Here is a 57,904-nt window from a genome sequence, read left to right on the forward strand (position 1 = left end):
CTGTCTAAAGCTTTCAAAGGGACAGCTCTTATGGAATAAAGACAATGCTCACAGGAATAGAGTCTGCTATTTATTGCTACTGCTCTGCACTTAACACCTTTCCCTCATCACGGGACATGGTTAGCTCTTGTTAGGGTTTCATAAAAACATAATGTTTTTATGTTAAAGATTATTTTTATTCCATGGACCTTGTTGATTAGAAGTGCTACATAAAAAAAAAAAAAAAAAAAAAAACTAAAATACTGTACACTTCAAAAATAATTTATAATATCAGCACCTAACTTTCTTGCTGTTACTTTCTGGCTACCTGCTTTCTTTCAAGGTAGAACTTAATTTGCTAAGCTAGAATGTATTCAGTGTTGGCGTAATTGTGATTCATCTTATGTTGTATATTAGAATTCAGAGCTATATTTTGCCTAAATACATGCAGAATTTCTCAGACTTCACACCTAGCTACCTTAGTACAAGGTGCATCTTTATGTAGCAGGAAATCTAAAAGTTTTACTGTGATTTTAAATGGTAGGAGGACTACCAGAGGGCTATCTGGAAGCTAGAGTGACTTGCCTATTGAAACTTTATGTGAGGGATAGGTAAGTCTGGGATGAGTAGAAGAATTTGAGAATTTCAGCATAATTGTCAGCTATGCTCAGTGATAAGCCATGTTGTTTCGATGACACGTTAAAGAGTCTGTCATCTTTTGTTTTCTTTCTCCAAATCTCCCATGTTAGAGCATGATTTTAGGTGCTAGTTCACCAGACTGCTGATGAGCAGTTGACTGCAGCTGAGGGCTGGGTGAATGACACCTGGGATACCTGGAATGTGTGTTACTGTGCCTTTGGCAGAGGAGTGCAGTGGGAGACCGTAAGTGTTTCCTACATTTCAGTGGGGTTTTTGCATCCAGATTCTGATGGGACAAACAGAGGGCTGGACAATATGTGGCAATAAGAGAAAAGTTACCAAGAAATGGCAGATCTAGAAGCTGATGTTGTGCTTTGGTGGTGGTTAGGATACAGTTACGTTACATACAGTGTGAAAATTGTCAGGAGAAAGCATGTCCTAGTATGTTTCAGTTTATAAAGAGAATGAGAGCCTTTTTAAATGGTTAGCCTGGCAACTTTCCTCAAGAGTCTGAAAGTCTGTCTTGAGTTCTTTTTGGCTTCTGCATTGCTACCTGTACTCATGTTTCTGCAACTGGAACTCGGGCATCAAGAAAACTGGTAACTACAGGGGGGAAAAAATGTTTGTTAGGACTTCATTAGCTCTACAGAGTGAAGAATAAAATAAAATAAGCATTTTAGACATAAAATTGGTGTCAGAAACAAGTCTCAACAGAATATATGCTGTTGGGGAAGCAAAGGGATTTAATTGTGGGTTGTTTTCTTCTTTTACCATTTAAATGGTACATACACATAGAGCTTATCCTTTTCATACTGTAATGCTCCAGAACTTTCCGCTTCTTGCTCTGTCCTGCTTAGTTCTAGTTCCCTATCTATGTCCTTTCTTCCTCACTCTGCTTTTCCAGGGTGCCAGGGGGCAGTATTTTGTTTTTCTCCATGTAATACTGACCAGCCTGTGGAGTTCTCCAGCCATGTGTGGTCCTCACCTGTGAAGAATGTTATTTTGTCCCAGAGCCTACTGGCAGCATGGCCAGGGGCCCCTTTTATTTGTCCTCCATCTCCATGGTAAAAATGGAAACTCTTGTGGTCTGAAATTCCATTTGTGGCTGATGCTACACACTGACTTCAAGGAATAAATGGAATAACTTTTAATATAGCTTATATAAGCACTTCGAAGCTGTCTCTTTCATGCTTACAGCTATACTGGTGGCTGTATTGTGTGATAATTGGCAACTTACTGTCTTATAAAACATAAATCTGACAGTACATTTCAAAAGCTGGAATGAGATCTGACTTAGACATAAACCCAAGAGAACTGTGGCAAAGCAATTTGGAGGTGGTTTTATTTGCAGTTTTCCTATTCTGCGTATTGATAGCTAATTGCTGCTGTATAAAATACAAGCACAGTATTTATGGGTTAGAGCATCTGGAATACATACATACAGTACAATATCCATGCATTTATCCAATTGCAGCATTTGTAATCCTAGTATTCTCAAGAAAGATATTCCTCTGTCTTTTCCTATTAAGACAGAAGAAGGTTATCTTCCTACATTACCAATAGCAAGGCACTGGCATTAGTAGTTTTGTATTAGATAGAAATCTGGGCCACTGTGGATGATAGTGAGCTGCTGTGCTCTGCAGAATACATCTGGCACCATACCCCAAAGAGGTTTGCAGTTACTGCGAATGCCATCAGCACCAAAGACAATCTAGAAATGCGAGGTCAAAATCCATGTTCCAGTGTAATCAAAGGAAAAGCTCGTGCAGGCTTTCTTAAGTACCAAAAATTCACTCCCAATTCCTCTCTTCCTCATTCACATTCAGGAATCAAGTCTAATAATTAATCTGCTCTTCCAGTTTTTCAAACCTTTATGACACTGCTAAGATTTGCACTGAACTGCTGAAGCCATTTTATTCACATGTATCAGCACAACAGCCATTAGTATAGATCAGTGCCATTAATTCTGGGGGATTTTTTGGTTCTTAATTCTTTTAAAAATGGTTCGGATATGTTAAGGTTTACAGATTTGGGCTCTAACCAGTAATGTTCTTTTTCACTACAAAGCTGTAATAAATGCCTTTCAGGTTAGAAGATATTCTAAGTAATGGAATTGTATTGGCATAGTAAGCCTTATTTTTTTCTAAAAAATCCAGAGATAATGCTGTCACACCATGCGAATTCATACATTGCAGTTCATTAATGCTACCAAATCTCATTTTTAGCTTTTCCATGGAGTTAAGAAATAAACATACCCATCTGGGCTGGAGAAAGAAGAAACTTCCTATAAATGTGATTTTGCTTCTAAGGCAAAATCTTGTCTCAGTGGGACAAGCAAAGCCTGCCCATGATGTTGGCAGCATTTTAAAGGAAAATAGTGCTGATCAAGCTAGAAATTTCTGTGCATAATTATAAAACTTCCTCTGTAAAAAGTGAAAGGGAATGTCTCTTGTGAATCTGACCAAAGTAAAAGTGACCTCTCAAGAACAGAAGAGTTCCTTTTTTCTACCTTTCTGTAGTAAATGCTGCTTGCGCTCATAAAATCTTTTTTTTTTTTTTTTTTTTTTTTTTTTAAGTCAGTGGCTTGCTGACTACTGTTTTGTCCCCATTGTATCGAAAAGATTGCTGGGGCAGAAGGGAGACAAGATGGGAAGAAGGAAAGAAGAGAAGCTGGGAGAGGAGTGTGAGTCACCACCCCACGTGAAACAGATGACCGAAATTGGAATGTTGCAAATTTTTAGCTTTCAAAAAGCTGTATTTCAAACACTACCTGCTTCATCTCAAAGCTAACTAGAACACTCCACATGATCATAAAAATAGCTGATGAATAAGAAAAAGGTGATGGGAAATGTGTATCATTTTTTTCTTCTCCACACCTTCCCCCCTTCCCTCTGCCCCAGTTCTTGGTGCTTGCATTTAAACACTCTGCAGTGGGTTTGTTATTCTGCCAAGGAAAAGCATTGCCCTTGACTTCTCTTCAAAAACAGCTAAAAGGAATGGCTTGTTCAGTGTTACTTCGAGTGGTCCCGAATCTTCCTTCTGTGCTGTGGGGTCTTCTGGTGGATCTGTTTCATCGTTTGTCAGTTTGAAAAAGGCTTTATTAATGATCTGTAAAGGAAAAGATAAAAGTAATCGGAGTCATGATAGTGAGAGCTTAAGTAGATGAAAAAGCACATGAAGTAATCAGTTGAGTTAGATCAGCTGTAGCCAACCCAGGATAGACTCCATGCATGTTCAAATAAACCCTTGATGCACTTGTTCCATAACATGAAAAGTCTCTACAGCAGCTTGTACACTTGGGCTGTATGAAATCCCAGTACCCATCATCCTGACAAAACTTCAAACGTAGGACATCTTCCAAAAAGAAAAAAAGTCAAAGGCACTGAAATTACACTTTTAGAACATAATTTGCTGCCTTTTAATGGAAGATAGCCCTCCCCTTTAAGATCCCCTCTTTCTTTCCCTTGGGACCTGAATGGTTGAACCTGTCTTCAGGTGAGACAATGTGCCATGCTTGGTTCTGTTTTTGCAGTTTCTGGGAGCAGTCCCAGAAGTGGTCAAGGGAACAGCCCAATAACTGCCAGAGAAGCTGTGGATGCCCCGTCCCTGGAGATGTTCAAGGCCAGGTTGGATGGGGCCTTGGCCAACCTGATCTAGTGGGTGGTATCCCTGCCCATGGCTGATCTTTAAGGTCCCTTCCAACCCACGTCGTTCTATGATTCTGTGTACTGCAGCCTGTATCATTCAGTCCAGTTTTGTTGCTTTGAGTTGTTCAAGCTGTTGGTATGGAGGCTAATTTGTGTGCACAGAACCTAGTGTGCCCAGACCTCAAACCTGGTGCTTGTGTCACATCCTCTACTGTAATGATGAAATTTATATGCTGTAGAGCAAACCTGTTCTCCTAATTGAAAGAGGATTCAGTACCATTCAGTCATCTTGAATGTCTGCTGCTGATCAAGTATCCCTCATTGCTCATACTGTTTTGTTTTAGGTCAAATTTTACAGTTAAACAGGCTAAAGCTGAACAGAAAGCATTTTTTGCTTAACACCAGTGATATATACCATACCTTCCCAACAGTTAGATTGGTGTCACTTATTTTACTGAGATCTGCCCCCTTCCCCAGCAATGCAGGCAGTTTCATATCTGCAAGAAGTTCCTGTAATTCAGAGCTGTCTTCTATTTTTAATTCTGGCAAGGTTAATTTAATTTCTCTGAAAAAGAGAGAGGAGAAGAGGGAGGGAGAGATGAGAGTATGTCCTCTGGTATCAAAGCATGGTGTTTAGGCAGTCTTTGGGCAGCCAGTGGACATTTCTTCTACTAATACTGTGTCATGCCTGTGTTTCTGTGAATCTCTGCACTAGTTGTTACACCCTCCCTGACAGGATCCGACCCCTGTAGGAAAGCAGGGAGCAGGCAGGGCTGCACTGTGCACCCTCTCCCACTAATTCCTATGGGAGGGCACATGTGTGTTCAAGCTGTACCTTGGGGACAGATCCTGGAGCCAGGCCACAGACTGCAAAGGGAGCTTGGACTCTACTTTGTCCAGGTCGTTGCCATTGATGGGCTGCAGCAGCACCAGAAGAGCGTTCTTGCTGACAGGGACTTCAATCACAGAAAAAGTCTCACTGGCATCAGTCTTGTACTTGAAAATCCCAGTTACTGACAGCATGGGGACCGAGATCACTGTGTTCGAATCGACCCAGAACTCCTGAGGCTCTTTTAGCAGGGAGGCTTTCTTAGCTTTCACTGAAAAACAGATCAAGAAAGAAGTTGAATCTGCCCTTTCATCCTTCCTCCCCTCTGCCCCTTAACTGGTATATTGTTTGTTTAAAAACAGCACACCACATTAGATAAGGGCAGTATGTGTAAAATCACATTTAGCTACTGTAAAAATACGTATCCTGTCTTTAATATGCCTTCTGGTAGCATCAGGCAAAGGCAGTGCAGATTTACAGAACAGAGTCTGAAAAATCATCAGGACTGTGACCTGCTATGTTTCTACTAGCTGTGTGACCAGGAAATGCCACAAATTTGGTAGAAATTTCTGCTTGCTCAGTTACCTGCTCCCTCCCAAGCTGCCAAGGTGGTTCCTGGGTGGCTGATGGGTCTGATGCGGAGGGTCTGGATTTCCTCGCCATCCCATGAGCAGCTGTGACGACCATGTGCTAGGATTGCTTGTTTGGGACCATATCTGGCAGGGCCAGCTGCAGGAGTGCCCTCACACAGCTGGAGCTGGCTGCTGAGGCAGCCAGGGGGCTGGTGCAAGGGAAGGTGGTACAAGCTCACCCTGGGGTCTTACCTTTAGCCTTCTTGAGAACCAAAGCAACGGGGAAAGTAGCAAGCACAACACCAAAGGGTTGATTGAGCCTAGGAGGTCAAGAGGGACATACCTGAACACTTGCTAAACCTTGATATAAATTTCTTACCCAGTTCAAAAGTATGGGAAGCCTTGCTCTCACCTCCTGCTGCTTCTGTGCAGCTTTGCATTTCAACATGTTATCTGCTCATTGCCATAGATCAGTGCTGCTGCCCAGTTAGGCAGATAATCCTGTTGACATTAAAGAAACTACTGCCATCAGTGAGAAGGGCAAAGATCAGTAGTCTTGAAATTGCTGTTTTGTGGAAAGGGGAATTAGGAAAACAGATTTATACATTCTGGTAAAGAAAGGAATGCCTTCATTAAAGTAATATCAGTATAAAATAGGAGCTGGCATAGCTGTACTGCTAAATAGTCTATTCTCCAATAAATCCAGGGAAATGCTGGATCCTAACACATTTAGTACATAATAAGGTGTACATAGGAACACTTGTCTCCTAAATCACCTTGTATAAAAAGCAGATTTAGGCACTTCCACTTAGTGTAAATTCAACAAAAAGCAGCAGCGGGTAGGAGATGTGAAAGGTATAAGCAAAATAAAATACAATAAAATAAAATAAAAAGTAAAGAGTTGTTCACTGTTTTTTTTTTTTTCTTATCTCATAAGAATGAGGGATGGAAGCTAAAAGCAGAAAGGAGACACTTTGCCTGTGTAATCTGTGGAACTTACAGGACAGCAGATGTCCAGAGTGTAACAGAATAAAACAAAAGGAAAAAAAATAATCATTCAGAGAGATAAATGTATCAAGCTGGGATAATAACTTTTTAAATAGTCTTGGGAAGGACATAAGGAATGTCACAGATAGAGGAAGCAGTATCTAACTGCCTGCAAGGCAGCAGGTGAGGCAGTAGGCTCCTTACTGATGGCTCCTATCATTTCTGTGAAGCAGCACTGCCCTCTGGCAGGGTGGACATGTGAGGGCACAGACCTTGGATTAGCTCCAGGCAGTTTTTATGTTCCTGTTAAGTAAAACGAGCTCCCATAAAGAGTTGACTCAAAGTGCCAGGAAGCTAATTGCCTCTGGAACATTAAACATGAATTTGGATGCAGAAAGTTTGCTATCTGAAACAAGAGTGCTGCACGTCACAATTTAGTTGTATGCAGATTTGTTAAATGCTGCCAGTAGGGAGAAAAACAAAACAAATCTGATCTGGCAAATAAACCAGACTGCTTCTTCAGCAGTACCATTTAAATTATTTACTAATTTACAATAGTGCATTTGGATCTGATTACACAAAATTTCAAAGCTCTGGTGTTCTCTTTGGGGCTGAGTCTATTAATACTGGGACAGCCATGAACCACAGCAAATCAACCCCACTGGGTTTGCAATGGCTCCCCATGGCCATCTGCTGCTGAGGGTCTGGATTCCTCTGCCCTCTAACATGCAACTAGGTGTGTAATCCCCTGAAAAGGCTCCAAGAGAAGTTAGAAGTCTTAAGATGACTATTCACATCTGGTTTTACAACAGTGTTGTTCTTAGGACATGGGAGAGACCTGTTCATAGAATCTTAGCATATCCTGAGCTGGAAGAGACCCTCGAGGATCACTGAGTCCAACTCCAGGCTCCACACACGACCACCCAAAAATCAACTCATGTGTCTGAGAGCGTTGCCCAGACACTTCTTGAACTCCAGCATGCTCCGCGCCATGACCACTGCCCTGGGGACCTGTCCCAGTGCCTGACCACCCTCTGGGTGCAGATCCTTTCCCTAACCCCCAGCCTGACCCTCCCCTGTCCCAGCTCCATGCCGTTCCCTCCGGTCCTATCGCTGTCCCCAGAGAGCAGAGCTCAGCGCCTGCCCCTCCGCTCCCCTCGTGAGGGAGCTGCAGCTGCCATGAGGCCTCCCCTCAGCCTGCTCTGCTCGGGGCTGAGCAAACCAAGGCACCTCAGGGGTTCCTCAGGCATCATCCCCTCTAGGCCTTTCACCGTCTTTGTAGTCCTCCCTTGGGCACTCTCTGACAGTTTTATGTCCTTTTTATACCGTGGTGTCCAAAACTGCACACAGTGCTCATGGTGAAGCCACACCAGCACAGAGCAGAGCAGGACAATCACTTCCCTCAACCAGCCTGGCAATGCCATACCTGATGCACCCCAGGATACAGCTGGTCCTTTGGGCTGCCAGGGCACACCATTGATTCATGTTCAACTTGCTTTTGACCAGAACCTCCAGATCCCTTTCTGTGGGGCTGCTCTCCAGCCTCTCATCCCCCAGTATGGGTTGCTCCATCCCAGGTGCAGAATCCAGCATTTGTTCTTGTTAAACTTCGTATTGTTAGTAATTGTCCAGCTCTCAAGCTTGTCAAGACCTCTCTCTTCAAGGCCCCTCCACCCCCAACAAAGTCAACAGCTCCTCACAATTTACTAACATCTGCAAACTTACTCAAAACACCTTCTAGTCCTACATCCATGTTATTTACGAAAACCTTGAAGAGAACTGGCCCTAAAATGGAGCCCAGCAGAACCTAATAAGTGACTGGCCACCAGCCTGATGTAACCTCATTTACTATAACTCTCTGAGTCCAAACCATCAGCCAATTGCTCACCCATTGCATTATGTTTTTGTCTAGCTGAAAGCTGGACATTTTGTTCAGAAGGATACTGTGAGAAACCATATTGAATGCTTCACTGAAATCCAAAAAGATTACATTGACTGGCTTCCCTTGATCAACCAGAAAAGTGACCTTGTCATAAAATGAAATTAAGTGTGATAAGAGAACCTTTGCCTTGTGAACCAATGTTGCCTATGACCAATGACTGCATTATGGAGTATCTTCTGACAGCACCCACAAAAAGCAAAGCAAACTGGAAATCCAGTTTGCAAGTGGGAAGATAAAGGCACAAAAGCATTTAATGCACATCTGAGCTCCACCCTTTATCAGTAGAAAACTTAAATCTCACTGCAAATTTATTGAAATACAGTCACCAGTATAAAAACTGCCCTAAGGTGTGCCATCTCCAGTATTACATTCAGGCACTAGGATGCTGAAAAGCAAGTACACTCTGGTGTACTGGCTCTGGTGCAGTAGTATTTCTGGGAACAACCCTAGGTAATTAAAGGATTGTTTTACTTCCAGCTTCCACTCTTCCAGACTGGAAGAGTCTGGAAACTCTTCCAGTTTCATTAACTGGTAGCTTACTTTCTGACCTAGGAATTGCCTCCAGACTATGGAAAAGTATTGCTTATGCTTGCTTTAAATCTACATCCTGATGATTTTTGCCAGAAACCCCTCATGACTTTTAGTTCTTTTGTGGTAAGAAATCAAGTTGGTACTCTATTATTCATCTCACCACACCTTTTCTAACCCATAGTTTCCTGGTCAAGGAAACTTTCCCTGAGGCCATCTCCCTCAACCTCCTCTCCATTGCCCTTGCTGGCTTGTAGCTGAGTGAGGGGAGGCAGCGTGCAGGCAGGACCCTGGGAATGGGACACTGCATGGGGCTGTGCTTCAGGTTCTCATCTGAGCTGTTCCCCCTTGCTGTTTGACCTTGCCTCCTTCCCAGGAGCAGGGCTGCTACCTGTCCACCCAGCCTGCCTCCAACACAAGTGCTTGCTCACCCTTACCTGCCAAGCGGACATCCACTGCAAACAGCAGATCAGTGGATGGGTCAAGGTCTGTCAGTAAGCATTTGCTTCGGCCCTCGCTTTTGGCCTCCACAAAGGTGTTTATTTGCTTTGTTGCCTCACTTGGGTTTGTAAAGTCCACAGCTCGGGTGTAGAAAGCATCAGCTGAGGGGAACAAATCATGAACGAACTGTTCAGATAAGGGTATGCCAGGGGCAGAGAAGAGGCAGAGTGTCTTGGAAAAGAGCAGCTCTTCATCCTTGTTTTTGATGAGGCTTTCAATAGTCCTCAGGCTTGCAAGAACCTTGTGCCCATCCACCCTAGAGGTGCAGTCAGGATCTCCAGAGGGGGGAACAAATCCCAGCAAACCCTGCAAATCAGTGGCCGTCTGGTTGGATGCACCCAGGTAGAAAGACACCAAGGAGCCATAGAGACTGGTTGGGGACAGGAGGACATTTTGGCCTCGACGTGCTTCCCTCAGCTCACTGTAAAACCGCACACCCAGGACATACACAAAGTCCTTCAGGTAGCTCAGTTTCTGCCTCCCACGGCCACTCAGGTTCGGGGTGTCCAGCTTGACTTTGTCCTTCAGGTCATCTTCATAAGCAGGTGTGGTTTGGGACTCGATGGAGGCAGGGACAAATGTTTTCCTTCCCTCTTGGGCCAGGTTTTCCATATCCTCACAGGTACTCTTGTTGAAAGAAAACAAACTGAAAGGATGGACATAGACCCGGTCACAAGCCACCACAGTGAGGCAGAGGAGCAAGCAGAGAAGGTCTGCTGCGAGGTTCATGTCGGAAACCACTTCCACAGTGTCTGCTGAAAGAAAAAGTGGAGAGGAAGGAAGACCGATCAGCCTGTTGTAAATACTGTTTCTTGTATTCATATGGTGAGGTGCCCATACTGCATTGGAGTTACAAGGACAGGAATTGTAGTGTATAGTGCCAGCTGGGCTGCCTGCTCCCTGAAAAGGACGGGATGAAATGGCCAACAGTTTCATGGCAGCAGGTGGGGATGTGCCAAGCATGGATTTGACTACATTACCAACTGCGATATCCTGAAGATTGAGTACTAGAAGCAACATGGTAGTGCTCTGCAATGAGTTAGGCTTGCGAGCTAGACTGTGCTAGTTCTGGCAAAACATTATAATAATGCAGCTATATTGCTCCCGGGACCTAGTCAGAGCTATCTCTGCAAATTGCTGCACTAAATCTTGCTGACACATGGACGAGTTAAGCGATTTGCCTGCTGTTACGGGGGAAGTGGGTTTGGAAACCAGGTCTCTTAAGGTCCCACTGCTGAACTCTCTTACTTTGTATGTCTAGTCAGCATAATATCTGGCACTAACGAAGCATTTTGTGTTTCCATAGCCCAGTGCAAACATTCTTTCTAGCTTCTAGGCAAACACACTCAGGGCTCCCTTACAAAAATGTGCTAACACGGAAACCAAGAGCTTATTTTCATAGCACCTTCATTATTTGAATACAGAGTTAGAAGGGATAAACTCTGGTTTTCTCTTCTGTGCGAACAGTTCTCCTGTGGTAAAAGACCTCCTGCTGCTCTTGTTTTTCTTGACTAGAAATAGAGAAATTTCTTGAACATTGATGTTGCCAGTGTTTCGGAACAAAGGACCTGGTGCATATGGGAATGCAAAAGGCATAGACACACATACATGCATGTATTTATGAACATCCACATGTATACGCAAACACACTGACAAACTGTGTTTATAATTCTCACTTTTCCTGTATCCAGTTTTTGATAACTAATAGCTCTGTTGTGCCTTCTTTGGATTTGTAATCTACATCTTTGGATTTGCATATCTAAAATCCAAGTGAGTCAGAAATTACACTTCTGTATGAATAATGCTTATAATTTGCCAAAAATGCTGTTAATCAGAGCTGTATTTTTACACTAATAGCTGTATCTTGTTAGTTGCAACTCTGTTCACCCTCTTATGTGCCTCACAGCAGCCACTGCTGGCAGCAAGCTCCCCAGCCCCACTGGTGCCCAAAACTTGCTTCTCCCCTCAGCCACCATGCTGACCCTCAAGGGCGGAAAGAGCAAGAAGAGAGTCCTCACTGCTAACACTTACACCAGGCCTGGTCAGTGGTGAAGCAAACATGATTTAGTTCCCTAAAGAAGTCAGCCCAGAGCCTTTCAGAAAAGCAGGAAAACTTGAGCTGAAAAATTGGCATTCAGAGCAGATGCATTGAGTGTGCTTACTAGCCTCTGTCCGCGCCGGTGTCCCCCCGTGGACGATGTCTCCTCTGGGGCAGGCTCCTTGTGGCACCTTCTTGCTCCGGGAGCTGTACGTGGTGATGTTTGGGGCATTTATGCCTTTCCCAGAGGAGGGGCCTTTCTAAAAGTCTCCAGTGGCATTGCACAAAGCTACTTTACATCACGGGCTGGGAGGCCAAAAAAAGTTAGTTCAGACCAGATAGGGCCTGATAAAACTGGAGCATGATTTATCACTGGGTGCACAGAAAACTCCAGAGATCAATACACAACCTTTAACCCGACCCAGCGCATTTGTGCAGCCTGCAGTTACACATTTACTGAGATGGACACAGGCACTTCATTTTGTAGGAGAACTGATTATAGGACCTGAAAATAACTCTGCTCGTTTTGTGCTGGACTCGAGGAAATGCAGGTTTCCTTGTGCCTGCATTTGGTGCACAGTCAGACCAGATTTTTTCCTGTTGGGTAAGTTGCCTTTAAGCTCTGACTTGTGGTTTGTGTACCCATCAGTGAGTGGCATGTCAATTTTTACCATTTTTTACACTCTTGACCTATCCAGAAGATCAAAAGTTTGCTTGTTTTACTCTTAAAAGCAAAATGTGGTGGGGAAGATGAAAACTAGATGGATTAGGTCACCAGATCCAGCTGACAGATAATTCACCCCTTCTACTCTCAACTTCCCAAGTCCTATTTAGAAAGAGCAGTGGGATTCAAAGATCTTTCTGCTGCTTTTGGAGTGGTCCTTCAGCTTTGGCATGCCCCTTCTTCCTCTTTAAGCAAACAAATAGCCAGTTAAACCGGGGATGATGCAGTTGGTCTGTGCTGTGGTGCCCGGTTACATGGGGGCTTTAAGGAGTGAGCCAGGAGCCAAGGCAGAACAATGTTGTGGGTGCACCTGGGCTGTTGGAGCTGGTGGAGCTGATGGTGCTGGTAGAGACAGTCAAGCCCTGCTGGGATGAGCACACTGACAGAGGGATGGAAATACATCTCTGCAGCACTGCTTTTCATTTGAACAATTTGACTACTTTAGCTGTAATGAGTCCTGAGCATAGGGCCGTATGACATGCTGTCATGTAATGAGGCCCAAGCAATCAGCTTGAAATATTTAAGGTGTTTTCTCCTCTTGCTGCTGGGGCATCTCAATCTGAGAAGCATCTGGCAGCAGAACAATCCCTGAGCATCTGCACCATCTCCAGACGGCTATGAAATGCACGGAGCCTGGCCATGGATCCAGGCAATAGAAGCAGGCACTCTGTGGCTCCTGCAGTGCACCGTGGTCTCCTCTTGATGTCTGTAGGCACGAGCCCCAAATCTCTGGCCACAGGGGATGCTGCCCTATGGAAGAGTGGGGGCAGGAGGCAGCTGAGCAGAAACTCCCACTGGTAGTAGAGCCTTTGATTTCACCTCTTGTTTATGCCCCAGTTCAAAGCTCAGACAAACCTCACCTAATTATGCTCATTCAATTAATATTTCCCTACTAAGATGCATTATACACTAGAGTATTTCTTAGACCTTTGTCATTTATCTTTTCAGTTTCTAATAAAGGAGGAGATTTTGGACTATAAAGAACATACATTGCGACACATGGGAACATATTTTGCCCTATTATGACTTAATTACACTCAGTTTTACATTCTACTTCTGAATCATTTTAAGGTAGAGTGCACAAGCGTTATTCCAATTACTATATGTGGGCTTTTTTTTTTTTTTTTTTTTTTTTTCTGTTGGGTTGCCATGGTTTTAGGAATGAACATATGCTTGAGGATAGATCTAGACTTCAGCAAGAGGAGAATCTCTATCGTGCTTTTCAGCTGTGGTGTCCACAGATTTTTTTCCCCAAAGAGAGCTGTGCCAGAAAAATTGCACTGGGAAAAAAATAGGTGAAAAACTTTCCAACAGCTAGGAAATCAAGCAAGTAAAAGCAAGATGCTTCCCCAAAACATTGCCTGTACAAAGAAAGCCCAAGGCCTGCACCCATTGCCTCACAAATCTCATTTTGCAATTGCCACAATAAAGGTATAAATAAACACAGACCTCTCAAAGCCTCTGTCCAAGGAAGAGGTTCCCGTCCTTTTGCTCCACTCCTCCTGATCTCAGGAGAGGACTCATGTCTCCGTTTTATACCCACCCTTACATAAGCTGGCCTGAGCTCCCATCCCCCCTGCGCTGCCCTCATTTCTCTTCAAAACCTGCCTCTGTTTTTCCTGTTTGTTATTCATGGTCACAGCTGCCTTCTCCAGAGAGGGAGCACAGAGCGGCTGAAAACCCTCTCCCACTGGTACTGTGGTCCCTGCTCCACGTGCAGCCTTGCTTCTCGCCCATCTTGTGCCATTGAAATGAAACCCCATTGCCAGCCAGCCTTTCTCTTCTGATATGCAAGTCGGGGAGCAATGTGCCACCCCACGAAAACTTGTGGGTGTTGTTGCTGCCCCTGCTTCCTTATGTAAATGCTAGCAATTTTGTTTTGGAAATTTTAACCCTAGTAGGGGAACGCTGATCTTAAAACCAAGAGTGAGTAATTAGGTGTTGAATAGAAAAACATGCTTTTTTCCAAGCTCAAATTTCAATTGATTGGCAAGACAGCGGGGCCAGACATACTAGAAGGATGTCTCTCTGTCTCCTGTGAGGTTAGTATGGGATTTATGGAGAAAGAAGTCACCATGAATAGACGATAATGGGTTGTGCTGCTCACAGACTTGGCCCACAGGCAGTGCTGAGATCTTTGTAGAGATCTTTGTAGGTGGAGCTTGCACTTCTGACCTCTGCAGACTGTAAATCTGTATTGGGTTAACTCAGACAGCCTGCACATGGTTATGTGTCATTTGGTACTAAATTTGAGGGTTTCTTTCTTTGAGACTAAAAGTACCCTGAATGGGAAGCAGGCCACAAGCCATCTGCACAACCTGTGGGTTTAAGTTGGTAACTGCAAATCTCTACACCCATAATGCTTCTCTACACTCATAATGCTTCCCTCTCTCTTTTCCTTTGGTAAGGGAAGATCACATGAGGTCTGGACAAGGCACCAAGAGGAGAGAACAAATTGCAAGAAGGACAGGATGAAAAGAGAAAAAGAGGAAGCCTGTGTGGGAGGACCTGACCAAAAGGAGACAAGGAATATTGCTTTATCAGCAGGGGCAGTGGTTGCTGCAGGGGTAGCAGGCACTCATCATGCTGGAAGGAAGAGTGTTTGTGAGACATCGAGGAAAATCTCTGCAGAGCAGCCAAGTGCCTGGGGAGACCAAGGCATTTTGTGCTGGAAGAGTGACCACTGGGATGGTGAGAGTAAAGGCAAAATGATGAAGATGAGCCCCAAGTCCTTACTCGCTGTTTTGCCACAATCAGCAGGATCCCAGTAAAATTGCCATGCAGAAAACGTAGCTAAAAGGAAGTGCACTTCCTCGTATATAAACTGCAGAAGGCACTGCCATAAGATGCTGTGGAGACTGAAAGTGTTAACTGGTACAGAAAGAGATGAAATGAAATCACTGAAGGCACAGCCATCAGAGGCTGCGGAACACAAAGGTCCAGGTACAACAGCTAACTTGGGAAATCCCCGCACAGCCGTCTGTCTTGGGTTCAGTTTGATCCATGTAACAGCTCACATGCTTCTCTCCAAGGGCTTGTCTACAGCTTGTGATGGAAATAGAGATGTCTGAGCGTAACTTGGCCAGTTTAACTTGGCTCACCCTGCATCGCCGACGGGAAATACTGTTTTAGTATCCCTATGTCAGTGAAGCATCACACCTGGCAAACCTGACCCCAGCCACGGCGCTGCTGGGCACTGCCCCATTGCACAGCACATTCAGGAGCCCGCTGTTGACTCTTCAAAATCAATAAGTCTTGGACAATTTGATCAATTTTCAAAAATAGTGGGTAGGCTCCAAATATTAGTTAGCCACTTTTTATGTTCTGTTTTGTTTTCCTTGCTTAGTCAAAGTACCTGTAATAACTGGTGGCAGAGTCACGGCACCAGGGGCTGAAATCTGCCTATCTCCTGCCAGACCTTTGGGCTCTGCTCTCCCTTCTGCTGCACACAAAGTACTCGGTGGCTTTTTCAAGAGTAAACACGAAGGGAAGAGGGAAGGGGTACAGATCTGCTGATGGGTCAGGCAGGTTCCTGCACGGTAGTAAACCAATTTTCCCCAGTTCTGTGGGAACTGTGGCAAGTTGCCATGGGCCTGATTTTATTTGTTTGCTTTTCCTATCTCTGGTGGGGAAAGGCTGTGCAAAGTAATTTTTTTTTTTGGACTATTTTAATGAAACTTTGATAAGGAATAGCTTTGTATGTGATTTTTATTTTCTCTCTGTTTTCTCTGTACACCTGATTCCTGCCCTTGTTGGCTGGAAACACTTTTCTGTGAAAGCAGCTGGGGAGCACAGGGGATGTACTCAGTGCTTGCCCAATTTTTTGTGTAAAGAGGATTGCAAAAATGCTTCTCAATAATAGCATTCAAAGTACAGATGACGAAAGAGAGATTATCCCGCTTCTGCTGCAGGGTCTCACAGCGAGGAGCAGCATGGCTGCTACAAAACTCAAGGACCATGTGCGTACAGTTTAACCCCAATGCCAATTTTTCAGTACAGAAACTGAACCAAACCCGTGCTTGACTTGGTGATTAGCCAGCATAACCGCTGTGGTCCTCCCACCTTGGCCTTCACCTGCCTCTGTCCCGTACTCATCCCTTTGCTGGGACAGAGGGACGCAGTGTGCCAGCCCGGACAGTGCCAAAATACACAGGGTGAGTGGGAGGCTGGAGGCTGACTCAGGTAGCTGCCCAGAAATGATGTGTGGGGCATGATGCTCCCTCCTCGCAGGGGCAGAGGTTCCCTGCAGGAGTGTCACCAGCTCTATCTCCTTCTGCTCCTCAAGGAACGGTCCCCTTGAGGTCTTTGTGCTGGTGACCATCCACCTGCAGAGCTCATCAAACGGTGTAATACCTGCAAACAATCTGGGTCCTTCCCTGCAGCAGGTGCTGTGAGGAGGGGAGACAATCCCAGACTGAAGCAGCCAGGACAGCACAAGGCTGTCCTAAGAGCAAAAGGGGACACAAAGATGTGACATGATTCACCTTCAGCCACACAGCAGGTTAGAAGCACCTCAAGGACAAGAATCCAAGTTTCTTGCCTCTCAGCCTCGTGCATTACCTACTTGATCACGCTGTACCTGAATACCTCAAATGACATCCACGAGGCAGAAGAGCAGTGACGGCAATGCCTGCACGGTGTGATCCCTGCCTCAAAGAGCTGGAGCAAGCTTTGTTGTGAGATTGACACACTTTGTGAGATGCTCCTGCTGAACGCTTTTGTGTCAAGGAGGGGTTTTGCACCTTCCCAATGTTTCTCAGCTGGGTCAGCCACTGAAGTCTTCAGGCTGTTCCCTGTGGTGAGTGAGGAAAGCAGCCGGGCGACTGCTGTCTGGGAGATGCTACAACACTAGGTCCAGAAGGCTCTGCCACCAAGCATCCTGCTCCCCTGAGTGTTCTGAGATTGCCACCACAAAGTTCAGTGAAGCTTTACTCCCTGGGGATCCTCTTGGTGAGACCTGGAGAGGTTAATCCTTGGTGGCCCCACTGGGATATTGAAATTCTCATTGCGACCCCAGGGCACCATTCAGGGTAGTTATTTCCTAGCCTGGAAAATTCAGTGAAATTAAAAGCAACACCACAGAAAGACCTTTGGAATCTGGGGTATCCTCACCCCAGCCACCCTCAGCCACCTCTACCCCTTCTCCTGCTCCTCTGCCCACACTTTCTTGCCCCGGACGGGCAGGTAGCAGCAGGACTCAGCTATTTTGGCTGCAATTCAGTGTTCCTCTGAGAAGAATATTTGCAACAGGTTCCCCATTCTCCCTTTCTCACTGGAGGAGTGGTTTTAATCATACATGGTAGATGCGGTCTGTTAGTGGGAAATGGACTGGCTAGCTCCCTACTGCGGTGGTGCAGGGACTCTCTTATTTCCAGGAGTTGTAGCTGCCAAAAGGAAGCTCCTACTCACAGAGACAGACAGAAATGGGGGCAAAAATGAAACTCTCTTGAGCCAGCAACCACAATATCCCCCCCTCCAAATACAGTCCATGCTATAAAAAAGGCAGAAGCCTCCTGAGACCTGAGATAAGGAGGTGGCGTTTGGTTTGGCTTTGATTTGAGGGTACATAACTGCTTCCAGCCAAGCTGTGGGGCACATTGGCCTGCCTCCCACTCTCAGATCCCATAGACAGATGAAGAGAGGTGGAAAGCAGTGGGGCAGACAGGGGCAGGCAGCTTTACAGTAAGGCTGCCTGGGCTGCTGGAGCCCCGCAGAGCCTCGCAGGGCTGCAGTGCAGACACATCAGCTCCAGCAGGGCTAGCTCCAGCCAAGACAACAGGACTATGTGTGGAGCTCAAGCCTGTAGAAGGAAAACAGCAAAGGCAGGAGCTAACCCAGCAGCCTGCAGAAGCTCTCGCCTTCCTCTCCTGAGCCGAAGCTGCCTCCGTGTGGCGAAGCTGCCTCCAAGTCCTCGCAGCACCTGGCTGCCTCCACCCCAGCCAGGGGCGCTCGGAGATGCTTTCGCCTTCCTTCGCTTCGTGCAGCCCATAGTTCTGAAAATAATGGGAAAAAAAAATAAATTCTTACCCACCGGTGGCTTTTTGCAGGAAATAATAAAAGAGCTTGTGACTGAAGTTTCTGAGGTTTCAGAATTTCCTGCTCACTCCTTTCTACTGGGTGGTTTTTAAGCAAACACTGAAATGTTTGCTGCGGTTTAGGATTAATTTTATTTTTTATCTTGCCTTATTTTTCCACCTTTTCTATGTTAATGGTAAAATTACATTTTAGCTTACTGCCTAAGGGAGAAAGCTGAAGAATAGGAAATTCAGCTCGGGGTCCTCCTAGTGAGAAAAGAATTAAGCCTGCCTCCCAGTCAAGCTGCTGAAACACATGCTGATGAAAGCCTCTGTAAACCATAATCCCCCCTCTAGCCCCCCCAAATAAAATAATAATAACAAACAAAAAAAAAAAAAAAACAGTGGAAACAGTGGGAGCTCTTATAACCATTCTCCCAGGAAAATTTGAGCTCCTGTAGGGCTTTCCTCTGACTCATGGGGTTTGAAGAGATGCTGTAGCTTGGCTCCTCTCCCACACTGCCACTTGGTGTTTCACAGTCCAAAGAAAAAGAATAAAACTAATCTTAAAAGCACCCTTTTGTTTGTAAAATGACCCCTTTCCAAAGTAGCGAATTAATGAAGCAGCGTTGGCTCAGCTCTGACAAAAGCCTGGAAGAGCAGCTCGGAAAGCTGTGCCTGTTTGTCTTGGTAAAGCACTCAGATGGCTGTCTAACAATGACATTTCAGCTGCCAGCACAGATAACGCTGTCATTACTCACCAAAGCACAAAAAAAGATGTGTTTCATGTTTTTTTCTGGGTGTGCAATGGAGGGGAGTAGCGATGCTGGGCAGAAAGGGGACAGACATGGTCAGGGAAGGCAGAGATGATGCCTGGCCCTGGGATGCCGTGAGCATCAGGGACCCCCATGCACCATGGGCTACACGGGGGAACAAGTCAGCCCCAGGGGATGTCTGCTGTGTGTCAGCATTTCATAGCCAGGCAGCGGGCAGTGGTGGCAGAGCTGCACGCAGTGTGAGCATGGCTGAGTCCTAAAGCAGCATTTGGGACAGGCAGCTCCTCAGGACAAGGCCCTTTTGCTCTTACACAGCATGGAGAAAACAGCCTGGCTGTGGCCTCTCGCCTCTTGCTGCTGTGCAAAATGATAATGAGCGCCCACTGTAATTTTGACTTCCTCCTCTGGATGAGATCTTGATGTCTTGCAATTCCTCCAAGGTACATTTTTTCTTGACTAAGCCCAGAGCAGGATTTCCAAAGGGCACTCATTGATGTCCCTCCCCTTGATTTCCAGTAGCCTTTTTCTCATTGCTCTGCAGCAGTTTTCACCGGGATGGTCGTGACATTTAGTAGGGCAGTCTAGTCTTCAGGCCTGGCTTGCAGTCCCAGCACAACCCCTAAAACCCTGCACGACCTTCCTGACCTCCCCTCCCTTTGCTCTCTTCTCCCTCTGGAAATGAAAGAGAGAGAAGGATGCTCTGGCCCCTCTCCAGAGGGCAGGCCAGAGAGAGCCTGTAGGGCCTTACTGCTGAAAGCTGAAGGAAAAGTCCTAAAAAAAATAATAGCCCCAAGCTGGGCTCAGTTTGTCTGGTCTCAGCTGTAGGTGGAGCATTGTAATGTCCCAAGTTAGCAAAGACGCGTGCAGGAGCATATGCAAACTCTGCCAGGCTGCAAGCCACCAGGCAGAAGTCCACGCTCTGCATTGAGCCAAAGGAATGGAAAGTATAAGAAATAGTGTGGTTTCATGTGACTGTGGCTGTGACATTTGGATTCAAATCAATGCACAAGTTCAGAGGGCGCCAAGCAATTTTAAATGAGACTAATCTCAGAGGCAGAACAAAGATGTTTTATATAACTTCATACAAAGTCAGAGGAAGAAGGAAGGTCGGAGAGCTGCCCGGTTTCACAGATGGCACCTCAGTCTACATAATATGTATCCATAAATTGTTGCAAATGTAAGGAGAGCTATAAAGGGACTAAGGCAAAACCAGTCATGCCTCTCAAACCCCTGGAGAAGGAGCACAAAATTAAATCATCTAGCCTAAAAGAGTCCCTTAGAGAAAAACAGATGACAGTGAAGGGGCTTAGCTAGCAGTCAACAGCACTGGAAAACTTCGGATAAGTCAGGTCAAAGGCTATGGATAAGCCCTGCGATGCTAAACTCATGACAGGGCATGAGGTTTACCCATGACAGGGTTATGAAAGACTTAATCAGGTTGCTGTCATTTGTACAACCAACTTTAAATCCTGAATGACCAGGGTCCACCTGGTGTTGATGGGGAAGGAATTACGTAAGTGTGACTAAGAAAAGCACACGCCAGATGTTAAAAAGCGGGGGCTGAGAGTCAGAGCTGTAGCACGAAGCTATGCAGGATGCCAGGGAGAAGTGGACCTAATAGTTTCCTACAGCAGGCCTTTTGGGTTCCCTTTATGTCTCCTACTCCTTGAATTACAGCCTGAGAGAGAGAAAATAGGACTCTCTGTCAGTTAAGACCACAGAAAAACAAACTAGACCCTCTGCCTTCTCAATGAAGAAGAGACAATTCAAGGAAGTCTGACCTGATAGCAATGATGGTGGGAAAGGAAATGACAGAAACACCTGTTCCAGCACCATGTCTGTGCCACAAGAAGATGGTGAGAAAAGTCTCATCAGCCCAAAGCTCTGGAGAACAGGAACAAAGGTGTCACCTCTGGAGCAAAAGTAAAGCAAAATCCCACCTCTCTAGACTCCACTCCTAGCCATGGGCTGGTGGGATTTCACAGAGCACTTGCCTATGGGCTCCAAGAGCTGCTGACATCCTCGCTGCCAGTGATCCTCATCTATAGCTAGTGGTGTAAATGATATCTGTGGGCAGAAGCAGTTGAGCTGGTACTCACATTCTCTTCAGGCTTTAGAGCCAAGGCTGAGGGTGACAGATAAAGCTCCAGGTGTTCCAGGAGCAGACGTTTAGTGATGGTGCTTGGGGAAGAAAAAAGCTTTCAGCTTTAGCATACATTGCTAGCCTATGCATCGCTGATGTTGCTACACTGCCGGTTTGAAAGCCTGCCTCATCCTGTGGCTCGTAGAGAGATATCTGCAGACCACATGAGCCTAATGGTTTCCAGAGCTGGCCTGTCAGGAATTAATTGCATTTGCTCTGACAGCTCTCTTTCAGCTGGCAGTGCCTTTACACCTGTGCAGGCATCCACTTTGCAGGGCAAGGACAGCCCTGCCCTATCAGCCCTGCTGGGAGAGGGCCGGGGGGCTGGAAACTTGCTGTCCCCCTGACAGTGCAGCCCTGGAGAAAGGACTTCATTGCTCAGGGCTGTCACAAGCCCTGCTCTTACGTTGCTTCAGTGTCACAGTATGTTCATTGCAATAGCTTGTCAAGTTAAAATGTACAAAGCCTGGTGTCAAAGCCTCTTATCATCTGTGTTTGCCTACCTTCCCAGTGTTAACACCTACTCTGCTTTTTCTCAGTGCACCAGCATGTCTGAGGACCAAAGCCCTTCTACATTGGCTGTTTGTCTGCCTGTATCCTGAGGTATCTGAATATTTTGGTGCCTGTCCCCAGTGGAATACCTCACAAATAATTGCTTTGCTTGGCATCCCTGCAGTTATCCCCAGCAAAGAGGCCAGGACCAAATAGGTGTAATTGTTCTTTTATTTGTATCAGGGTAACCCCTTTGTGTCAAGCCTCCCAGCCATACCCACCTTTCAAAAACACAGAGGTCAAACCACTTCTACAGCATTTCCCCTTTCTCTCTTATCTCCCCATTGCCTTATACCTAATATGTATATTGTTCCTGCAGGGCAGGAAATATCTTGAAATTGCATATCTACACAGCAAGGAGCACAATGCAGTTTAATAGTCCCTACTATATATAAATCTAATACATATAATTTTCCCTATCCTGAAACCAATAAATGAAGGGACTGGGCCAGAGATGCTATCAATTTATTTAGTTCACTCTTTTCCTAACATAATTTCATGATTTATTGCAGCATCCTATCCTATATAGGATGCAAATATTCTTGTGCATGAGACCAAGACCCATGTTTCACTTTCTTCCCACCTATTACAGTCCCTGAGGATCTGCAGACAGCACCAAGCAGCAGCAATAACAAGAGTTGTCTCTGGGGAGAAAAGCACTTCTCACTGGTTTCAAAAGGGAATTTCATGGTAAAAGAGCAAAACTGCTAGAAGTCCTTTTTCTTGTAAAACTCTTGAGTGTGGCTAGCTAGATACAAAGTTTTGTATATAACAGAGAACTGAAATATTTTGTTAGCATTTTCTGCTCACTCCTCTTTTTCCCAACTGCTTTCTCCAGGCTCCATCTCTTCAGGCCACTTTCAGCCAGGTTTGATACCAGGGCTGAGACCTCAGAGACGTGAACTTTCCTGCGGTGTCAGGACTTGAGCACAGTGAGGAGAGGGGAAAGTTGTCCCTGCCCTCTGAGGGAAAGGCTGCAGTGTGAAACATCCCTTATTAACATACCAGAGCATTCACTTAGGACAGAAACTTTATGAATTCCCCTACAGCACAAAGAGCACCCATCAGAGCTCAGCCCACATATTTCTGATTGCAGCTGAACTCTGAAAAGTGGGAACTCCCTGAGGTGATATGCGGTCACTCCCCTTGGGCTCTAGCAGGTGTGGAGGCTGTGTATCCAAGATGCTGAATGTCTCCTTCCCCGGCTTTCACATTAGTCTGGAGTGTGAGAACATGCCTTGCCCCACACAGAGATGTTGGGGATGAGGTGCATTCCTGTTTTTTTTTACCACTGGCTGAATGTAGGATGTTGGGTACATCACATCTCTGAGGTTCACGTTGGCACTTATGACCTTCTCCTGCCTTTGTCCCTTAGCTGGGATCCATCTCACATGACTATACACATTTAATAGCTGAGCAACTACCCTCAGCTAGTCCATGAGGCTTCACCTAAAGGGAAATGAAAGACGTGGTCATCTCCAGAGAGATCTTATGGATGAGGACACAGTGAATCACTTCCTGGAGGCACTGCTCTTCTGTACTGACTGTAGAGAAAGCCGAGGTGAGCAGTTTGGAGTCTGTTCTGCAGACCTAAAGTTCGGTCAGATGACTGCCACGTTTGGAGCACAAGGCCTGCCTCTTCTCACACGTCTGGACAGCATCCATACATTTGGACAATGGGAACTTGGTCTCAGGAGGGAGCCTGCAGACATCAACAATGGGTGCAATTATGGGGAATAAACATGGGAATATATGCTGTGAAAAAGAAAGCTTTCCTCACAGCGCTGCTGTGACAAATAGCAGAACAGAAAGGAATTAATTCTGTTTCACCTAATTGCTCTCCATTAATCATCCCTTGGCAGCAAGCTCGAGTGGTCGACCAAAGGGCCAATTAAAGCAAAGGGAGGCTGACTGGTGTTTGTACTCAGGGCTGTGTTTCGTGTTACAGGAATTGTAATTTGTTCCCAGGGCAGCATCTCTTGCCATTCCACGCATGGAGGAGTACCCATGCCTGTCTGGCTCTGAACCCTGCCGTTATTTCTTCAGAGCATCCATGGTGCATGAACTGACCTCCTCTCCAGGACAGTTTTTTGCTGTCTAACGTGAGATGTGATGTGGCAGGTAGATGCTGGGCAGCAGAAGAAACACAACAAGAGATGAGCAAGGTCATGAAACCCAGAACTCAGTGTCAAGTATGTGTGTATTTGGGTTTAAAATCCTTTATTACAACACACAGAGAAATCCTACGAGGCACAGTGTGTTAAAACCCTTTCCCCAGGTAAAATACCCTGTCACTTGCCCTGCCCTGAGCTGTCCCCACAAGATGCTAACACCCCAAACCCGGGGCCAGCCCTGGGCTACTCCTCGGCAGAGCAGCCCTAGCCCTTACACCTCAGCCCTGGTGTCCCTCGACAGGGACAGCACCTGGCCGCTGGGACAGCCCCACCATCGTCATGCCGAGCTTTTCATGTGTGGGACAAAAAGGGCGAGCCTGCTGCGATTACAAAGGCTACACCCCGTCCTGCAGCTTGCGTTTCGCTCCGTTGGCTCCCCATACCTTGAAGTCAGCGGCCAGGGGTGGCGGGGAGAGGTGCCAAGCCCCACGCAGGCCCGTCACCGCCGGGTGGGCACAGCAGCCCTGCCCCGGGGAGGACCTGGCACCACCTCGCCACTCCCGGCCCAGCAGCTGGCGTGGCCGAGCCGGCCGCCTTCCCTCCCTGTTTGCTTTCAGGGTGTTCATTGCGCTGCTCCTGCGCTGCTCGGAGCTGCTCCCACTCCTCTCTTCCTCTACCCTTGTCCCGTTAAGCCTCATCTCCTCGTGTTTCTCCCTGGTGGGAGCCATGCCCTACCTACTCCGGGACTCGAAGCCCAGGCCGCCACCGCTGCCGCGGGAGGCGCGTGCCACCCACAGCTCGGGGAAAGCCTACGAGGAGCTAAAGCAGGAGTGCCTGCGCAGGGGCAGCCTCTTCGAGGACCCTGACTTCCCTGCCAGCGACGCCTCCCTCTTCTTCAGCGAAAAGCCACCTGTTCCCTTCCTCTGGAAGAGGCCTGGGGTGAGTACATGATGTCTTCACACCCCACCATCTGGTGAGAGTGCTCCCATGTACAGCAGGGAAACCCAAGGATTGTTCGGGGTGCTTTGCTGTTTGTTTGGGGTCCTTGGCAAAGAGGAGGGTTGGAAGGTTTCACCCCATGGAGCTGCGTGTTGCTGGCTTACATCTGGTGACGGGGAGTGGAAAGGTAGGGGCATTGTAAGAGAAGCTAAAATCTGATAACTATTGCAAGTATTTCTGAAACACCCATTTTTTTTGAACTGTCCTGTAAAATCCTATACCTTTTCCATATTTTCTTGTCCTTTTGAAGGCCTTTGGCTTAATCATTTTAGAATACCGTATGTAGATTTTCTTCTTTTCTGCCTGCTGTAGCTTATTGTGCATATATTTATGTACATGCACAAAGAATTTCTAATCGGGCATCTCTCTTACATTATTGCCAAACAAAAGCAATGTTAAGATGAAAATAAGATGGCATGCAAGGGATTAAGGGTAAAATATATTATGATGACATGACTATTTGAAAACCAACTGCCATTAATGGAGGAAATTCATAATTAAAGTTAAACTTAAAACAACCAAAACTTCTAACTTTTAGAGCATGAGACATGCTTGCTTCCATCACGAAACACTGAGAGACTGTGAGTACATGCCATGATCGCTGAGCCATTCAGCAGTAGCCAAGGGCTCGATGAGTATCTCTTAATGCATCTTGCGTAACAGGCATTAATAACACGGGGATAGCCCGAAGCTTCGCCAGTCACATGCTCTCAGATCACAAAACCAACATCGCTCCTGGTTCCTTCTCCCCAGTTAGCTTTAACTAGTAGCCAGGAAATTTGTGGCTACTTTTCATTTCTTTGTTAATGATTGATATTTATTCTCTTTTTCTTCATGGTCTGAAAGCTTCAGAATTAGTAGAAAATGTCCCTTTGCCAATCGTGGTACCAAGAGAGAAAAAGAACAAAATGGGCTTAAAATGGGTTTACGTTTGGGCTTCACTTAATCCACAATGAGAGACATTCAGATGCTTTAGTGTCTGATAGCTAAAGTAGTGTCACTACAGAGCATGATTAGGGCTATTACTCCTAGACGAGTTTCAGCTATGAAAAAGCAAGAGATAGCCCCAAAGGCAAGTGCAGACCCTCAGGCACTGCTGCCCACTTTGTCTGGAAGTACCCCAAAGGCTAGGTGTGCTTTCAGGCTCCCCCAAAAAGCAGGCTGGAGGTTTGGGGTTGCTTTGCTCAAAAGACATGACTTCTGTGTCCTTATTAGTGGTAGTAAGGGACATAGGAGAGTAGACTTTCTGTTATACGCAGACTCTCATCATCGGGATGTTTGTAAGCTGAAGTGGAAATATTTCTACTAGGAGTAAGCTACCTGAAACAGGCTCTGCCTTTACACTCCAGTGCCCGCCATGCAAAAACGTGAACTTCTGTGAGCAGCACAACAAGAAATAAAGCTCAGGGGAGGCTGTAAGGATGCAAAATTACAAAGTTTCAACTCCTCAGCATTTAAGCTAAATCAATTTAATGTCTATTAGCTATCAGTGTGTTTGCACTGCCCCTGTGTGTGTGGGTATCGGTGTTCAGACTGCTTCTCATGGTGGCTGGTTTTTACTGCCTTCCTACCAGTGTTTTACAGTGGTTCAGCTCAAGTGTAGCACAGTATATGCAGGTAATTGCAGGCCCAAATAATGTTAGTCCTCAGATTTACACCTTGTTACAGTTTATTATTTAGTAATGAGAGTAGAGAAGGCTTTCTCATTATTTTCACATGTATATATATACCTGCAGGCACAAAATTTTGTACACAGAATAAACAAGACCCTCTAGCTAGCCCAGATCTGTACATCTCCCACTGCAATCTGTGAGCTGCACTGATTTGCACCTGGTGAATGTCTAGATTTTTACCTAAATCTTCAGTGCCCTAAGATTCAGAAAGATATTTAGTGATTTTGTTTACCAATCCCTTATCTTTACAAATGAGATCCTTGAAATTACGCCTTATCAAAAAATTAGAATATTTTGAAAAACAGATGACCATTTTCTTATTCTATCTTCCCTCCCCTCCCCTCCCCTCCCCTCCCCTCCCCTCCCCTCCCCTCCCCTCCCCTCCCCTTCCCTTCCCTTCCCTTCCCTTCCCTTCCCTTCCCTTCCCTTCCCTTCCCTTCCCTTCCCTTCCCTTCCCTTCCTTGTCCTGTCAGTTTAAATCTAAATTAAACTGTTGGGCTAGTATATCTGTCATTTATTTCTAGTAGCTCAGTATCTGGGAAAGCAAGAGACATATATGTTGAAGAATTAAAAAATAATAATAATAAAAAAGGGGGGGAAGACAAACATGTTTTACAATGCCAATTGAATCTGTGGTCTACAGGAGGAATTAAGAAGGAAATTCTCCTAATATGAACAGCCGCTGGCAACCAGTATGACAGGAAGTATATGCTGGAACCAGAGAGATAAATACAATCACAAAAATAGGGCCACCATGAACAGCCTCAGCCTCAGCTTTTCTTAGATCTCTAAGAGGGAGATCTTTTCTTAGACCTCCCTCTACCAATGTATGCCAGAGGCTCAAGGGATGCAATTTGTTTCCCTTTGACTCGAAAGAAACATAGCTTCAAAGCAGCAGCAGGAGAGTTGCAGGCACCTTCTTTCATCTCCCTGAGAAATTCATCACCCTAATTCTAGGCAATACCCTTATGCAGGTGAATCTTTGAATGTGCTGTGTATGGATGCAAGATCTAGTCCTGGGTTTTACCTTTTATCATTCATACTGAAAGCACTGATACGTGTTATTACACCATCCAGTCTGAAAATCCCTCTAAGTTTAATATTATTCTTGCAACTGTAGCTCTTGGTTTTCTTTTGCATAGCAGAGAATGTGACACAAGTCCATTCAAAGTCCTTTAAATCCCTTTTCATTGATTTTTTTTTTTTTAAATTTGTGTTTGCTTTAAACACAGAAGATTGAAAATATTTTCTCATCTGTCAGTTGTAGAGCCGTGTAACAGGCACCGAGCCACGAAACTCTCACAGCACTCAGCAGCATTTGTGTCCATGTCGGTGGAGAGGCTTTTTATCTCAGCCCTCGCTAGCATGCAGTTTCTTGGTAACACTAAGCGCTGTGAGAATCGTGTTCTCCAGGAGCAACAGCACTAAAATAAGACACGTTATTAAAGATCAGCTGCCTTATCAGCCGTCGTACTGGTGTTTAAAGGCAATGAGCTGTGCTCTTTATCGCTCGCATCCTGTCACACATGGCTGGGTGTGTTTAACAAGCAGGCGGGCCAGCTGATGAGGGGGTGACGTTTGGTTTCCCCTTGCCAGGTGTGCTGGGGACATGGCATGGCCTCACCACCAGCTCCTCCCCAGAAAAGGCAAATAAAAAATACACAAACCAGCTTCATGCCTGAATATCTCCTCCAAGGGATTAGCTTCTCAGGAAAGTGGCTTTCCTCATCCATGGCCGTGTGCCGTTTTCCTCCGCCATCCAGGCAATTATTTCTTATTGTGTGCTGCCAAAACTGCTGAGCCACCAAAGTCACCAGGTCACAAAAGCAAAGCAGAGCATGCCCTGACAGGACAGAAAGTCAGGCTGATAAATTTGGAACATGGCCAGGCTGTGCTGGCCGAGATGAGAACAGCAGTACCAGTTCATCAGGGACACTGTCCTGGCCACAGCTTTGGCCAGTAAGAGATGCTCCAGGAGTAAGTGAGGGAAGCTGAACTGAATTACCAATATCCTACCCTGACAGCCTAAAAAAATGCAGAGACAGAAACCAAAAAGTAACTCCGTTTCCTTCTAGGCAAATGCAGGGGTTAAGTGACTGAGTGTGCTCTGCTATATTTCCTCCCTCCTTAATTTGCCTTTTTTTACAAGCTTCTGTTGATTATATAAAAGAATTTCATGCAATACGGCCTGCAATAGCATATCGTGGCAGACTGAGAAGTTCAAGGAATATTCCTCCAGTAGTATATTAGATGCTCTCTTCCTCCTCCTCCTTCTCCTTCTCCTCCTTTTCCTCCTTCTCCTCCTTTTCCTCCTTCTCCTCCTTTTCCCTTTTCTGTTCAGTTCAATCAATTCAATTCAATCTACAGTTCATGGGAAAGGGGAGAAGGGAGGCAAAGTCCTGCCACATATATTGGTTTGCCACTGTGATTTTTCTGTCCAGCTGAGATACAAGAGAATTGCTTTAATGCCACTGTGATCACACAGTCCCTATAACTTCTGAGCACACAGGTGTGCTCAGAAGGGTGGGTAATGTCAGCTCCTCGTAAAACCTGACTCTGTAAAACAAACAAGGCTGGAGTCTGCCTTTTTTGTTTCCTTGTTTGAGGAGGAAATAGGACATACAGCGTCTGGCAACCATGAGACTATGTATTATGTGCAGGTAAATACAAGGCCTAATACTGTGTTTGAAGGTAAATTGCCAATTTTAGGGTGTTGGGGTTTTTTTCAGCTGTTGGGGGAAAAAAAAGTAGCCAGGGTTGTAACTTAACTTTGAGATTCTGGACCAGGATGTGCTCTATTTTAACAATTGCCTATGGGTGAATAAAGAATGCCAGCCTTTCATTAGCAGCCAACTAATTAGGAAAAAATGAGGATAGCTGATTCTTTAATTGCTCTGCACTATAATTAATTACAAGGATTAATTACAAGCATTCCCCATCTAGTTCTTTGTGGTAGCTTACACTGCTGCATGAAAATATAGCTCGTGCACACACAGGGCTCACATCTGGGCTCAGACTGACAGTGACATTTTCCTGGCATGTTTTCAGTCATGTCTATGTCTCACTCCCACTCTTCCAGGACATTGTCAAGGATCCCAAGTTTATCCTTGGAGGAGCCACGAGAACTGACATTTGCCAAGGGGATCTTGGTGAGTGATTCACCCCGGGTGGGTGCGTGCATGCTGTGCAGAGCAGCAGGAATATCCTCACACGCAAGGGGATGTTGTTGCACGTGACCTGATGAGAGCAGTGAAGCTGGAGGCACCTCCCATGCTCACCTTGCCCACCGCCACCTCTTTGGTGGCACTCTCCCATCTGTGCCAGGGACCATCCTGGTTCAGAGGGATTCAAGGCCAGAGAAGGATCCCCATGCAAGGGTACTGTGACCCCAAGGGAGCTTTTCATCCACCAGCACCTCCAGACTGCCCTGGCTGGGCAGGGGCACACTTCCTGGGGACACACAGGATCTCTTCAACGGGGGTGGCAGCTAACTGTGACATCTCCCCTCACCCCCACACCATCTTCTTTTCCTCTCTGTGGAAGAAAATGAGGCTTTTTCTTCCCCCGTCTCAATTCACAGGTGACTGCTGGCTATTAGCAGCCATAGCTTCTCTCACATTGAATGAAAAAACACTAGCAAGAGTGGTACCACTGGATCAAAATTTTGGGCCAGATTATGCTGGAATATTTCACTTCCAGGTAAGATGAAAATCTGGCACAGCACGACCACATTTCTGGGCAGCTGGTCATTGCGTGTTGTGGTCTGGTTTGTGGTGGGGATGTGGGTTATTCCAGAGGAAACATTAGAAAAAAAAAAAAAAAAGAGAGAGGGGGGGGATTGCTGAACTTAATCTGTTGTTCATGTTTTGAGGAACAATCTTGAGGGCTATGTCAACCTCCCACATGCACAAGCATAGGCACTTCTGTTCCGTGAAGAGAAATATGGCTTTGAAATCGTTTCACATTTTCCACACAAACTCCTCTTAGGATGTAAAGCCTTAAAGATGAAACAAGATTTTGTCTGTGGACTGTAATACGTATCTTGAAGATGGTTTGAATCACCTAGTGACCACTTGTATGTGACTCACTGGGGACCATATGAGTGCCGTTATCCAGCTAAGGAGCTGTGGTGCAGATTTACTCTGTTAGACTTTTTTTCAGACAGATTGACTTTCCTTCAGAGCAGTCTAGCATGGTAGAGTGGGAAGGAATGGTTTACATACGATTTCTGAGCAAGCCTATCCTTGTCACTAGCTGACACTTAGAAGCATTGGGACACGAATCTCCTACACTCAGGAAATGTCATGCTGTCAACCAACTCATGCTCCATCTTTTCTAAATAGTTTTGGCAGCACAACGAGTGGCTGGATGTCGTGATTGATGATCGATTACCTACCTTCAAAGGCCGGTTGGTTTTCCTGCACTCAGCTGAACACAACGAATTTTGGAGTGCTTTACTAGAGAAAGCCTATGCCAAGTAAGTCTAGTGTACCACGCTATACATAAATGATTTATAATTTGTACATATCTTATACACTATTCAAGTTAACAGCTTCTATCTAGTATTTTTTAAGCTATTTTTCTTTTTTTTTGCACTTACTGCTGCCCTAATCTAAAGAGCTTGTGAGCTCATCCAGCTCCCATCACAGCATTAGATACAACCCTAGCTGTTAGCAATGGAGTTGGATCAAAGCCTGAATCCTACCATTTGTGTCCCCGCTGAGACCTCAGATGATGGTTCCGGCCAACTCTAGATTTTTAACTGATTTGGCAGGCAACAAGCCACTGACATGCGAAGATATCCAGTCCTTGCCAACCTGGTCACTGACACTAATAAAAGAAAAGCCCCAGGCTTTAAGAATATCGAGGAACGAATTAATTAAAAGTGTAATTAGCAAGGAAAGCAGAAGTATCCCAATATACATCATATATCTCCTGAGTACATTCTGGGGCACAACTCTTCAGTGCCCTTCTGTGCTTTTACGCCCATGTGAGAAAGCTCTCAAGCATGGGTATCGTCAAAGTTTTGAAAGCCTGTCTCACGGTTAGCATGTGTTTTCCAGGCTGAATGGCAGCTACGAGGCTCTGAAAGGAGGCAGCACAATAGAAGCCATGGAGGATTTCACTGGGGGAGTAGGAGAAATGTATGAGGTTAAAACGGCTCCTGACAATTTCTATGAAATCCTAGAGAAAGCTCTGAAAAGATGCTCAATGGTGGGCTGCTCTATCGATGTAAGTAACAAATGGGGTCTGATTTTCTCAGCTTAGTTTTGTGGTTTCTGCATTAAAAAAAAACCCTACTTTTTAAAGGGTGGTTAAATCATTAACAATTAGATGGATATGCATTTAACTCTCTAAATAGTAGTTGTGAACTGATAGATATGTAATATCGATGTGGTCCTTAGTACAGCTGTCAAAAACAAAAGAAGATTCATCACATTTCAGCAGGTGACAGCCACTGGATTTAAAACAATAATGATGTTAGTATGAGCACTTGGGGAAGGTGAATTTCCTGTCTTACTTGGCCCCTTGACATTAAAACCAGCCATAGCTTTGTGAGGACTTTAAGGCTCCACAGACTAAAAATTGATTTGCTTCATTCCTGGATTCTGCAATGACATCTATTTGGTCTTGTGAGACTCAAGAAGCTTTTCAGGGTCAGTCTGTTTGTAAACAGGGGCTGGAGCTTAGAATGCATCAGATTTATCCCTCCAGGTACTGAAATCTCTGAAATATCAACACCTGACCCCACCTGAGAGCACCTTTTCCCATCCCTTACCTGACTCAAACTACATTTGAATAGCAGTTTAGGTCGATATCCTGGAACTATGCATGGTGTTGATACAAAATCATAGGGACATAGAAGGGATCTGAGCCAGGAACCACCTTATTTTCCCTCTGACTGTATAGTGCTCCAAAAGAGAAATCCCCACAGCTCTAGAGAGCTCCCTTTCAAAGGGCACCATTGCACCATCACTGCCTGCATGGAGCAGAAAGACAATTTCCCTATTCACATTTCCCCATTCTGGTTAGCCACTGACCTCCCACATAATGGCTGGAAGGGACGAAGTTACACCACTTCAGATCTCACTATGAAAAGAGGTATTCACGTTTTTTTTTCCATATTACAGACCAGCAGTGCTGCCGAGTCAGAAGCCAAAACCCCCTTTGGCCTTATAAAGGGCCATGCTTACTCTGTGACTGGCATCGATGAGGTACGTTTCCTGTGGTTTGTGTCAGCAGCACGGGGCAAGGAGAAACTTGGTCAAAAGGCAAGGGACTGTCCCCCAACCTTAGGCAATGGGAGGCGTTATCCTGGGGGAGTTATCCAAATTCCCATCCATCTTTCCCTGCCACATCTTCTGTAGCAGTGCACTTTTAGCCCAGATTAATGACACGCAGCATTTTCTCTTTTTCTTTCTTCCTCAGGTGAGCTCTCGGGGCCAGAAAGTGCGGCTCATAAGGATAAGGAACCCCTGGGGACAGGTGGAGTGGAATGGCCCTTGGAGTGACAAGTGCGTGCACTGTGCCATACAGGCCATGCAAAAATCAAGCTGCTGCTCCACATCTAGCTTTCTGCAGGCACAGTTGTTTCACAAAAAAATTAAATCAAGAATTTGCATGTGCTTAATGGTATTACTGCCATACTGGTGTGTCACTCTCAATATTTTCAAGGCTGCTCAGCTGACACTGTCAAGGATGTTTAGCCCCCAAAACCCAGTATTAGCAAAAACATACATTAATATAAATTGGATATGTTCATTCTAAGACACTTCCAATAGTAAATATTATGTTTGGTGTGATTTTCTCTTTATTTTTTTGCAACCTAGTTCCTGTAGTACTTATAACATCTGTATTTAGTCCTACTACAGGTAATCTATAAACCAATTTTGTATTACCCCCTCTATCTTACAAGTTTGTCATTGCATTTACTGTTCTGTGTTTCTAAACATATTAGGAATAAGCAAGAACTTTGCAAGTTATATTATAGATGTGTAAGACAGTTAGGTGATACCCTCTGTGTGGTACCTGCTAAAGTTATGGAAGGACACAGAAACACAATAGGATTGGTCTGAAAACCAGTCTGCTTTTACTACTAAGTTAAATGAAGTATAAATAATACAAAAGAAAAAAAAATATGCATTAAAAAATAACACTATATTCCCCCCTCCCATCCCAAACATACACTTTCTGATACATTTTTACACATATAAATCACTTCCTTTTTGTTCCACTTTCCTCTACTGAGTTTTTTCTTATTCACACAGATGTAGAGGAGAACCATAACCTGGCTGGGCCTTTAAAATTGCTGGGACACATAGTCATCTCTAGCATGCCTTTGAATGTAAATAAATGAAATATTTTCACATCAGCTCAAATACTTTGTTGTGTTTATGATTATATCTCAAAAAAATAAAAAAAAAGAGGTTAAGATCAGGACAGGCATCTGGCAGTTCAGGTTGTTTATTGAAAATGCTGTATCTGCAAAGTGGAGCTCTGACTGCACTTGGGAGGTTTTCTGGAGCTCTGGATGCCAGTACAAAGCCCTGCTAAAGCAGAGGGGCTCCCAGGTGGCTACAGGAATCTGTGATAACATTTTGCAATGGTTGCTGGAATTGAAAACCTAACACAAAATGCCCTGTGTATCCTATCAAATTGGATTTCCAAAAAGTCTTAGTGTTTCTTTGTTTGGTTTTGACCTGCTACAGCTGGATCTGTAGAGGTGAGTAAAAAAGAGGCAAAGATTATATCTGCAATCCCAGTTAGTCCAGCAATTCTCTCTGTACAGGGCAAAGAGCCTACTCGGTTCCCACTGAGTCAAGTTTGTAGAAACATCTGTCCCTAAATTACCGAGAAACCTAAAAGAGGAGATGGTGCTACAGATGGCAAACATATTTAAGGAGGAGTGTGACTTACAAAAATCTTGTGGTTTAATGATAACCATATTTTACTCAATCCCACCACCTGACAGCAGTCCCAGTGCTGACTGCAGGGAATAACTCAGGCAGGACTCTTCTGAGGCAGCTTTAGGATCTTTGTCCCAGTCCTGCTTCCAGATACATTAGTTGGGTCTCTGCCGCTGTGTGGACTGGCAGCAGGGTTTAGGAAACCTCTTAAAGGCCTTTGTGTTTATGTGTGCAGCTCAAATAAAACACTTCTGGATGAAGAGCAGCCTACTGATCTGTCCAGATGGTTGTTCTGGGCCAGGGAAAATTAAATGCCATAGACCCATAGTAAAGCTTGGCTTTGTTTTCTTGCAGCTCTCTGGAGTGGCGTTTGGTCAGCCCATCAGAGCAGAAACGCTTGTCTCAGACAGCACTGGATGATGGAGAGTTCTGGTAAGCCACAGGGTTTTAGAGCGTGACTCCAGTAAGAAATTGAGGTGCTGGTGGCCAAAATGGGTGACGAGGAAGAAATCTCTGAGTGAGCAAATGCTTGGTTTCCTTGTAGGAGGAAGCAGGTTCTGCATGTTTCGTGTGTGTACGTGTGTATTTTAATAACAAAAAGTCTTTTGAAGGTCAGTTTAGTTAATGGCATTAGCATATTTCAAATACTGTGTGTCTCCCGTGGTTGTAACAGCCTTTAAATCCTTACCAGGAACATACGCACACTACAGAAGGGAGCATTGTACTGCACTGTAGCGCCTATGAAATGCCTTCAGGGTTGATGTTAGTCATACACTGGTAGGGAAGAAGCGCTTAGAAGCATTGCTACTTGTTACAGAAAGTACAAGAACACCAGGATATGTGTGAAATGATGGAAAGATTTAAGAAAAGATGAAAAAAAAAAAGAAGTGGTAGCAATTGCTTTAGAAGTGTGAAGTGTTCTTCATGCCAAATTCACTATCTCAGACAGAGCAGATGGCTGACTTGCACATGATTCCCCCATCCCACCCCGTATCAGCCACGCTGTGCACTACTGACAGTGTGTCTGGTCGTATTTTCCAGGGCCAGATGCTAATCTCGTTTACACAGAGGTAAATCCAGAGAGGTATTCAGCAGGATGATTCCAGATCTTTCCCACAAGTTAAACCAAAGTTCACCCTTTGGTCTGGAAAGAGATCTAATACAGATGATGCGGAGCATTACATCACATAAAATGGTTTATCTCACACTCTGATAGCTCTGGAAGGAAGTAGGTCCAGTGACTGATCCATTACTTAAGCATTTTTACACAGTATATCTTTTAGTTATTTTGCTACTGACAGCAAAAGGCAGCAGGGCATTTCCATTTTTTCAAAAAGTTTGAGTGGGTTTTTGTTTGGTTTTGAGCTTTTTGGTTTTTAGAGATGAATAAAAAAGAGGCAAAGACTTTACCTGCAGCTCCAGTTCCTCCAGCACATCTATCTGTACAGGGTGTGGCTTAAAGCCTGGCTGTGTACTGGAGATACAGGTGTGTAAATAGGCATCAAATGAGCAATTAAATTCATCAGAAAGTTGTCTGTCCAACAGAGCTAAGCTCATAGTTAAATAAGTCCTCAAAAGGTCAGTAAAAATGAAGAAATATGAGCATACCCAGGCAAATGGTGGCCTTCCTTGTACAGCGTCTCAGACACTGTACAGAAACAAAAGCCAGCAGGACTGAAGTTTTCCCTGAAGGGGTTAAGCGGACAAAAATCATATGCAGAAGCTAAGAAATGCTTCCAAAACCAGTCAGGCAAGTCTGATACCAGCTAAACCCTCCACCCAGTCCATCAGACTTATTTGTCCTAATGTCTTTTGACTTGTGTGTATTTCTCTCAGGAGTGTTTGCCCCTTTGCCCCTTCTAAGCTCCTTCTAAGACACAAGACACATCTTGGTGGTTTCCCTATCAGGCTGCATGGACAGACTTTGCATGAGCAGTGAATGTGGTGTACCCCTAAAGACATTAAGGTGGTCAGGTGAGGAATGAGATGAACAGAGCTGCTTCTCTCCAGCTTTCAGTTTGCTCCTCCTGCTGATGCAGTTTACCTGAGGAGCTGGAGAATGAGCTATATTCCTCCTTCTGCAGCTGGGGGCTTCCAGCTAGTCTGTTCACCGTTCCTGCTGGTGACTCTGGTTGCCTCCCTAGAAAGCTGGGGCGATATTTGTGAGGTGTTTTGAAACCTGCTACTAGAAACAGTGAGTAGCAAAGTAATTAGGTCTTCAAGAGTTCAAAAGGTGTTCTCCATGACACACATTTTATCTTTGTGCTTAGCATATAACATCAGATACAACAGGGCTCTTGTTGATGACAACCAGTTTGTACTGAAGTAGACCTAATGGCAGGTTTCACCCTCAGCAAACTCAACAAGTATTCTCTTGGTACATCATTTCTTCAGGTGTCTGCAAGGTGACAGGTTGCTCAGGAGACCTACTGTGCATTCATGAACAATTTCTGTAGCTGTGCTACAAGTCTGGGACATGGCTTATTCCATGTGCTGACTGCATACAATGCTATGGTCATTTCTCCTGCACAGGCTCACTTCTGTTAATTGAAACAGAAGAAACGGAAGAGGAAATGCACCTGTTTATTCTCATGTATTGTGTTTGGTTTCATCCTAGGTAGAACAGGAAGGTTAGGAGGAAAGGCAGTGTAGGGAGGGAAATTTGACTAAAAGGTATCGGACATTTAAAGCAGGATAAGTGTCATGTCATCAGAGTGGCTTCACTCAGTGCCGAAAGGCACCACGGCTTTGGAGAAATACATGGGGTAAGGCAGCCAAGGTGGGAAAAGTGGTCTGATAAGACCTTTTTTCCTTTCTGTTCTTTGGATTTGGGAGGACTGAAGAAAATCTTCATGGTAACATACTCTGGGACTGCTGACCTCATTATCTATCCCGAAGATATTTTAGCTGTGTTTTTGCAGTTCAGATCTGTCTTGTTGGGGCAGATGAAATAGTGCTTCTACTAAATAGGAAGGAGGCATCCTGCTGTTGACTAAGAAATCAGCTTCTCACTCACCCTAGTCTCTCCTCTGCTAAAATCAGAGGGTCAGAGTCTTCTCTTGCCTTCACCAGTGCAAATTCAGGACAGCTGCACAGAAGTCAAAGCAGGTGTTTTATCTCTTAGGCTCCAAATCTGATCCATAAAGTGCAAGTACTTCATCTGCTTTGCAGCATGCTTCCAAAGAGCCCAAAATTGCATAGTGTGGCCAGGAAACTGAACCACTCAAGAGACAGAGATTTTGCTATACTGCCCCTGCTATAGTGTAGTGAGCATTGCTGTGAGAATTAGCAGTGTTTGTGGCATGCAAGGCTAGCATTATATGAGAACAGCTGATGAGAAAGAGGACAAATCCCAGGAAAACAAGTCCTGCTGTTTCTTCCCACCCTAAAAACAAGTTGTAAAATGTCCCAGAGCAGGTGTAAATTAATGCTGCCATGGACACCTCTTCCTTATACAGCATAAAAATGGAACTAGCTTTGTCCAGTGAGCTGCGCTAAGGGCTAGCTGAGTCCTATCTTCCTCTGCCACAGATACACATGTGGTCGTGGAGAGCATTTTCTTTCCTGCTACTCCATTTTGCTGTTATGCATCAGTCACCAGAGAAAAAGGATAGCTACAGAAGTTCGTGTCAGGGAGGAGCAGTTTCTCTGCTCTGTTCCCATAGCCCATGGCTGCATACCATGCCCAGCTGGGTGCCTGGCTCCAGCTGTCCCTTTTCCTGGCTGTTTGCTCAGTCCTGAATACCAGGCTCCTCAGCCAGCAGGTCTGTCAGTATCTCTTTGCCAGTTTACTTGCTAGCTTAAAATCACATGGCTTATCTGCTTCTCAGCATGCTGAGTAGGCTAGGTTCAACCAGCCCAGCATAGAAACTCAGAAATAACTGTAATTTGGCATTTGCTTCCTCCTTTCCATGGCCATGTATATGTATCCACCTTGGGTTTTAAATAATTATGCTGCAATCTATATGACACAGTAGCAGGAAGCAGTGTCTATCACCATCAAGGGCTGGTTGGAGCCTTTCCTTAAGCCCAAACTTACCTTTTGTTCCTCTGTTTGGCATATGGTTTCTCTAGGACAAGGTCCCATGCACCCATAATTGAGAGGAGAGTGAGCAACTTGAGCCTAGGCACCTTACCAGAAGGCCAAACGTGACTTCAGCTGCATTGTGGACAGGCTAGTCGTACCATGGCCTGACTAATCCATTGCCACATGTCCCCTGTAGTGCTGTCCTGGGGCTGGTGTTGAACGCACAGATGATTTGTAGGCAGACTTGGCTCCTGCCATACAGGGTCCTGGATCCTTTGGTTGGCTCTCCATCAATGTGGATGCAGCTCTTAGGACTAGGATATAGTAGCCTGGGGGAAGGGGATGATCAAGCATCTTTTTCCACAGTAGGTTTTCTTCCAGTGTCACTTCATTGTGTCCTACACTCAACTGTACCTGAATAAAATTAGTGGAGTTACAGTAAAAAGGAAGGTGTAAGAGATGTCAAAATCAGACTGAGACAGTAGGGTTGCTTATGCTTCACACCACAGTGAATGAAAGCAACTTCTCCCCCAGTGTACATCACCATATCTCCACAGTCACTGAAGGTCCACATAGGGCGGTCTGGCCCTGGGCATCCTTCAGTGAGGCTAATGATTGCCTGTTCCTTTCCATGTCTTTCATCCAGGATGAAATTTGAAGACTTCAAAGTGCATTTTGATAAAGTTGAAATCTGCAACCTGACTCCAGATGCCCTGGAAGACAGCTCTGCCCACAAGTGGGAGGTGACCATCCACGAGGGGAGCTGGGTCCGGGGATCTACTGCAGGAGGATGCAGAAACTTTCTAGGTAAGTAGATGCAGCTTTGAAAGTGAGAAGCAGGCACAGAAGTCCTTACCCACCCTCAGGCACCTCTCCTATTAACCCATAGCCAGGATTGTGGATGCAGGTCAGGCCAGCTGAGTCTCAGCTAGTAGGAACCAGCCAAAGGTATAAATACAGTCCAACTTGAGGCTTTGGGGTAAGAAGAACTGCTTTCTTCTTTCACAAGTCTGTTGGATCTGATTTGTCTCTCACTTACATTTGCTTGAGCAGGACTGGCTCCAAATAAACCACTTAAAATGAAGCAGTAAGTGTAAAATGAGACAAAAACCCAGCTCAGACAGCATGTTTATGTGGCTCTGAAGTAGCATCAAGGATCTGAATTGTGTTACTCCGTATTGGCACCAGCACTATGGGATCATTGTAGCTATGTATTTTGAACAAAATTCCATCTGACAGCTTTATTAAAACCATGGTAGCTTAATAAAATATCGGGCTCAAAATCTTTTCTACACCTAACTCCATGAAGAACTTTGGGATTCAGCTAATTTTCTGCAGAGCTGAGTGGAAAGAAGCATGACAACTAATGGAAAAAATAAATTTGAGCAAAACCTCAGCTTAATTGTCCTTTTTGTCTACTTTTTTTTTAGTAGTAGTAGTGGTGGTATTATTCTGAGGCAAGAAATGCTCTGGTGTTCTTTACATTGGCAGACACTTTCTGGACAAATCCACAAATCAAGATGCATTTGACAGAGACAGATGATGGGCAAGATGATTGCACATTCATTGCAGCGCTGATGCAAAAGGATCGCCGCAAACTCAGGAAGTTTGGTGCTGAAATGCTAAGTATCGGCTACTCTATTTACGAGGTACTCTATTGCTCTTACAATGCGTGCAGTAGCCACCCCGTCAATATTACCATCTTTCTCTGGATTTGTAGCACTGCCAGTCATCAGATATTTTTAGGGTCCTTGCTCTTAAAATGCTCTTCTGAGTTACATCAAGCCCCATGGAGAATTTTGCCTTGGTTAGGATGGAGTCCTTTCATAGGAGGATTTAGGAGTCCCATGGGTAACCAGGACAAACTCCTCAGCCCCATGACTGTGTTGTCCCCTGCCTGGATCCCAGAGAGGGAATGTTGCTTCTTATGAGTCTCGTGGGGCTCATCACACACAGTGGTTCCTGTCCCTGTGTGAGGTTGGAATTGGAAAATCTTCTGAGGTGCTTTCTCCATGCAGAAGACAACTGTGAGGTCTCATCACTCTGTGACATGCCACCTAGGATTGTGATATTTAATAGCAGAGAATGTTTAAGCAGGAAGGAAGTGTCCTAGTGTCCTCTTAGACTGTCTTCAGGGTGAGAGAGAAACCCTGGTAACAGGTCCTTGCTGTAAAGCAGGAGCTAGATTGCGGCAAGTGCTTGGGTTAGGGTGTGACAGTCAGCACTGCAGCTGGATGTCAGGCTTGTGCCAGGGAGAGTTTGGGTCTGTGACTGGGAAGAGGGCAGGGGTAGCCCTCAGTACACCACAGCCAGTGCAATGCTGCCTTTGATCCCCTCTAGAGCCCCGGTGGAGATGGACACCTGAACAAAGACTTCTTCAGGTACCACGCCTCCAAGGCCAGGAGCAAAACCTACATCAATTTAAGGGAAGTATCCAACAGGTTCAAGCTGCCGCCAGGTGACTACATCCTTGTTCCAACCACATTTGAACCACACCAGGAGGCAGACTTCTGCCTGAGGATCTTCTCGGAGAAGAAGGCCATCACTGAGTAAGTCAGCAGCAAGCACTGGACCCGCTGGTGCTCTCCTGTGCATAGGGCTGCCAAATCCTGGAAAGGGTCTGGCTGCCAGCTGTCCAGCCCTACAGCAGAGTCTTGGGGTGGGAAGATCCTACTTTTTTCCCTCTCTGGAATTTTCATGTGCTTAGTAAGGAGAAAAAGGAAAGGTCTGAAAATGAGATTTTGGTTTGCAGTGTGCCCTCCTGTGCCTCACACCTCCTGTGTGAGGTTGAATTGGGTGAAGGCTTGTTTGCCTTCAAACTGGTTGGAAAAAAAAAATCTGTCTGCAGATGTATTTGCCCATTTTTGCTAAATCTGGCTTTTTTTTGGAGAGGAGTTTAGGAGGTAGAGAAATCGGGGCCCTGGTGAATCCACTGGAAGCTTACAGGGAAGAATTGCTAGCTGCCTGCTACTCAGCTTGTTCAGTAATCTGCGAGTGCAGCAGTGCTTCCTTACAAAGTCTGTCCACATGACAATTTTATATTAAAAACTGAGGAAGAAGTGTGTACAATGAATACAGAATTAGATTAATTCTTTAGCAGAAAGCACACAGAGGGACTGTGCCCTCACAGAGTCCTGCTTAAAGTATGTTTTAATGGCTTATGCCAAAATTTAAATAAAACAAAAATCTGTTTGATGAATTTCACCCAAATGTAATCAGTTCAGTAAAAAATGCAGTTTTATCTTTCGCCTCTGGAAAATGTTAATGAGCCACTTGGTGCCCTCTCCACACCAAGCAGATATTGAACATCTTCAGATATTGAATGTGGTTTTGTTTTCCCCAGGGATCTAGATGAAAACGTTGCCATTGATCTCCCTGAGGTAAGTCTACAGAGTTAAAATAGCAAGAGGAGAGCTCAGCAGAAGCCAGCACACACTGCTTTTACTGTCTTTGGCTAAAACATGTTCATTTCACAGGAATGCTCCACAATTGCCAGCTTTGTGTGAGTGACTGAAACATTCAGTTCTGCTGAATATGGTAAAAGAGCTGTAACAATCAAAATCACAATCGTTATGCTTCTGCAGCTGCTTCAAGGCAGTCAGAGTCAGACAGCACCAGAAGCTGGTCTCAGCCACCACAGGTGCACTGAAAGTACCCCACTTAGCACTGGGGAGGCAGATGGCCTTTCGTAGCTATTAAAATTCCATTTATTGTGAAAAAATAAGGAGCGAGAGTATTTCCACAGGCCTGCATTTGTCTTACATACAAACCTAGCAATATCCTCATGGTTTGGGAAGGAAGGCTTGATACGTGTGTACCTAGTGAAATTCTTTTTGTTCCTGGATGACCTGGCCTGCCTGCTGAGTGCTAATTGCAGCTGAATCTGAGTCAGCTCCCATTTAAATGTATCCCTGCACATAATCTGTTGATTGTAGTATGAATTCCCATGGAAACAAGCTAAATCATAATCCCATGAGTCCCTCTTTATTAAAATCCTCCTCCAGGGACCAGCTAGCAACTGAACATCTCCATTTCTAGGATCTCAGTGCCATGTTCAGGGTCAAAGTAGATCTGTACGGTGTCATTAAGGGATCGCATCTGAACTTGACTAGTAGAAAGAGATGAACATGGATATGGCCAAAAAATAAGTGTAAGTGGCCAAGCAGAGGCACCAGGGTGACAGTACACTAAATGTCACCTGTGTTGTATCTTCTGTTGGTAGAGAAAACAAAGCTTAATTCTTTGCATCCTGTGCTGTTCTGTTAGTTGCCTTCTTTTCCCCAGTTTTCTGGCACAAGAACTGCTCTCTGTTTGCATGGTCACCCCAGCTATAGCAATGGCCCTACGTGGTGGCATCTCTCATCAGTGTAGACTGAGGCCTGGGCTCTACGCCCCTGCAACAGCACTGAGGCTCTCAGCTGGCTCAAAGTGCTCCCGGGCATGGGTTGACTCTATGGAGAGCACCAAATCACAGCCAGTTCCAGCTGCTGCCATCAAGAGAGGCCAGAGGCCCCTGGATGATGCCTCTGGGAAGAGCTTCATTGGGCTGGGTTGTTCAAGGCTGTGGAAGCAGAGTGGTTCAGGGGTGAAGTGAGAGGAGAGGCATTTTCCAGGATAGGTGCCCTTGTTTTTGAGATAGCCAAAGCAGTGGTACACTGTGCAGTTCCCCAGGCAAAGGAAATGAAGGGTGAGAATCCCCTCAGGAAGCTTGGTGCTTGGGAAGCCTGAGGTCTGCAGTCAAAGCATAACAATGCTCAGGAACCCATACACTTATTGTAAGATATACTGTGCTCCCCTAATGCAAAGTGGACCTGTGTGCAGGAGAAACATCATGTTTTACAATTCTTATAAACATCTTCCTATGGTTGATGTTGCAGCCTCCAAACCCAAACCCAAGTCCACAAGCAACTGAAGAAACTGAAGAAGAAAAGCAGTTCCGGGCACTGTTTGAGAAGATCTCAGGAGAGGTGAGCGCAAAACCCTCGTAGGTCATAACAACACATAGAAAGTAGGAGAGAATTCTGCTCCTACTCGGGGCCAGGTGGGGCAAAAATGCTGTATTTTTGAGGGCAGTAAGCTTAGTTGCAGTGTGTTTTTTAGGCAACAGATGTCACCATGCCTTATATCTAGATGGAAAAGGGCGCAGTCCCAACTGAGCAAACCAGAGGACCAAAGCTAGAATTCAAGCCTGAGGGAGCCGACCTAGTTCCATGTCCAGCTGCATTTATATTTTTCTTCAAATCAATGGTTCCATCTTGAGATTGCTTTCAGACAGCCTTCGGCACAGCAGCACTCCAATATTTTGCTAGCTGTTTGGTTTTTAGCCTTTTCTGGGTTTTGTATGATTCTCTTTTCCTGAGATGCAGCAACATACAGATGGGTGATGTTTGTGTTTTCTGAGGTTTTTGGTATGTCTGATTCCAGAAACACTCAAGTAACAGATGCTGCTCTTTTTTTTTTTTTTTTTTTTTTTTTCTTTTTTAATTTAGGACATGGAGGTATCCGCAGAAGAACTTGAATATGTTCTGAATGCAGTATTAAAAAACAGTAAGTGCTGATAACCTCTGTACTGTTTCAGTGGCATGCGGCAAATGGCTGTGAAGAACTTTATAAAAGCTGCCATTAAGCTCACTTACGAATGTGAGAATAAAGGCTGTGTTAAAAATCTTGCCTGGTGGCCTCCAGCCAGCCAGGGCAGAGCTGGGTAGGCATATTGTCCATGATCTAACCTCGAGTGTGTCCTGCCTCCAGCATGATCCGTGTCAGTTCACTGAAGCCAGTTCTACATTGCACTACTGCTCTGCTCTGGAGAGACAGGGAGTGGGACTAATAAGACCTGGATGTGGCTCATGGCCCTGCTCATCACAGGTCTCCCACAATGAGGTCTAAGAGCCTGCTGTCTATGCTTATAAAATCTTATTTTCTGCTATGGATTTACAAACAGCAGATTTGCCCAATGACTTCTGTCTTATTGTTGTCCTTTTTCAGAAAAAGACATCAAATTCAAGAAGTTAAGTCTCATTTCATGCCGAAACATCATTTCTCTTATGGATGTATCCTTTCAAATAAGTACTTGTGAAGCTAAACAAATACTGAATATAATTGTTCATAGCAGAACATTATGTATATTGGAGACGGGTGGGGTTATGTCATGGAAGAACACTGTCCACAGGAAAAAAAAGTGTGAAAGTTGTATCCCTATTTTTACTTTAGAAATCTAGTGTTAGGAGCTTCAAGACAGACCATTTTCTACTAAAGACTTCAGAGGGAGATGCTTTAATCTAAGCACTTGTAAAAGTAAATCTCAATTATTTACATATAGGACAGTGCATTTTTCAAGCTGTGATTTATTTCAAAAAGATCTGGAAGAGAGAACCCAAAACTGTTGTCTGAAGAGTAGACTTCACTAGAGAGAGGTGTGCATTCAAGTTTTGGGTCAGAAAATTAAGCATGAACAGAGCGGTGAAAATTACTGGTATCAAACCTATGGGGTTTTTTATAGCCAGACAAAAAGCTGGAAAATCTGGTCTTTCATCTAGATCCTGGAACTCCAGGAAGCAGACATGTGGGTGAGATTTGTCTGTCCAAATTTAGGCATTTGTGGTGTAGGTGTTTACATCTAAGCTAGCTTTCTAGACTTCCTTTGTAGATAATGAAAAGGATGGTGTAATTATGCTTGTTCTCAATGTGCCTAACTGTGAGGGAAGCTAAATGATGGCACAGACACTAGGTGAGATGAACCACAGCCCTGGTACTTCTCCACCAGACTCATCCTTTGCAATGTTCTGCTGTTAAATTTAGTATGGGTTCTCTTCAGGTAGAGCTGGTTTTGGCAGTATGCTTTTCTGATAGCTTTTTTTTTTTTCCACACGTGAAACAAAACAAAGACTGTATCAATCCTGACAAGGCAAGTATCTAACACTTGTTTCTTGTTTTGCTTGAAACAAGCTACGCTTGTTAAGCTAAGAAATTTTTATCTTATTCTATTGTTGCTCCAGTCCATGGCAAAGGTAACAAACATGCTCTCAAACAACTTCTAACACAAAACCAAAACTGACAAAAAGACAAAACTGTATTCTGGTAAAGCCATGTCTGTAATGTTAAAATTCAGTGCAAATCAGTCACTGTCCATATCCAATGAGAAACAGAGTACTGGTCCTATATTTTCTCCCTCAGCAACCAAGCTTCAGTAGGGAGCTGGTCCACGTTCACATCTCATCCTTACATGGTATTGGAACAGAGCCAGGGTCTACACTTGACCCCGGAGCATAACAGCAATCCTAGGTTTACTATTTAGGATATAACCAAATAGTTTCCATGATTTGCAATGCTTTCAGGGAAATCTCTGCATAGTTTTGAATTAGTGGGGAGACATCTCTTCATCTGCTTTGGAAGCACAAGGAATGCAGACAGAACCATCCCACTCTGGACGTGGCATTTAGAGCACAATGGAGGAGCAAAATGACACAAATGGAAGCCTGAGATGATGCTGGCAAGTCACCTCCATGTCACATGCCACCAAATTCCCTGGTTGTAGTCACCATGTAATGGTGGGGATGGGGGTGAAGTATTGACACGACAACCAGAAAGAAGAACCTGGCTGGCTATAAAGACAGACTTCTTGTAGGAATGGTAATGTCCTTGGAATCTGTGAGTGCCCACAGTAATATCGCCAGTATAGGTGCTTAACTAACAGCATGCTATTAAATCATGGTGGGCTAGACCCAGCTTAGCACGTGTTGGCCTTTCTGAACAATTGCTGAGTTAGTGTCCATGTGAACAAGGGCTTTGTCTTGAAAAGTAAGATGTAAAGGGGAAGGAGAATGCAAGTGAGATCTACTTGGGGGACATCAGTAGCTCAGCACAGTAAATATTAAGACCCTCACACATCAGGAAGAGGGAAGTTCAGGCACATCTAATCACCACTTCTCAGCACTACTATACAGATGACTATTTCAGACTTTAAAGACCAGATTTTGCTAGTCTTACCACACGACTCCCATTAATCTTTGGTAGAGACATTGCAGTAGAGCCTGGTCTCTAGAAAACAATACTGAATAACACATTGGTTGACTAACTCATTCGAGTACAGTAGCAATTTGTTTTAATCAGGTAATTTAATTCTCTGAATCATTTATGTGCTATTTACATCTAAAGCTGTTCTCGCCTTAGAACAATCTGTCTTTCTTACTTGCATGGAGCTCAGCTGTGTTTTTGTGTGACATAATGTTCCCCAAGTATCACAGCCACAGTCATGAGCTGCACCTCATGAGAAATCCCAATATCATGCTCAACAGCACTGCAGGCCTGCCGGCCAACGTAATGTTATATGTTTAAAGGGATAGCAATGTTAAATTCACTCAGAATTTGGCTCTTCATGTAACAAGTCATTTTCCTTAATTCAAATTACTAGACCAGTGGCAATGGGACTCTGGAATTCAGTGAGTTCAAAGTTTTCTGGGAAAAACTGAAGAAATGGATAGTAGGTGACATTATGCATTCAGTTCGGTTCTCCATTTTACTAGCTATTTCTTGTGTAGTTTATTATGTATATGCAGACAAAAATAGAGACAGGAGTGTTTACAAGCCACAATTTTTTACTTAAAACAAAAGTTTTAAAAGCATGGGGGCTTGTTTTGGATCTTCAAAAGCATTCTTAGCTTTCCATGATGCTAAACCTTAATGGTTTTCTGGAAATAACAGAGATTTTTGTAAGGAAATCAACTATGTTTGGGACAAAGAATGTAATGGACACTAACAAGGAAGCCAATAAAAATGAAACTTAAGGAGTTTCTGTTACTGTTGCACAGAAGAAATGATGATTCATGACTAGTAGGAAACAATCATTTCATAAGTCACTGCATTGCCATTATCGATCTCTCAGTAGACAACAGTACTGAAGTCTGGGAAAGTTGATTCTAATTTTAAACACATTTCCCTGCCACTGTATATGGCAGTAAAAACAAGCAGACTTTCAGAATCAGGGCACAGACTGAATATTCAAATAAAGACATCATAATTGTTTCCTCATGGTCATTAATAGTTTTTTTTCTGAATTCATGCTTCACCCAAGCATTTAAAATATGCAGTTCTCTGCTTCTTGTCTATCCCATCAGAAATGACATATACTTTTTCTGGGTCCTAATGTCATATCTCTTTTATCAAAAGATGCATTGTTTTTGAACAAGGAGACTTGAGAAATCCTTGTCTTCTGTAAGAAGATTTGCACATATATCTGATGGAAAAATTTAAGCTGGTTGTGACAACAGCTCAATTTAACCCATATTCCAAGGGCGAACCATGTTTGTCATCTCATTAAAACAAAGGAATTTAACTCCAGTTTAATAATTATTTAATATTTAGGTCAAAATTCAAACCAGTTGTACCAGACCTCTCAGCTGCACAATGAATGTTTAGATCCTTTATACCTAGCAGCAAATGGGTAAGGGACAATCTCGACTTCATCTTACACAATTTTTTTCTAGCCTTCAGGATCATACAGAAAAACATGAAAAGAGATTAAGAGAATGCCTCAGGAGAGAGAAGCTAGAAGACAAATAAAAGTATATCCTTCCCAAATAAAATTACTTTTTAAAAAATCATGGAATTTTTTATGAAGAGAAACTCATTATATCTGAAAGATTGGGTTTGGCAGTACTTGTTTGAATTTCACAACAGCCTATTCATATGACAGAGAATTGGGACCCAAATTGCTCCTCGGTTACAAAATCAGAATGGATCTAGACCACGGATCTTGTCAGCTTTCTTAAGTGCTTTGTGCCACGCTGTTAGAGATAAACACCTTGCTTTTGTGTGCCATATCTGTGCTCCTTTCATGTGGAAATACTGAACTTTCCATCTGCTCTTTTCATAACAGAATATCTTTCTTCTGTTTGACTCTGATAAATCTGGCTCCATGTCCTCCTATGAGCTCCGCAGTGCTCTCAAAGCTGCAGGTAAGACAAGCCCTACTTTTTATTTTGGAAAACCTGTTGGACAGATCTGCTGTAGGCAAAGAAGTCTGCAAGCAATTACGCCATCTGGGTGCCCCCTAAATGGGAGGAGGGCTACACCACAGAGAGGACCTTGGGACCTAGAGGGAAAATTGAAAGGACTTCTGGCAAAGCCTCTTTCCAAAGGTGCAGAGAGGTGTAGGTAGGACCAGGTTTCCCTTTGGTTAAAACACTTTCTCAGCCAACCTTAGCTTTCTTTGTGCCCACAAGGGTTTGAAGCAGCATGGCCAACCTGGGGCTGGGAGCAGCAAGTGAGGTGCTGATGGGCGAAGAGTCTTGCCCAGTCATCCTGGTGGGGCTCACCATCCCAATACAGAGCACCCCAGGGAGGGTCCTTGGGCCATGGCACTTCCAAGGAGAAGTGGCAACAGTGATTTTTGTTCCTTAGGCTGTCTTGGAGAGGAAGTGGGATATTTTTAGGAATTACCTTTGGGAGTGTGTCTGTGTGGGCTGCCACTGGCCCTTTCATCTAATCATCTCAACACATGCAGGATTAGACCCTAAAACAAAACATTTCAGAGCCCAGGTCCACTTGAGGGTTTGAGGAGCTGCAGGTAACCTGTTTGTTACAAAGAGTAATCAGTGGGTTTCTATTTCATCACAAAGTATTTTTATTAAAGCACGTAGTTTTGCAGAAATCCCTTCAAATTTCAAGGAGTCTCTCATATGCAGTGACCGCAAAATTTGTGGTTCAGATATACTTATTCATTCCAAGCTTTAAAAACTTTGTAGTCAGATCACTTTCTATGTGGATGTGTGCCATAGCACATTCTCCCATTAACTGATTTTCAAGATTAGTTAGTAGAGATTTGCAGATTCTATCCTGGCCTATGAGGCTGCTCATTTTTCCTATGTGTGTGTGTTTTGGAAGGATATCAACTCAACAACTACCTGTTGCAGCTGATTGTCCTGCGGTACTCTGATGAACAGTTCCAGATTGAATTTGATGATTTTCTGAACTGCTTGATTCGCTTAGAGAATGCAAGTCGTGAGTATCTTCTTCCTCTGGGATTTCTTCAATTTTGGAAAAAAAAATATAAATCCAATTTCTGCTGTCACCAAGCATATTGCATAACATCTGAGATCAGGTGTGTAGATTGAAAGGCTAACAGAATGGAATTGTGTTTAGCATTTGCTTTTAGAATAGCTTTTCCCCTGTAAAATGAAAAATGTTCTGTTACTGACGGAAAATTTCCCCATGTGAATAAAGCCTGCTTCAAAAACTCCACAGTGATGCAGAAGGCATGTGAAGAATGTTGGCAAGGTCCTTGTTGTAGCCTTTCTTGTGGCTCACCCATCAGAGCAGTGGTGCCCAGACAGCTTGTAGCTAAATCTCATTTGTAAAAAAGTGGAGCTGTTGTGTGTCCTACTGGGTCGAGCCCCTAGACGCCCCACTACTCACACTCACTATCACCATTTCCCTCAATTCCTGCTGAATTAGCTGAAGATATGGTTCCCTGTATCCCTTCTGGTTCCCATCAAGGCACCCTAGGATCAGTTCATTTGCACGCAGGGTCTCCCTTGTTGCAGAGCAGAAGTAGTAGAGACAGGTAAAATGGCTGAAGAGATCATCAGTGTGGCTTCAACCTCAAACTCAACTCAACTCGATGAAAATCACAATCAACTTTCCTGTGTGATATTTTTTTTTTTCTCTTCTCTTTATTTCCTGGTTCAGTCTGGGGCAATAGAAGTGTTAAACTACTGAGAGAGAAAAGTTCAGTCAGATATATAAAGAGATGCAAATTGCTTGGCTTCATTTCAAAGCATCCGAATCTGAGTGCTTAGACACCCGCTTCCAGTTGAGTCCTGAAGAGAGACTTGCACAAAGGCCTGAAGTCAGCAAGACTTTTCCTCCTGCATGTTCATTTTTCAAAGTAGTTACCACCTCTAAGCAACCCCAAGCAACCAGACTTTGTGCCAGCCCCCCCCCCCCTCATAGGCACAGCCACTGTCATTGTGGGATGGGGAGCTTATATATGAATACGAATGAGGTGTATTTATGGCTCCTGTGTCCTGTTTTTCATTTCAGGAGTATTCCAAGCACTGAGTGTGAAAAATAAGGAGTTCATTAACCTGAATATAGGAGAGGTATGAGCACAGCTTTATAAACACTAGCAGAATTATGGGGCTCCTCTACAGCTTTTTCTTCACGTTAGAACTGGGATATTTCTGTGTGACACTTCAGGTGAAATCCATGGCCATGAGAGCACAGAGGGCATCTGCCGTAGATGTCAGCAGGGCTGTGATTTTACAGTGCACACACTGATTACATCTTCTCCTTGCTATTTCCTTCCTTGCCCTGTTGCATGCTGACAGCTTCCCATCCCCCTTTCTGGCTTCACTGATTTTTCCTTCCTCGGGTGCCAGCTCGCTGTGGGGAAAAGGGGAGGCAGCCAGCCTGGGATGGGGAGGTCTTTCACTCTCACATCAGCTTCTCCTGTCCACGTCCATCCTCTGCTTCTCAGCATGGGTTTGTTACTTTCTTGTGCTCTCTTTGTCTCCCTGTTACACATGTGGGCTGTCTCACATTTTATACTTACCCAAAGTCTCCTGGGGCAAGGCACAATGAATTCTCTGGAACAGCAAATGTGGGAGCTGATGTGGACTGTGGGGATGCAAATGAAGGGCCTGAAAGTATTTACTGTAAATTTGATCTTTCTTCTGATATTAGTTCATTAACCTGGCAATGAACATTTGAAGAAGTTTGACTTGGATGCCAGGAGTTCTTGGGACATCGCTACCATGGCTGCTGCCCTGACAACTGTGGTCCCCTTCTGATGTAGACTTAACCAGAGCTTTTGTGTGGAGGAAGACACGTGCTGCCCACCCTTTCTGGTCTCCAGCCCTGTTGTGTTCAGGAGCTCCACAGTCAGATCACATTTTGTTTTTAATTTTGATAACACCTGCTAATGGATTTGTTACTGGAAGAGGTATTTGGATGGGGCACACATGCCTCTCAAGTAGACTGAAATTAATGCCCCTAAGTTAACACAGTCTTTTATAAAATAAGATTGCATTTAGTTTCAGCACAGCACAGCCTACAATGATTAAAAATTTTTATTGCTGCTTGGTTACAAATTACTGTGAGGTGCTTTTAAAAATACAAGGTTGTGTAAAACTGTTCAATTTGGAATTTATTTTGAGGCATGCTGTGTGGCTACATAACAAGTCTCTTGTCACAGCCACATGAATTTCAGTCTGATAGACTATGAACAAAGGAAGACTAGGGAATACGTGGATGAAAATCCATCCTCGAATATTTGTAACAGAGGTCCCTGGTCCAGGTTTCCTTAGAAGGATGTTTAAGCTAAGATTTGATGTTCATCACAGATTTAATTTAGGGATAAATTGTTGCATCTCACCTCCCTTCAGTCCTTCCTCTGCTATCAACCTGTCCAAAGTGTGCCCCACAAACCAAAGTCTGCAGAATTACACACGGCTTGCCTGTATCTTCAGAGAAACATGCCTCTGGAGACAGTGAGCTCTTGTGTGGGGCTATCTTTCCCTCACGGAGTCAGTGCTTGTATCCCATACCAACCATGCCTTTAGAAGACCAACTATAATCATTTTAGATGAACTAAATGCAACCATTGGTAAGGCCCTGATCTCTGCAGCTATTGCTGTTTTGCATTTGTCTCTTGCATTGTATTATTCATGTGACATTGATAGTCAGCGCTGACTTAAAAAATAACAGTAATAGCAGCCAGGAACTTAAGAAGTCTTCACTGGATTTGTTTCTATGTTTATCTTCATAACTTGTGCCTATTTCATAATGAATCAACTGTCTCAATTTGTTTTCTAAAACTTTTCTTGCAGCGAAACAGATGGCCCTAGAAGAGCTTTGCATTCCCTACTGTCCAGGATCACTGAGGCAGACAGGGTTTTATTTTCTCTACATTTAGACCTAATGAGCAATTCTGGAACAAAAATCAAACTGTAGTAAAGATTAAGTTCAAAGAACAAAAAAAGAAACAAAAAAAGAAACAACAATGAAAAAAATACACCAAGGGTCACAATGTTTAAAATGACCATTTCTTTTCCCTAACAATTACAGTCTTATAGCTATATAGAAAATGCTCTGGAGCTAACTGGAAGCTGAGAGAAAACTAATGCAGTATTTCATGAACTGAGGTACTCAGCCCCATCAGGTGTATTGATTTTCAGATGTGATGGTTGTATGCCCTTTCAACAGCACTGGAGGCAGCTGTCCAAGTTTGTGAAAGTTTGAGTTAAAATCTAGACCATTTGGCCACACACTTGAGAGTAAATTTATAGATTCTTATCTGGTTCACTGTGTAAGCTTGAATGTTGATATAAATTTGTTGTAAAATTTGTTGATATATATTTGTTGATATAAATATATTTTCTTTCTGTAATGATACTCACAAGGTATGCAGAAGAAAAGAGACGTTTCCATGCCTGGCACCTCCACTGTAGCTTTCTGTGTCTTCACACAGAGCTGGGGATGCCTTGGAGAAATCTGGTTTGATATAAGCAATGGGGCACAAGTAAAAATTTCTGCGTTGAAGAGAAAATTCATGCATTTAAGAAAAAAACACCCCAAAGTGTTTTCTTCCCACTCAGAGCAGTCTCCTGCTGACTGTATGCCAAAGAATCTGAGAGTTAACGTCCAAATCCTTTACAAATTAGAGTAAGACCCAGCTTCAAAAAGGAAAAGTAATCTTAGGAATAAATGCATCTGAAGGTGGAGGATTATATAATCCCCTGTAAGTTTTATTATTTTTATTATACTGTTTGCATGAGTGAACGAGTGGGTGAGTGAGAGATGTTTGACTTCAAAGCCCCATCAGAACATGATAGCCCTTCTCAGCGCTGTGTCCATGTGGTGCCTGAACAAGAGGGCAACTTGCTGTCCAGAATCAGGGATCTGGGCTTGCTGGTTTTCTTTTCTTTTAATCAAGAATCTTCAGTTTAAAGACAGACCTTGCTGCTTTCTCTGACATGAGATGTGGATGCATTTGGTTCTGTACAAGAGCTGGAGCTAATCACTTAGGGTGGTCTGAAAGCCATGAGAGCTGTACGTTCCCTATTGTGCACACAGATCTTCTCAGCGAGTACCAGCTCATGCTGTGAGCCCTGCCTCTCTGCTAATGGCTACATTAATGGGGAACATGAGATGCATTTTTCATAATTATGTTACTGGGGAAAAAAATCACTTAGCTACAGGGCTGCAATTTGAGCATGCTCTTCCACTCCCTCTTAGAACCGAAAATGCCTCTTTAAAGCCTGCTACTGAAATCTCAAGCCAGATGTTGGCTGGGCTCAGCAATGGTGAGTCTTTGGCAGTGACACCTTCCTCAGAAAAATCACATTTCTGTCACAGGCCTATTTTAATCCCCACAAGACTTAACGCTGGTCCCCAAACACTTGATGTGTCAACGCAGGGGGTGCCTGAGGCATTACAAGGGTCAGGAGGTGAGGGAGAGAAAAAAAAAGTGAAGCGCAGTCATACTGCTGGCAAAGCCTCCTTCTTGTAGTGCTGTGGCATCAGGCAGGAGAGATGCTTGAAACGATGAGGCTGTTCTCCCAATTTATAGCGGTTGTGGTTGCTTCCAATCATCAAAATTAAATATTTGTGAAGAGATAGCTGAGTTATCTAAATCATTTTCATTTCAGCTGCATCATCTCCCTGCCTCTCCCTGGAAATATTTGAGTCTTTGTGCTTTTCAGCTAATGGCAGCGCATCTTTTGGAAGCACATCAGAGCGCTGAGGGTAGTTTATAATGTTCCCAGTTATGTCTGGAACTTCAATATTTTTTAAATAAATTACAAATACTTGCTGATTGAGGTAAACTAAAGCTGTCAACTGTCGCAAACAACTATCTTCTGCACGTCAGCCACTTGTGAGGGAAAGTGTGTTATAAACTGCCCTCCCAAAAACTCCAGTTTTCATCCTCTGCCCTTTGCGTGGCCCTTGAAGGGAGGTCCACATCGCTGAGGAGGACTCGGCCTCCAGGGGAGAGAGAAAGCCTGGGCCCAACGGGGGTGTTAGACACCACAGAGGGATACGGGGCAGGCTGGCCACAGGCACCGGTCCCCTTACTTCCCATTCTTCTGGCCCGCTGAACGTACAGCCACAGCTCCCTGTCACCATTTTGTCTTTGTGTTTATTTAAAATGTCCAAAAGCAAGACGTGGTGGGGATGGGGACAGGGCGGGGACGGGGACAGGGCTCCCAGTCATGGCCACACTGCCTGGCAGACGGCCCCGCGGGACACAGCCCTGCCCCTGCCCTGTCAGGGAGGGCACCGCCAGCGTCTTGTGACAATTTTATCCAGTTGCTAAGCAGCTGGGGACACAAATACAGTGGAAACAAACTGCCCAGAGGGAAAACTGCTGCATTGTTCTGGAGGGCGCCAGGCCTCCTCTCCCCTCCTGAGCTCCCTTCTCTGCCAGGGGGCACAGGCCTGGCTCCTTGGCCCCTCCAGCTGTGGCCGTGCCCATTAATCTGCAGCCGTGCTGGAGAGCAGAGCCGTGCCCAGCTCCACAGCCTGGCCCTGGGCACCCAGCCTGGAGATGGAGCAGCTGGGATGCAGTCTCTGCTCCTCTTGATGGCTAAGCCTGGGCAGCAGCCACATTGCACTGCAGCCCCCGTGGCCATCCTGCAGCCTGCTGCCAGGGCGGGCAGCTCAGCGCCTGCCCCAGCTTGAAAACAGATTATCTGGTGCTGCAGAGAATGGATTTATCATGACTGATCCCATCCGTTTCCTAGAGGACGTGCTGAGTGACCGAAATAGAAATGGGGTCAGCAATTAACAGGGTAGCTCTCAGTCACTGTCACCGTATGTTACGATGAATGTCTGGTTTGCATATTTACCTGGTAAATAACTCGCTGGGAGCTTTAGCAGAACACGGTTCAAGCAGAAGGGAGACAGAAGTGGTCTGGGTCCCTGAGAAATTGAGGGGCTGTTGTACAGAAACTGCTGTCCCTGCAGATTTCTCCTCCAACATGAAAACGTGCGTAAGTGTTCCTCCAATTTCAGTGAGGGCTTTTTATGGCAATGGTGAGAGGCAAGTGGGTGGGTAGCGACAGTGATGCTCTCAGCTCAGCTTTGTGCCCCCCCCAGACTCAGCTGAAGAGCCTGACTTTATCCCTAACAAGGATGTATATACGCTATCTTTTGAACGGGCGAAGGCAGACGTTTGGGCACAAGAAGCAGAGGTTGAGAAGTGCCTTCATGAGTGCGCCGCAATGGCAGTGACCCAAGTCATGTCCTGTGCTGGTGCCAAAATCCCTCTTAAGGCCAAGAGTTCTGGGACATCTTTAGCACCACAATGGCTGTTTCAGTTTCTGAACCTTTTAGCAAGTCCAACTTTCTCTGCAGCAAAGGGTAACATCTCTCCAGGAGAACCCACTGCGCTGTTTGAGAGACATGCTGTTCCTTCCAGGGGCAGGAAACCTCAAGCTTGCCGAAGCACTTTTCCGAGCCAACAAGAGCTACAGTAAGAAATTTTGATTGAAAACAGGTGCACGGCTGGCTGTCCAGCTGAAAAAGGAGTCATGGTGAAGTTTGCAAAAGCTCTGGGGGAAAGGCGTGCATTCAAGGTGATGAAAAAAACATTGGCACTGGGTTTGGTTTGGCAGGGGAAGCCAGCAAGGGGCCAGGGAGCGATGGCTTCCTCAGCAGCCTGCACCGTGGCCCACACACATTTCATTTCAAGCACCTGAAGAGCAGAGGCCTGTTCAGCAGAGGGCCCTTGTAATGATGTCAAAGAGTGATTTGCACGGCAAGCTCTTCTGGGAAGACAAGTCTGACCATATGCAGGTATTTAAATCCCCACGTTGGTCCCATGAGTCTGAGAATTTGGCCAGTTCATTGGGAGGAAAGACAACAGTCAGTGTCTGACCTTGTGCTCTTCCAGGCACATCCTAGAGGGCAGCTGTCTAACTTTTGCATTGCCTGAAAGCAGATGCCTCTTTGGGAGTACAGAAGACTCTCATCGTGCAAAAGAGTGCTGGGGGAGCAGGGAAGGAAGAGAAAGGGAGAGAAAGTAGGGGCAGCATGAGCAGTCTTCAACACTTCAACGTAATTATGAAAGCCTATTTCTTTTAGCCTTGAGAAAACAAATTCCTGTGGGTGACCACCAAATCTGCAGGCCAACATGGCAAAACTTCAGACACGGGAAACGCACGAGCACCCTTCACACCCTCCCCTCCTTCCTGTATCCTGCAGCTTGTCCTGCTGGCACTGACCTCCCTGCAGAATCGTGTCCCACAGCTGCTTCTCTGAGAGCACCATGGCAGAGCCAGCACTTGGCACTCGGGGACCCCGATTCACCTGGGTTGGTGCACCCAAGGTCCATTCTCCTGCCAGGTTTTTCTGTTTAAGAAACAAGGTGTCCCTTAAGTGACAACCCATTGGAAGAGTAGTTTTGCTGCTGGGATGCAACAACCTGTGTCCATGGGTCCTGGGCATGGTCCCACACTCCTGGGCAACCTGCTTGAGCAGGGGGTTGGACCAGATGATCTCCAGAAGTCCCTTCCAGCCTCAATCATTCTGTGAAGTGGCCTTTTACTCCAGCCACCCCAGTAAGGATGGCTTGACTGAGGGAGCAAAGGGTCTGGGAGGGCAATGACTGGATGACTCTGCTGTGGGTAGATGAAGAGGTGTATCCAGAATACCCACAGCACCAGGACAATGCGCGTGTTTAAGGCACTGTCCTTATTTCCCTCCATAGACTAGAGCAAATTTCTCCAGCGAGGTGCCATTATCACCTAACACCTGGACCTAGGACATCCCAGAAGGCACGAGACAAGTGCCAGTGTCACTAGATTTTGTGTTCTCCATAAAGCTTCAGCTCCAGATGTTGCATGAGAAAGTGAGAATTCTGCCATAAGGTTTGGCTTTTATGGCAACAGATAAAATCTAAATTGGTACTTGAGCAGGTTAAATGTTCAGAAACTGAATATAAACAAAGACCAACCCTATTTTATTACTTTTTGAAGTTCAGACCATGTTGATAATTTTAGTGGCCTTAACTCATGACTCATGAATGCTTTGATGTGCTGTTACTGCTCCCGGTATAAAATAACCCTGTGCTGGCTTTGTTTACAGGCAGGGATTTCCTTCTCTAATAAATGATTGAAAATGTTCTGACAATTAAGTCTCCAGAGCTGTTAATTTTGTAGTTTCCCTGATTACTAACAAACAGCTCTTTAAAAACATTAACACCAAACAGGAATTAGTGATTTAAAGAGCTTTGGAGATGTAACATTAGTTTTATAACGCTGCAGTTCTGCACTAAGCAGAAACACGTTCCTCCCTGCAGTCCTGTTGCC

At 44.7% G+C, this 57,904-nt stretch overlaps 2 protein-coding genes across 2 annotated transcripts; one reads left to right on the forward strand and one right to left on the reverse strand.

Moving 5' to 3' along the window:
- Positions 1-3,534: 3,534 nt before the first annotated feature.
- Positions 3,535-10,353, reverse strand: AGT (angiotensinogen; the record flags this gene model as incomplete). Its single annotated transcript, XM_084283509.1, has 4 exons — positions 3,535-3,726; positions 4,686-4,830; positions 5,101-5,365; positions 9,561-10,353. The coding sequence occupies 4 exons, from the start codon at positions 10,351-10,353 to the stop codon at positions 3,535-3,537; spliced, it is 1,395 nt and encodes a 464-aa protein (XP_084139635.1).
- Positions 10,354-24,711: 14,358 nt separating this feature from the next.
- On the forward strand, positions 24,712-51,302 carry CAPN9 (calpain 9; the record flags this gene model as incomplete). The annotated part of the gene is made up of 20 exons (XM_084283356.1): positions 24,712-24,924; positions 29,737-29,806; positions 30,238-30,356; positions 31,001-31,134; positions 31,721-31,889; positions 32,789-32,872; positions 33,087-33,172; positions 34,919-34,996; positions 39,238-39,398; positions 40,083-40,240; positions 40,932-41,140; positions 41,935-41,971; positions 43,469-43,558; positions 44,081-44,138; positions 44,580-44,644; positions 47,005-47,073; positions 48,469-48,547; positions 49,476-49,592; positions 50,634-50,692; positions 51,276-51,302. 20 exons carry the CDS (start codon positions 24,712-24,714, stop codon positions 51,300-51,302), a joined length of 2,082 nt encoding a protein of 693 aa, XP_084139482.1.
- Positions 51,303-57,904: the final 6,602 nt, after the last annotated feature.

The sequence above is a fragment of the Netta rufina genome, assembly GCF_964035555.1.
Source record: "Netta rufina genome assembly, chromosome: 3".
Classification (NCBI taxonomy): Eukaryota; Metazoa; Chordata; class Aves; order Anseriformes; family Anatidae; genus Netta; species Netta rufina.